This window comes from Leuresthes tenuis, unplaced genomic scaffold, assembly GCF_036924035.1.
Source record: "Leuresthes tenuis unplaced genomic scaffold, fLeuTen1.0.hap1 SCAF_40, whole genome shotgun sequence".
Taxonomy (NCBI): domain Eukaryota; kingdom Metazoa; phylum Chordata; class Actinopteri; order Atheriniformes; family Atherinopsidae; genus Leuresthes; species Leuresthes tenuis.
The window spans coordinates 286,745-358,833 of NW_027325394.1; the positions used below are offsets into that span (position 1 = coordinate 286,745).

General features: G+C 41.9%; 3 non-coding genes and 1 pseudogene across 3 annotated transcripts; 1 reads left to right on the top strand and 3 right to left on the bottom strand.

Annotated features, from left to right (window-relative positions):
• The first annotated feature begins 13,534 nt into the window (after window positions 1-13,534).
• On the top strand, window positions 13,535-13,648 carry LOC140285419 (U5 spliceosomal RNA). The gene has a single exon (XR_011910459.1). It is a non-coding gene; the product is annotated as a U5 spliceosomal RNA (small nuclear RNA).
• Window positions 13,649-16,764: 3,116 nt separating this feature from the next.
• LOC140285464 (U2 spliceosomal RNA) lies at window positions 16,765-16,948 on the bottom strand. The gene has a single exon (XR_011910500.1). It is a non-coding gene; the product is annotated as a U2 spliceosomal RNA (small nuclear RNA).
• A 308-nt stretch (window positions 16,949-17,256) lies between these two features.
• On the bottom strand, window positions 17,257-17,370 carry LOC140285416 (U5 spliceosomal RNA). The gene has a single exon (XR_011910457.1). It is a non-coding gene; the product is annotated as a U5 spliceosomal RNA (small nuclear RNA).
• Window positions 17,371-53,095: 35,725 nt separating this feature from the next.
• LOC140285484 (U2 spliceosomal RNA) lies at window positions 53,096-53,272 on the bottom strand (annotated as a pseudogene).
• Window positions 53,273-72,089: the final 18,817 nt, after the last annotated feature.

A 72,089-nucleotide genomic window follows, 5' to 3' on the forward strand; every position in this document is an offset into this window, starting at 1 on the left:
TGCCCGAACATACACCATCAAAAGAGGGAGCGGAGGTGTTCCGCTGTAAGACGGTGTGAATGTCCAACAATAGTTGGTAAAAAGCGGGTAAGAAAAGGTTAAAATACCCGACTGTACACAATCAATAGCGGGAGCGGAGTTGTTCCGCTACAAGAAGGTGTGAAAGTCCGACCATGGTTTGTAAAAAGCGGGTAAGAAAAGGTGCGAATGCCCGACAATGTATGATCAAAAGAGGGAGTGGAGGTTTTCGGCTGCAAGAAGGTCTGAATGTCCAACCATAATTTGTAAAAACCGGGGAAGAAAAGGCTCGAAAGCCCGACTATACACCATCAAAAGTGGGAGCGGAGGTGTTCAACTTCAAGACGGTCTGAATGTCCATCAATAATTGCTAGAAAACATGAAAGAAAATTTTCAAATATCAAACTGCACATGATCATAAGCAGGAGAGGAGGTGTTCAGCTGCAAGAAGGTGTGAATGTCTACCCATAATTACTGAAAAATGGGTAAGAAAAGGTGCGAATGCCTAACCATACATCATCAAAAGAGGGAGCGGAGGTGTTCCGCTGTAAGACGGTGTGAATGTCCGACCATAGATGGTAAAAAGCGGGTAAGAAAAGGTTAAATTACCCGACTGTACACCATCAAAAGAGGGAGCGGAGTTGTTCAGCTAAGAGAAGGTGTGAAAGTCCGACCTTGGTTTGTAAAAAGCGGGTAAGAAAAGGTTCGTATGCCCGAATATACACCATCAAAAGCGGAAGCGGAGGTGTTCGGCTACAAGATATTGTGAACGTCCGACCAAAGTTTGTAAAAAGCAGTTAAGAAAAGGTTTGAATATCTAACCAAACATAAGAATGAGTCTTTTCCGCTGTAGAATGCCCGACTATAGACCATCAAATGCGGGAGCGGAGGTGTTCGGCTCTGAGTAGGTGTGAATGTCCGACCATAATTGCTGAAGAATGTGTTAGAAAAGGTAAGAATGCTGGACCATACATCATCAAAAGCGGTAGAGGTGGTGTTCGGCTGCAAAAAGGTGTGACTGTTCGACTAAAGTTTGTAAAAAGTGGGTAAGACAAGGTGCGAATGCCTGACAATGTATGATCAAAAGCGGGAGCGTAGGTGTTCAGCTGCAAGAAGGTCTACATGTCCATCAATAATTGCTAGAAAACATGAAAGAAACTTTTCGAAAATCAAACCGCACATGATCATAAGTGGGATAGGAGGTGTTCAGCTGCAAGGTGTGAATGTCCACCCATAATTCCTGAAAAATGGGCAAAAAAAAGGTGTGAATGCCCAACCATACATCATCAAAAGCAGGAGTGGAAGTGTTCGGCAACAAGAAGGTGTGAACGTCCAACCAAAATATGTAAAAAGAAGTTAAGAAAAGGTTCGAATATCCAACCAAACATAATCAAAAGCGGGAGCAGAGCTGTTCGACTGCAAGTAGGTGTGAATGTCAGATCATAATTTGCAAAAAGCTGATGAGAAAGGGTGAGAATGCCCGACTATACACCATCAAATGCGGGAGCGGAGTTGTTCGGCTGTGAGTAGGTGTGAATCTCCGACCATAATTGCTGAAAAATGTGTTAGAAAAGGTAAAAATGCCGGTCCATACATCATCAAAAGCGAGAGAGGTTGTGTTCGGCTGCAAGTAGGTGTGAATGTCCAGCCATAATTACTCACAAACGGGTAAGAAAAGGTAGTATTGCCAGACCATATATGATCAAAACAGGGAGCGGAGGTGGTTCAGCTGCAAGAAGGTTTGAATGTCAAAGTAAAGTTCAAATATATTAACAAAAGCGGGAGGAGAGGTCTTCGGATGAAAGTGGTTGAAAATTTCCAACCATAATGTATAAAATGCGGTGAAAAAAAAGGTGTGATAGAACACTAAAAGGTGGAGCGGAAGTGTTCGGCTGCAAGAAGGTGTGAATGTCCGACTATATTTGGTGAAAAGCAGGTGAAGCAAGGTCTGAATGCCCAACCTTACATCATCAAAAGCGAGATCAGAGTTGTTTGGCTGCAAGAAGGCCATAGTTTGCCAAAAGCGGGTAAGGTGCGAATGTCCGACTAAATATCAACAAAATTTGGGGCGGAGGTTTTCGGATGCAAGTGGGTGTGAATATCCCACCATACAAGTATGGTGGAGAGGAAGCTGTGAATAGCCGACCATAGTTTGGAAAAAGCGGGTAAGAAAAGGTTTGAATGCCCGAACATACACCATCAAAAGAGGGAGCGGAGGTGTTCCGCTGTACGAAAGTGTGAATGTCCAACCATACTTGGTAAAAAGCGGGTAAGAAAAGGTTAAAATACCCGACTGTACACAATCAATAGCGGGAGCGGATGTGTTCGGCTACAAGAAGGTGTGACAGTCCGACCATGGTTTGTAAAAAGCGGGTAAGAAAAGGTGCGAATGTCCGACAATGTATGATCAAAAGAGAGAGCGGAGGTTTTCGGATACACGAAGGTTTGTATGTCCTACCATAGTTTGTAAATAGCGGGTAAGAAAAGGTTCGAATGCCCGACTATACACCATAAAAAGCGGGAGCGGAGGTGTTCCGCTGTAAGACGGTGTGAATGTCCGACCATAGTTGGTAAAAAGCGGGTAAGAAAAGGTTAAAATACCCGACTGTACACAATCAATAGCGGGAGCGGAGTTGTTCGGCTACAAGAAGGTGTGAAAGTCCGACCATGGTTTGTAAAAAGCAGTTAAGAAAAGGTTCGAATATCCAACCAAACATAATCAAAAGCGGGAGCAGAGCTGTTCGACTGCAAGTAGGTGTGAATGTCAGATCATAATTTGCAAAAAGCTGATGAGAAAGGGTGAGAATGCCCGACTATACACCATCAAATGCGGGAGCGGAGTTGTTCGGCTGTGAGTAGGTGTGAATCTCCGACCATAATTGCTGAAAAATGTGTTAGAAAAGGTAAAAATGCCGGTCCATACATCATCAAAAGCGAGAGAGGTTGTGTTCGGCTGCAAGTAGGTGTGAATGTCCAGCCATAATTACTCACAAACGGGTAAGAAAAGGTAGTATTGCCAGACCATATATGATCAAAACAGGGAGCGGAGGTGGTTCAGCTGCAAGAAGGTTTGAATGTCAAAGTAAAGTTCAAATATATTAACAAAAGCGGGAGGAGAGGTCTTCGGATGAAAGTGGTTGAAAATTTCCAACCATAATGTATAAAATGCGGTGAAAAAAAAGGTGTGATAGAACACTAAAAGGTGGAGCGGAAGTGTTCGGCTGCAAGAAGGTGTGAATGTCCGACTATATTTGGTGAAAAGCAGGTGAAGCAAGGTCTGAATGCCCAACCTTACATCATCAAAAGCGAGATCAGAGTTGTTTGGCTGCAAGAAGGCCATAGTTTGCCAAAAGCGGGTAAGGTGCGAATGTCCGACTAAATATCAACAAAATTTGGGGCGGAGGTTTTCGGATGCAAGTGGGTGTGAATATCCCACCATACAAGTATGGTGGAGAGGAAGCTGTGAATAGCCGACCATAGTTTGGAAAAAGCGGGTAAGAAAAGGTTTGAATGCCCGAACATACACCATCAAAAGAGGGAGCGGAGGTGTTCCGCTGTACGAAAGTGTGAATGTCCAACCATACTTGGTAAAAAGCGGGTAAGAAAAGGTTAAAATACCCGACTGTACACAATCAATAGCGGGAGCGGATGTGTTCGGCTACAAGAAGGTGCGACAGTCCGACCATGGTTTGTAAAAAGCGGGTAAGAAAAGGTGCGAATGTCCGACAATGTATGATCAAAAGAGAGAGCGGAGGTTTTCGGATACACGAAGGTTTGTATGTCCTACCATAGTTTGTAAATAGCGGGTAAGAAAAGGTTCGAATGCCCGACTATACACCATAAAAAGCGGGAGCGGAGGTGTTCCGCTGTAAGACGGTGTGAATGTCCGACCATAGTTGGTAAAAAGCGGGTAAGAAAAGGTTAAAATACCCGACTGTACACAATCAATAGCGGGAGCGGAGTTGTTCGGCTACAAGAAGGTGTGAAAGTCCGACCATGGTTTGTAAAAAGCAGTTAAGAAAAGGTTCGAATATCCAACCAAACATAATCAAAAGCGGGAGCAGAGCTGTTCGACTGCAAGTAGGTGTGAATGTCCAGCCATAATTACTCACAAACGGGGGAAGAAAAGGTAGTATTGCCAGACCATACATGATCAAAACAGGGAGCGGAGGTTCAGCTGCAAGGTGTGAATGTCTGACTATAGTTTGTAAAAAGCGGGTAAGACAAGGTGCGAATGCCCAACAATGTATGATCAAAAGAGAGAGCGGAGGTGTTCGGCTGCAAGGTCTGAATGTCCAACCATAATTTGTAAAAACCGGGTAAGAAAAGGCTCGAAAGCCCGACTATACATCATCAAAAGCGGGAGCGGAGGTGTTCAGCTGCAAGAAGGTGTGAATGTTCGACTAAAGTTTGTAAAAAGCTGGTAAGACAAGGAGCGATGTCCCTTCATTGTATAATCAAAAGCGAGAGCGGAGGTGTCCAGCTGTGAGTAGGTGTGAATGTCCGACCATAATTGCTGAAAAATGTGTTAGAAAAGGTAAGAATACTGGACCATACATCATTAAAAGCGGGAGAGGTGGTGTTCGGCTGCAAGAAGGTGTGAAAGTCCGACAATGGTTTGTAAAAAGCGGGTAAAAAAAGGTTCGAATGCCCGAATATACATCATCAAAAGCGGAAGCGGAGGTGTTCGGATGCAAGAAGGTGTGAACGTCCGACCAAAGTTTGTAAAAAGCAGTGAAAAGTGAGAAAAAGCATTTCGTGAGTTCTGCATGATTTGGGATTTTGCTTATAAAATGCATTACTTCACTCAAACTATGTTAAAACTGATTTGTCCTTCATATTTACCATGTCTAGAATTATTTAAACAACGTTGTTTTTTTTTTTAAATCTATCGAGACATTGATAAATATGAAGGTAAAAGCCGTTTTAACATAGTTTGAGTGAAGGAATTGATTTTATAGATAAAATCCCAAATCATGCAGAACTCCTCAAAAGGGGCGTATGGCTTAATCACAAGTGTGGTTCTTTCTCATTCAGGGTAGTATGAGGAAGTTTATGCTTGAAATATATGTAGAAATGGGTACATATGAAGGACAAAGCAGTGTTAACTTAGTTTGAGTGAAGGAATTCATTTTATACATAAAATCCCAAATCATGCAGAACGTATGAAAAGAAGCTTATTCTCGGATTCCTGATCCTTCAGTTTTGCTCTTTCTTCTACTGCAAAATACAATGTTGTTCTTTGTTGAAGTCGATCTAGACATTGATAAATATGAAGGAAAAAGCAGTTTTAACTTGGTTTAAGTGAATGAATTCATTTTATACATAAAATCCGAAATCGTGCAGAACTCATGAAAATAAGCTTATTCTCGGATTCCTAAAACTTTTGATTGGCTCTTTCTTTTATTGCAAAGTACAACGTGGGTTTTTTGTTTAAATCTATCGAGACATTGATAAATATGAAGGTAAAAGCCGTTTTAACATAGTTTGAGTGAAGGAATTAATTTTATAGATAAAATCCCAAATCATGCAGAACTCCTCAAAAGGGAGGTATGGCTTAATCACAAGTGTGGCTCTTTCTCATTCAGGGTAATATGAGGAAGTTTATGCTTGAAATATATGTAGAAATGGGTACATATGAAGGACAAAGCAGTGTTAACTTAGTTTGCGTGAAGAAATTCATTTTATACATAAAATCCGAAATCGTGCAGAACTCATGAAAATAAGCTTATTCTCGGATTCCTAAAACTTTTGATTTGCACTTTCTTTTACTGCAAAGTACAACGTTGTTTTTTGTTGAAATCTATCTAGACATTGATAAATACCAGCCGAAACTCTGCTGCCACTTTTGATAATTTATGGTTGGGCATTCTTACCTTTTCTTACCCGCTTTTTACAAATTATGATCTTACATTCACACCTACTTGCAGTCGAACACCTTCTCATCCACTTATGATCATGTGCGGTTGGGCTTTCGCACCTTTTCTTACCCATTTTTCAGTAATTATGGGTGGATATTCAGACCTTCTTGCAGCTGAAAACCTCCGCACCTCTTTTGATCATACATTGTCGGGCATTCACACCTTGTCTTACCCGCTTTTTACAAACTTTAGTCGGACATTCAAACCTTCTTGCAGCTGAACCACCTCCGCTCCCTGTTTTGATCATATATGGTCTGGCAATAGTACCTTTTCTTACCCGTTTGTGAGTAATTATGGCTGGACATTCACACCTTCTTGCAGCCGAACACAACCTCTCCCGCTTTTGATGATATATGGTCCGGCATTCTTACCTTTTCTAACACATTTTTCAGTATTCGAACCTTCTCTTACCCGCTTTTTACAAACCATGGTTGGACTTTCATACCTTCTTGTAGCTGAACAACTCCACTCCTGCTTTTGATGATTTATGGTTGGACATTCGCATCTTTTCCTACCCATTTTTCAGTAATTATGGGTGGATATTCACATCTTCTTGCAGCTGAACACCTCCTCTCCCGCTAATGATCATGTAAGGTTTGATATTCGAAAATTTTCTTTCATGTTTTAAAGCAATTATTAATGGACATTCACACCTACTTGCAGCCGAACACCACCTCTCCCGCTTTTGATGATGTATGGACCGGCATTCTTACCTTTTCTAACACATTTTTCAGCAATTATGGTTGGAGAATCACACCTACTCACAGTCGAACAACTCCGCTACCGCATTTGATGGTGTATAGTCGGGATTTCTCACCCTTTCTCATCAGCTTTTTGCAAATTATTCTCTGACAGTCACACCTACTTGCAGTCGAACAGCTCTGCTCCCGCTTTTGATTATGTTTGGTTAGATATTCGAACCTTTTCTTAACTGCTTTTTTACAAACTTTGGTCGGACGTTCACACCTTCTTGCAGCCGAACACCTACGCTTCCGGTTTTGATAGTGTATATTCGGGCATACGAACCTTTTCTTACCCGCTTTTTACAAACCATGGTTGGACTTTCACACCTTCTCTTAGCTGAACAACTCCGCTCCCTCTTTTGATTGTGTACAGTCGGGTATTTTAACCTTTTCTTACCCGCTTTTTACCAACTATGATCGGACATTCACACCGTCTTACAGCGGAACACCTCCGCTCCCTCTTTTGATGGTGTATGTTCGGGCATTCGAACCTTTTCTTACCCGCTTTTACAAACCAGGGTCGGACTTTCACACCTTTTAGTAGCCGAACAACTCCGCTCCCGCTATTGATTGTGTACAGTCGGGTATTTTAACCTTTTCTTACCCGCTTTTTACCAACTATGGTCGGACAGTCACACCGTCTTACAGCGGAACACCTCCTCTCCCGCTTATGATCATGTACGGTTTGATATTCGAAAATTTACTTTCTTGTTTTAAAGCAATTATTGATGGACATTCAAACCTTCTTTTTGATTGTGTATAGTCGGGCTTTCGAGCCTTTTCTTCCCGGTTTTTACAAATCATGGTGTGACTTTCACACCTTCTTGTAGCCAAACAACTCCGCTCCCGCTATTGATTGTGTACAGTCGGGTATTTTAACCTTTTCTTACCCGCTTTTTACCAACTATGGTCGGACATTCACACCGTCTTACAGCGGAACACCTCTGCTCCCGCTTTTGATGGTGTATAGTCGGGCTTTCGAACCTTTTCTTACCCGCTTTTTACAAACTATGGTGGGACATTCAAACCTTCTTGTATCCGAAAACCTCCGCTCTTTCTTTTGATCATACATTGTCGGACATTCGCACCTTTTCGTACCCGCTTTTTACAAACCATGGTCGGACTTTCACACCTTTTAGTAGCCGAACAACTCCGCTCCCGCTATTGATTGTGTACAGTCGGGTATTTTAACCTTTTCTTACCCGCTTTTTACCAACTATGGTTGGACATTCACACCTTCTTACAGCAGAACACCTCCGCTCCCTGTTTTGATTATGTATGGTTTGACATTCGCACCTTCTCTCACCCGCCTTTTACTATGGTCGGCCATTCACAGCTTCCTCTCCAACATACTTGTATCCGAAGACCTCTGCCCCAAATTTTGTTGATATTTAGTCGGACATTCGCACCTTACCTGCTTTTGGCAAACTATGGCCTTCTTGCAGCCAAACACCTCTGATCTCGCTTTTGATGATGTAAGGTTGGGCATTCAGACCTTGCTTCACCTGCTTTTCACCAAATATAGTCGGACATTCACACCTTCTTGAAGCCGAACACTTCCGCTCCACCTTTTAGTGTTCTATCACAACTTTTTTTCACCGCATTTTATACATTATGGTTGGAAATTTTCAACCACTCTCATCCGAAGACCTCTCCTCCCGCTTTTGTTAATATATTTGAACTTTAGTCGGACATTCAAACCTTCTTGCAGCTGAACCACCTCCGCTCCCTGTTTTGATCATATATGGTCTGGCAATACTACCTTTTCTTACCCGTTTGTGAGTAATTATGGCTGGACATTCACACCTACTCACAGCCGAACAACTCCGCTCCCGCATTTGATGGTGTATAGTCGGGCATTCTCACCGTTTCTCATCAGCTTTTTGCAAATTATGATCTGACATTCACACCTACTTGCAGTCGAACAGCTCTGCTCCCGCTTTTGATTATGTATGGTTGGATATTCGAACCTTTTCTTAACTGCTTTTTACAAACTTTGGTTGGACGTTCACACCTTCTTGTTGCCGAACACATGCACTCCTGCTTTTGATGATGTATGGTTGGGCATTCGCACCTTTTTTTTACCCATTTTTCAGGTATTATGGGTGGACATTCACACCTTCTTGCAGCTGAACACCTCCTCTCCTACTTATGATCATGTGTGGTTTGATTTTCGAAAATTTTCTTTCATGTTTTCTAGCAATTATTGATGGACATTTAGACCTTCTTGCAGCTGAACACCACCTCTCCCAATTTTGATTATGTATGGACCGGCATTTTTACCTTTTCTAACACATTTTTCAGCAATTATGGTTGGAGATTCACACCTACTCACAGCCGAACAACTCCACTACCGCATTTGATGGTGTATAGTCGGGCATTCTCACCCTTTCTCATCAGCTTTTTGCAAATTATGATCTGACATTCACACCTACTTGCAGTCGAACAGCTCTGCTCCCGCTTTTGATTATGTATGGTTGGATATTTGAACCTTTTCTTAACTGCTTTTTACAAACTTTGGTTGCACGTTCACACCTTCTTGTAGCCGAACACATGCACTCCTGCTTTTGATGATGTATGGTTGGGCATTCGCACCTTTTTTTTACCCATTTTTCAGGTATTATGGGTGGACATTCACACCTTCTTGCAGTTGAACACCTCCTCTCCCACTTATGATCATGTGCGGTTTGATTTTTGAAAATTTTCTTTCATGTTTTCTAGCAATTATTGATGGACATTTAGACCTTCTTGCAGCTGAACACCACCTCTCCCGATTTTGATGATGTATGGACCGGCATTTTTACCTTTTCTAACACATTTTTCAGCAATTATGGTTGGAGATTCACACCTACTCACAGCCGAACAACTCCGCTACCGCATTTGATGGTGTATAGTCGGGCATTCTCACCCTTTCTCATCAGCTTTTTGCAAATTATGATCTGACATTCACACCTACTTGCAGTCGAACAGCTCTGCTCCCGCTTTTGATTATGTATGGTTGGATATTCGAACCTTTTCTTAACTGCTTTTTACAAACTTTGGTTGCACGTTCACACCTTCTTGTAGCCGAACACATGCACTCCTGCTTTTGATGATGTATGGTTGGGCATTCGCACCTTTTTTTTACCCATTTTTCAGGTATTATGGGTGGACATTCACACCTTCTTGCAGTTGAACACCTCCTCTCCCACTTATGATCATGTGCGGTTTGATTTTCGAAAATTTTCTTTCATGTTTTCTAGCAATTATTGATGGACATTTAGACCTTCTTGCAGCTGAACACCACCTCTCCCGATTTTGATGATGTATGGACCGGCATTTTTACCTTTTCTAACACATTTTTCAGCAATTATGGTTGGAGATTCACACCTACTCACAGCCGAACAACTCCGCTACCGCATTTGATGGTGTATAGTCGGGCATTCTCACCCTTTCTCATCAGCTTTTTGCAAATTATGATCTGACATTCACACCTACTTCCAGTCGAACAGCTCTGCTCCCGCTTTTGATTATGTTTGGTTAGATATTCGAACCTTTTCTTAACTGCTTTTTACAAACTTTGGTCGGACGTTCACAATATCTTGCAGCCGAACACCTCCGCTTCCGCTTTTGATGGTGTATATTCGGGCATACGAACCTTTTCTTACCCGCTTTTTACAAACCAAGGTCGGACTTTCACACCTTCTCTTAGCTGAACAACTCCGCTCCCTCTTTTGATTGTGTACAGTCGGGTAATTTAACCTTTTCTTACCCGCTTTTTACCATCTATGGTCGGACATTCACACCGTCTTACAGCGGAACACCTCCGCTCCCTCTTTTGATGATGTATGGTTAGGCATTCGCACCTTTTCTTACCCATTTTTCAGTAATTATGGGTAGACATTCACACCTTCTTGCAGCTGAACACCTCCTCTCCCGCTTATGATCATGTGCAGTTTGATATTCGAAAATTTTCTTTCATGTTTTCTAGCAATTATTGATGGACATTCAGACCGTCTTGCAGCTGAACACCTCCGCTCCCACTTTTGATGGTGTATAGTCGGGCTTTCGAGCCTTTTCTTCCCCGGTTTTTACAAATTATGGTTGGACATTCAGACCTTCTTGCAGCCGAAAACCTCCACTCCCTCTTTTGATCATACATTGTCGGGCATTCGCACCTTTTCTTACCCGCTTTTTACAAACCATGGTCGGACTTTCACACCTTTTAGTAGCCGAACAACTCCGCTCCCGCTATTGATTGTGTACAGTCGGGTATTTTAACCTTTTCTTACCCGCTTTTTACCAACTATGGTTGGACATTCACACCTTCTCTCACCCGCCTTTTACTATGGTCGGCCATTCACAGCTTCCTCTCCACCATACTTGTATGGTGGGATATTCACACCCACTTGCATCCGAAGACCTCCGCCCCCACTTTTGTTGATATTTAGTCGGTCATTCGCACCTTACCCGCTTTTGGCAAACTATAGCCTTCTTGCAGCCAAACACCTCTGATCTCGCTTTTGATGATGTAAGGTTGGGCATTCAGACCTTGCTTCACCTGCTTTTCACCAAATATAGTCGGACATTCACACCTTCTTGCAGCCGAACACTTCCGCTTTTAGTGTTCTATGAGGCATTCACATATTTTTTTTCACCGTATTTTATAGATTATGGTTGGAAATTCTCACCCACTCTCATCCGAAGACCTCTCCTCCCGCTTTTGTTAATATATAGTCGGGCATTCGAACCTTTTCTTACCCGCTTTTTACAAATTATGGTCGAACATTCACACCTACTTGCAGCTGAATACTTCCGCTCCACCTTTTAGGTATGTATGGTTGGCATTTGCACCTCTTTTTATACTGATTGCTGAAGATTAAGTTGTTCTTTCTCAAACTACAAATTTTTTTTAATTGTTGAAACTTGATTTGAAGTGGATAAATAAGGAGGAAAAACAGTTTTAAGTCAGGCTGATAGAAGGAATTAATTTTATAGCAAAATCTGTATTTCGTCATATGTCGAGAGATGCTTATTGCTGAAGAAGTTCTTTCTCTTTCTACAAAGTACAACATTGTTTATCGTTGAAACTTGATTAGACATGAATAAATATGAAGGACAAAGCAGTCTTAACTTGGTTTGAGTTAATGAATTCGTTTTATAGGAGAATCCGAATTCGTGCATAACTCATAAAATAGAGCTTATTTTCGGATTCCTGAAGAATGAGTCTGGTTCTATCTCATAATACAAAGTTTGTTGTTTATTGTTGAAACTTCATCAGAAGTGAAGAAATAAATGAATGCCTATCAACAAATGTGGGATCTAAACTCTAGTTCTTCCTCTAAAATAATTTCCTTTCTCAATTTAGAAATGTGTGTGTGTAAGTCACAACACCCGTGACACCAAAACGGCTTTCTTTTCTCTACACTCTGCACTATGAGCACACACACCAAATCAGAAAGGCTTTTTTCTCTCTTTTCTACATTATGGACTGTGGGGACACAAAACCGCTCTCTCTCTTTTTTTTTTTTAATCGTGTGCCAGGGCGTTGTCTCACGTATTAGATTATGCTTAAGATACGAATGGGTTTATCAGTCACATCAGAATCCATACATACTGATCCTCCCGTAATAAAATGGTCGGATCTTATCAAACACACTTTGTTTCTTGTGACAATCAAGTCAGCGAAACAGCGTATACACGTCAAGACACTGAATCAAGTTTGCCACAAGAACTCATAAGTTTGGCAGTATTGCTCTGCCGTCAGCAATCATACACCCATTTTATTTTCGTGAGACATGTGCAAGCACCTGTTCATCTACTGTTCTATCACTATGAATTAGTGATCTATTATCAATAAGGATACTTCTACAACTACTATCAAAGTATGTCCGGACTTCTTATGTTGTCAGTTGCTATATATGAATAAGTGGGCAGCTACTGACAAGCATTAAGCATGTCACACAGCCCAAACATATAACATTTCAGGACACACCACACAGTTAACAACCACAGTGAAGTGTCAAAGCCCAAACATGTAACATTCAACAGGACACTTACACAACACATTCAAATCAAACAGTCAGACAACATACAAGAACATATACCCCAGCCGGCATTGCTCCCTGCCTATTTTCCTACAGCTCACTATGTGTGCGCACACCTTTATTCACAAACTCTTCAACTTATACTCTTTTACCGAAGCTGCTACAGCTCGATTGGCCAAATACCCTTAGATCCTATTTCGGTGAATTTGACATCTGCCTTGCATGTAACAGATTAGCGGTTTAGCAGTTTTAATTTAGTTTGAGTGAAGGAATTCATTTTATAGCAAAATCCGAAATCGTGAAGAACTCATGAAAGTAAGCTTATTCTCGGATTCCTGAAACTTTAGATTTGCTCTTTCTTTTACTGCAAAGTACAACGTTGTTTTTTTTGTTTAAATCTTTCTAGACATGGTAAATATTAAGGACAAAGCAGTTTTCACATAGTTTGAGTGAAGGAATTCATTTTATAGATAAAATCCCAAGAGTCTGCTGAGAAAAGAGAGTGAATGCGAAGTAGACTTTAACACGGCTATGGGAGCGAGCCGAGTGTGGGCTAACCGGGAGAATTGCTTGAAAGAAACGCGACACCGAATGAGCGATCAGAACAAAGCCTCAATACGGGATTCTCGTGGTATTTTTGTTGCTGCCTTGTCTTTTGCACAGAGTAAAAGACAAGGCAGCCATCGAATAGGGCCCGATTAATCCTACTTGGTCAGCCGAGGAGCAAGGGGGGGGGGAGCAAGCGTCTCAACCAAGCAAAGCTCACCATGGGGAAGGTGGCTATGCCAACTAGCCTGATGCCCTGCTCCCGCAGTGACGGATAATCGTACTCTGGTTTCTCTTCATAACGTACAAGTCTTTCGCCTTTTACTAAAGATTTCTGTGGAGAGCAGCACTAATGAGTTGTTTCTATTTTTGGCAGGCTTTACCTTTGCGGGTGAAGCCCTTTCTGTCTGTGCAAAAGAAATCTTCTTACTGTGCAGAGTGACTTCTCTGAGTAGAGTCGCCTTACTTGTTGCGACTGTGCCGATGTTCGAAGCTGGAGTGCAAAGTTGTTGCTTGAATGGTGCTTGCTGGAGCGTGCGGGAGTGCAAAGTTATACCATTTAAAAGGGCTGAAGAGTGCTCAGTGCAGCGGGTGGGCGACACTCTGGCCACCTTGAAAACCGAGGTTACATCCACTACCAGGGGCAGCCCAAGTTCTGCCGCAAGTGTGGTGAGCATGGGCACCTGGTTGAGGCTTGTACCAAGGTGTTATGTGGGAAGAGCAGAGAAATTGGGCAAACTTTTGGAGAGTGTCCAAATGGCAGGAAATGTAATCTCTGTGGAGAATTAAATCACCTCTTCAGAGATTGCCCTAAATCTTTTGCCAACAAATTAAAGACGGTAAAGCCACAGTCAAGCCAACAAAGAGAAGGACCAAAGGTGGCAGTTGGTGAACAAAGTGAAGAGGTTGACCCAATAAATTCAAACTTCCCGCCAAAAGCTTGGATTGGAAGTGAGGAGCAAAAAGGGGAGGGGCCTGTAGAGGCCTCACCACTCAGTGTTGAAGTCTGTGAGAATTCACAGGCAGAGGGTGGAGCTACGCTAAATGAGGAGGAAGAGCAGACAGGTGAGTCTAGTGAAGATACTCACCTCCCCGAAGGTCAACAGCCGAAGAGGACGGCATCTGAGCCTCTGATTCCCCAGTGGTATCAGAGAAGAGGGGAAGGGTTAGGTCCCTTTCAGACAGTTCTTCAGTGGAAGAACCTAGAGTCTTCCCCTCCGACTCACCAAATGAGGTCTCCTTTTTAACTTCAGCTCTGCAATCGACCCCCAGGGACTCAAAGTTAAATGCAACATTGCGTCAGAGGCCAACATCGAGAGTCCGAAAAGGAAATATAGATCACCCTACTCACTTTTCACCTAAAGAAATGGTTAATGGTTCTCACCTTCTCAACACTAAATGTGAGAAGTGTGAAATCAAAGACAAGAGCCCAGAGTATTTTATCCTTCTTAGACTCCATAAAATCAGATGTGTTTTTAATACAAGAATGTGGACTACCTTTTTTAAAAAACCATAGACAATGGGAGGAAATGTGGCCCCATTTATCGATATGGAGTGGCTCAAATCAAAATAAAAATGATGGTGTGGCCATTCTAATTAAAAATCCGCATGTTCTGGTGAAAGGTAGCACAGTGGTGAGAGACGGACGGGCACTTTTAGCACACTTGAATTTTATGGGGCAAGACTTTAACCTCTTAAATATTTATGGTTTCAATGGAAAAAATGAAAGGTATGACCTTTTAGAAGATATACAGCTTTACATGCTAGGGCAAGTACCTTTAGTTGTAGGAGGGGATTTTAACTGTATCTTGAGCAGGAAAGATAGAAAAAGAGCAGGGGTAGATTTTAAAGTGGATAAGACTTCGATTTTACTTCAGGGCATATGCAGGGATTTTAAGCTTACTGACTGTTTTAAAACCATGCATCCCAGAGAGGAGGGCTTCACCTGGTTTAGTCATGATGGCACCAGAGCCTCTCGCGTTGATTATTTCTTTACTAGAGATTGCCCACCCACTGATGTTAGATTAACCCCTGTTTTCTTTTCAGACCACCTTATGCTCTCCTGCACCCTTTCACCCCCTTCTGGTGTGACGGTAGGAAGTGGTCTGTGGAAACTCAACTGTTCCCTGTTGGAGGATGAAATCATAGTCAGTCAGTACAGGGAATGTTATAAAGAGTGGCAGACCCTTCAAGACCTCTACGAAACACATGCACAATGGTGGGAAATGGTGAAGGAAACGACCCAGACTTTTTTTAAACAGCAAGGTAAACGTAAAAAAAGGAAAGAGAATAGATGTATGATGGGACTACATAAACGCTTACAGCGCTACTTTAAACTAAATCAGTGTGGCATAGACTTTAAAGAAGAAATCAAAGATGTCAAAAAGGAAATGTCAGTTTTAGCAGAAATAAAGAGTAAAGGAATTTTTGTAAGAAGCAGGGAGCAGGAAATTGAGGAAGGTGAAAAAGAAAGAAAGTTATAAATAAAAAGGAGTGTAATCAAAATCTAAAAAGAGAAGATGGGTTTTTAACAAAATCCACACAAGAGATGATTGAAACTGTACATACCTTTTATAGTAACATGTACAAAGAGAAACCAGTGCACTTGGAAACATCGGCAGAAATCTTAAAATTCGTTGACAAAACCGTAAAAGAGAATGCACACTTGACACAGAATTTTACTGCTTTAGAGTTAAAAAAATGCCTAACAGGTTTTAAGAGAAGTCGAGCTCCGGGTTTAGACGGGCTTCCTGCAGAATTCTATCTGACCTATTGGGACCTTTTATCATCAGACATTTTAGATGTTTTTAAAGATTTTGAAAAACTCGACCGACTGCCTGACAGTTTTAGAGTGGGAATAGTGACTCTACTTTATAAAAAAAATGATAAGACTGACCTAAAGAATTGGAGGCCCATCACACTTTTAAACTTTGACTGTAAACTTTTTTACAGGTAATTCACCCAGACCAAGCTTGTGCCATCTCAGGGAGACAACTCACCGACAGCCTCGTACTGATTCGAGACATCATTGATTACGCTAGAGACAGAAACACCCGGCTTGTCATCTTAAATTTAGACTTTGAAAAAGCATTTGATCGGGTCTCGCATCAATATCTCTTTCAGGTGTTGCAGCCATCGAAAAGGGCCCGATTGTTCCTACTTGGTGAGCTTTGCTTGGTTGAGACGCTTGCCCCCCCCCCCCCTGCTCCTCGGCTGACCAAGTAGAAACAATCTATTCGATGGCTGCCTTGTCTTTTACTCTGTGCAAAAGACAAGGCAGCCACAAACACCACGGGAACACCGTATTGAGGCTTTGTTCTGACCACTCATTCGGTGTCGCGTTTCTTTCAAGCAATTCTCCCGGTTAGCCCGCACTCGGCTCGCTCCCAGAGCCGTGTTAAAGTCCACTTCGCATTCACTCTCTTTTCTCAGCAGATTAAAAGAAAGTTTCATCTTGGGCTCCCTGAAACTTCCATCCTGCACCGCTGTTTGCTTTTTCACAAGAGCAGAGGAGAGCGCACCGTTCCCAGCGGCACTGCAGTACCGGGTCGAGGCTTGGAGTTAACGGAGCAAGCTTCTTTTTCAACTCCTATTCTTAAAAATCCATTTAATATGTTGTCCTCGTATAGAGGACATATTAAACTGATAAGAACAGATACTACACTTGATCTTAGCCAAAAGGCCGAGAAGCGATAACTGTCCACTGTTTCAGGTCCGAGGGCCCTTGCTGGCACAATGCGCACTTGTAGCAGTGTTCTTTTTATGGCCATAGGTGGCCAGAGTGTCACGTTGCACCTCCGCCCACCCGCTGCACTGAGCACTCTTCAGCCCTTTTAAATGGTATAACTTTGCACTCCCGCATGCTCCAGCAAGCACCATTCAAGCAACAACTTTGCACTCCAGCTTCGAACATCGGCACAGTCGCAACAAGTAAGGCGACTCTACTCAGAGAAGTCACTCTGCAAAGTAGCAAGATTTCTTTTGCACAGACAGAAAGGGCTTCACCCGCAAAGGTAAAGCCTGCCAATAATAGAAACAACTCATTAGTGCTGCTCTCCACGGAAGTCTTTAGTAAAAGGCGAAAGACTTGTATGTTATGAAGAGAAACCAGAGTACGATTATCCGTCACTGCGGGAGCAGGGCATCAGGCTAGTTGGTTTAGCCACCTTCCCCATGGTGAGCTTTGCTTGGCCGAACACATCCACTTCTGCTTTTGATGATGTATAGTTGGGCATTCATACCTTTTCTTACCCATTTTTCAGTAATTATTGGTGGACATTCAGACCTTCTTGCAGCTGAATACCTCCGCTCCCGCTTTTGATGGTGTATAGTCGGGCTTTGGAGGCTTTTCTTCAACGGTGTTTACAAATTATGGTTGGAAATTCAGACCTTGCAGCCTAAAATCTCCGCTCCCTCTTTTGATCATACATTGTGGGGCATTCGCACCTTGTCTTACCCGCGTTTTACAAACCATGGTCGGACTTTCACACCTTCTTGTAGCCGAACAACTCCGCTCCCGCTATTGATTGTGTACAGTCGGGTTTTTTAACCTTTTCTTACCCACTTTTTACCAACTACGGTCGGACATTCACACCTTCTTATGGCGGAACACCTCCGCTGCCTCTTTTGATGGTGTATGTTCGGGCATTTCAACCTTTTCTTACCCGCTTTTTACAAACTATGGTCGGACATTCAAACCTTCTTGCAGCTGAACACCTCCTCTCCCACTTATGATCATGTGCGGTTGGATATTCGAAAATTTTTTTTCATGTTTTCTCGCAATTATTGATGGACATTCAGACCTTCTTGCAGCTGAACACCTCCGCTCCCTATTTTGATGGTGTATATTTTGGCATTCGAACCTTTTCTTACCCGCTTTTTACAAACCATGGTCGGACTTTCACACCTTTTAGTAGCCAAACAACTCCGCTCCCGCTATTGATTGTGTACAGTCGGGTATTTTAACATTTTCTTACCCGCTTTTTACCAATTATGGTCGGACATTCACACCTTCTTTCAGCGGAACACCTCCGCTCCCTGTTTTGATCATTTATGGTCTGGCAATACTACCTTTTCTTACCCGTTTTTAGGTAATTATGGCTGGACATTCACAGCTTCTTGCAGCCGAACACCTCTTCTCCCGCTTTTGATGATGAATGGTCCGGCATTCTTACCTTTTCTAACACATTTTTCAGCAATTATTGTCGGTCATTCACACCTTTCTCATCAGCTTTTTGCAAATTATGATCTGACATTCACACCTACTTGCAGCCGAACACCTCGGCTTCCGCTTTTGATGGTGTATATTTTGGCAATCGAACCTTTTTTTACCCGCTTTTTACAAACCATGGTCGGACTTTCACACCTTCTTTTAGCCGAATAACTCCGCTCCCGCTATTGATTGTGTAGAGTCGGGTATTTTAACCTTTTCTTACCCGCTTTTTACCAACTATGGTCGGACATTCACACCTTCTTACAGCGGAACACCTCCGCTCCCTCTTTTAATGATGTATGTTCTGGCATTCGAACCTTTTCTTACCGACTTTTTACAAACTATGCTCGGACATTCACACCTTCTTGCAGCGAAACACCTCCGCTCCCTCTTTTGATTGTGTATGTTCGGGCATTCAAACCTTTTCTTACCCGCCTTTTACAAACTATGGTCGGACATTCAAACCTTCTTGTGGCCGACACATCCACTTCTGCTTTTTATGATGTATAGTTGGGCATTCACACCTTTTCTTACCCATTTTTCAGTAATTATTGGTGGACAGTCAGACCTTCTTGCAGCTGAACACCTCTGCTCCCGCTTTTGATGGTGTATAGTCGGGCTTTCGAGGCTTTTCTTCAACGGTGTTTACAAATTATTGTTGGAAATTCAGACCTTGCAGCCGAACACCTCCGCTCCCTCTTTTGATCATACATTGTCGGGCATTCGCACCTTGTCTTACCCGCGTTTTACAAACCATGGTCGGACTTTCACACCTTCTTGTAGCCGAACAACTCCGCTCCCGCTATTGATTGTGTACAGTCGGGTATTTTAACCTTTTCTTACCCGCTTTTTACCAATTATGGTCGGACATTCACACCGTCTTACAGCGGAACACCTCCGCTCCCTCTTTTGATGGTGTATGTTCGGGCATTCGAACTTTTTCTTACCCACTTTTTACAAACTATGGTCGGACATTCAAACCTTCTTGTAGCAGAACACATCCACTTCTTCTTTTGATGATGTATGGTTGGGCATTCGCACCTTTTCTTACCCATTTTTCAGGAATTATGGGTGGACATTCACACCTACTTGCAGTCGAACAGCTCTGCTCCCACTTTTGATTGTTTGGTTGGATATTCGAACCTTTTCTTAACTGCTTTTTACAAACTTTGGTCGGACATTCACACCTTCTTGCAGCCGAACACCTCCGCTTCCGCTTTTGATGGTATATATTCGGGCATTCGAACCTTTTCTTACCCGCTTTTTACCAACTATGGTCGGACATTCGCACCATCTTACAGCGGAACACCTCCGCTCCCTCTTTTGATGGTGTATGTTCGGGCATTCGCACCTTTTCTTACCTGCTTTTTACAAACTTTGGTCGGACGTTCACACCTTCTTGCAGCCGAACACCTCCGCTTCCGCTTTTGATGGTATATATTCGGGCATTCGAACCTTTTTTTACCCGCTTTTTACCAACTATGGTCCGACATTCGCACCATCTTACAGCGGAACACCTCTACTCCCGCTTTTGATGATGAATGGTCTGGCATTCTTACCTTTTCTAACACATTTTTCAGCAATTATTGTCGGTCATTCACACCGTCATTGGAGACGTCCTTTGAGTGAAGGTATATATTTCCCCATTCCAAGTCTGAGAATGGGAAACAGTAGTGAAAAAATATGTGCGCCTACTTTATTGGCTGTGTCGCTCACTCCAGAGCAATTCGATTTTTTTAATGTTTGTGGTGCTCGCCCTCACATTTCCTTGGCCAAACCTACACACTGGCATTGACAAGGTGTGGGAGAGTTTGTTGCTACATGTCAGAAAGAAACAGATTGGACCGTTTCACCTGCTGATCCAAATTTGATGTTTTCTGAACGATTGTCAGCATACAAAAAAACATTTTTGAGTACAATGCATTGTCAAAGAACTGTGGAATTAATTCCTACCACAGAATCACATTTTTCAGCAACTTTTGTTGGTCATTCACACCTTTCTCATCAGCTTTTTGCATATTATGATCTGACATTCACACCTACTTTCAGCCGAACACCTCGGCTTCCGCTTTTGATGGTGTATATTTTGGCATTCGAACCTTTTCTTACCCGCTTTTTACAAACCATGGTCGGACTTTCACACCTTCTTTTAGCCGAACAACTCCGCTCCCGCTATTGATTGTGTAGAGTCGGGTATTTTAACCTTTTCTTACCCGCTTTTTACCAACTATGGTCGGACATTCACACCTTCAACATGCCTTTCAATGTCCACAATTTTGGCGTCACGAACAGGATCCCTCGACTGGTGTCTCTGGACCGGACCGCAGTGCATGGCCAGCCTGGACTGAAGTAGCTGTTCCAGCCTCATACCTCCAAGGCCTTTTCTGAGAGAGAGGACTGGCAGGTCCTTTTCCTGAATACCAGCGCTGGGATCATTTTTTAAATATGATAGTCTGAGACGATAGGACTGCTTTTTAGTTTTTATTTGAATAAAAGAGGGTTTCCCGGTTGTGTCATTAGTGAGACAGAGATTTCATGGGTAAGTGAAACTTTTGAAGCAGTCCGAAGAAGTGTGAAGTACTCCGAAGAAGTGTGAGTACAGATTAAAGGTCCTCATTGGAGACGTCCTTTGAGTGAAGGAATATATTTCCCCATTCCAAGTCTGAGAATGGGAAACAGTAGGTCTCAGACTTTTGACCCTACCGGGGGACCTAAGCATGTTGAAATGAAAAAGAAATATGGTCCAGAGGTTTTCCACCTGAAGGTTCTTTTAGTATGTTAGAAATAAGAAAATTAGAAGAAAAGTTTTGCAAATATGAGAAAGAGATGAAGCAAAAAAAAGAAAATTAAGTTTAAATAAGAAGTAAGAAAGGTATAGAATGTTGGAAAAAATAAAGTGTATTAAGAGAAAGAAAGGAAAATGTTAAACAAATGTCATGACGGAATGATGATAATAATTTAGTATGTGGACGAAAACATAATTCAGCTCTGATTAAGACTGAATCTTCTTTTAAACCACCACCATATTCCACTGATAACACTTTTTCTCCTTCTGCACCTCTTTACCCCACCCTGAGCGCTCTCGCTGTGCCGGATCCAGACCTGGACTCCTGCCCTCCACGACGCCTGCAACAACAACAGCCAGCCCTGCCACAAGCCTCTGGCTCTCGGGAAGAAGGGACTTCTTCCATCCTCCCTCGGGAAGAAATTCCATCATTCTCACAACATCAGTTACATAGGTCTGATGATGAGGAAAAGGAAGACGTTTGGTTCTCCAGCGTACCTGCCCAAGAACTTTTAACGCAAGTGACAAAAATCCTTTACCCACAATCTGGACTTCAGAGATCTAAACGTGAGAAAAAACAAAACCAGATTCAAACCATGCCTATGGTTAAAGTTGCAGTTCCCACTGGACCATTACTGGTTTATCGACCCTGGACTGAGACTGACATCATGGAAGCATAACAATGCTTACCAGATCCAGAGATTTCTGGACCCCATTTTGCTGACGAGTTGCGAGATTTCTGCGCACAATTCTGCCCGACCGGGGTTGAATTGCGTCGCATATTGGCAAAAAAGTTCAAACTGACCGACCTCTGCAAAATAGAGGCCAGTATGCTACAACTGGATTTGCGACCTACCAACAGTGAACGAGGACATAATGATAACGCTCAATATGAAGCAGCCATCCAAAGACTGTGTCAAGCCATCACCACTCAATTTCCAAACAAAATCAATATGTCCCACAATTACACCTGCAAACAGAAACCCGGTGAAGGGACTGATGATTTTGTACACCGCATCCTTGAGGAAGTCAGCAAGCACAGCGGTCATCAGAGACCAAGGGATTTGGGTAATGAATCAGGACCATGGGAGAGTATTGCATGCAATGCAATAATTAAAGGCCTCATGCCAGATGTCGCCACTGAAGTAAAGAACATTTACGTGGGATGGTGTGAGGGTCCTCTTTTGGCTGACGTTCGCCGATATGCTCGCCATGCTCATAACCAAGTTGAGACGCGTAAGACAACCAAAAGGGACAAGTGTGAAAAGGAGCTGCATTTGGCAGCCAGTTGGTGTAAACAGAGGACGAGGCCGAAGTTGAAGACGTGGACGTGTGGGAGAGGAGGTCGAAATGGGCCACGCCAGAGCTATGATCCGAATATTTGTTTTTACTGTGGCTGTGTCCACAGCTGAAAAGTGATGAAATTGGGCAAAAGGCTGACTGAGGGTGGGAGGCAGGTTCTGGACGTCACGCGGCAGCGGAGCCTCCACTAATGGGTGATAGCACAAACACACTCACACATTTTTCCTGCTCTGTGTAGTGAAGAAACGCTTGCCGACTGTGATTCACGTAGTAAAGTTTTGCATGCTAGTTCCGTCCTAGAGCAAAGATATTTCTCTCAGAATATAGGAACTTATGTTCATCAGTAGTGACGTCAGGGGAGGTTGATTGTCCTCCAAAGTTAAGTGGAAACCACGTTTACTCTATGTCTGCATCAGGCCAGGTTGTGAAGGAGAAAATGACATCGCCCATTGCGTGTGTCACTCCCGATGGGCTCTCCTTCAAACACTCGTTTTTGTTATCAGAGTTGTGTCCCATTAACCTGATGGGCTGTGATCTCATGTGTAAATTAGGCATTATTTTAACTTCTACACCAGAGGGTGTTAACGTTATGTTACAGCCTGACAAAGTTTTTACAGCAGTGCAGTTTGATTCATCTGCACTTACATATGCTTATGAGTGGAAACTTCCCAGCTCTCCTTTTTCACAACAACTAGTGGAAGAAGCAAAAGCGTTAGTTTCACCCCTTTCTGATTTCATGCAACCTGCTGATTTGCACTGAACATCACACATTTCTTTGGGGCCTGACAATGACTATGAGAAGAAGTGAAAAAATATGTGCGCCTACTTTATTGGCTGTGTCGCTCACTCCAGAGCAATTCGATTTTTTTAATGTTTGTGGTACTCGCCCTCACATTTCCTTGGCCAAACCTACACACTGGCATTGACAAGGTGTGGGAGAGTTTGTTGCTACATGTCAGAAAGAAACGGATTGGACCGTTTCACCTGCTGATCCAAATTTGATGTTTTCTGAACGATTGTCAGCATACAAAAAAACATTTTTGAGTACAATGCATTGTCAAAGAACTGTGGAATTAATTCCTACCACAGAATCACATTTTTCAGCAACTTTTGTTGGTCATTCACACCTTTCTCATCAGCTTTTTGCATATTATGATCTGACATTCACACCTACTTTCAGCCGAACACCTCGGCTTCCGCTTTTGATGGTGTATATTTTGGCATTCGAACCTTTTCTTACCCGCTTTTTACAAACCATGGTCGGACTTTCACACCTTCTTTTAGCCGAACAACTCCGCTCCCGCTATTGATTGTGTAGAGTCGGGTATTTTAACCTTTTCTTACCCGCTTTTTACCAACTATGGTCGGACATTCACACCTTCAACATGCCCTTCAATGTCCACAATTTTGGCGTCACGAACAGGATCCCTCGACTGGTGTCTCTGGACCGGACCGCAGTGCATGGCCAGCCTGGACTGAAGTAGCTGTTCCAGCCTCATACCTCCAAGGCCTTTTCTGAGAGAGAGGACTGGCAGGTCCTTTTCCTGAATACCAGCGCTGGGATCATTTTTGAAATATGATAGTCTGAGACGATAGGACTGCTTTTTAGTTTTTATTTGAATAAAAGAGGGTTTCCCGGTTGTGTCATTAGTGAGACAGAGATTTCATGGGTAAGTGAAACTTTTGAAGCAGTCCGAAGAAGTGTGAAGTACTCCGAAGAAGTGTGAGTACAGATTAAAGGTCCTCATTGGAGACGTCCTTTGAGTGAAGGAATATATTTCCCCATTCCAAGTCTGAGAATGGGAAACAGTAGGTCTCAGACTTTTGACCCTACCGGGGGACCTAAGCATGTTGAAATGAAAAAGAAATATGGTCCAGAGGTTTTCCACCTGAAGGTTCTTTTAGTATGTTAGAAATAAGAAAATTAGAAGAAAAGTTTTGCAAATATGAGAAAGAGATGAAGCAAAAAAAAGAAAATTAAGTTTAAATAAGAAGTAAGAAAGGTATAGAATGTTGGAAAAAATAAAGTGTATTAAGAGAAAGAAAGGAAAATGTTAAACAAATGTCATGACGGAATGATGATAATAATTTAGTATGTGGACGAAAACATAATTCAGCTCTGATTAAGACTGAATCTTCTTTTAAACCACCACCATATTCCACTGATAACACTTTTTCTCCTTCTGCACCTCTTTACCCCACCCTGAGCGCTCTCGCTGTGCCGGATCCAGACCTGGACTCCTGCCCTCCACGACGCCTGCAACAACAACAGCCAGCCCTGCCACAAGCCTCTGGCTCTCGGGAAGAAGGGACTTCTTCCATCCTCCCTCGGGAAGAAATTCCATCATTCTCACAACATCAGTTACATAGGTCTGATGATGAGGAAAAGGAAGACGTTTGGTTCTCCAGCGTACCTGCCCAAGAACTTTTAACGCAAGTGACAAAAATCCTTTACCCACAATCTGGACTTCAGAGATCTAAACGTGAGAAAAAACAAAACCAGATTCAAACCATGCCTATGGTTAAAGTTGCAGTTCCCACTGGACCATTACTGGTTTATCGACCCTGGACTGAGACTGACATCATGGAAGCATAACAATGCTTACCAGATCCAGAGATTTCTGGACCCCATTTTGCTGACGAGTTGCGAGATTTCTGCGCACAATTCTGCCCGACCGGGGTTGAATTGCGTCGCATATTGGCAAAAAAGTTCAAACTGACCGACCTCTGCAAAATAGAGGCCAGTATGCTACAACTGGATTTGCGACCTACCAACAGTGAACGAGGACATAATGATAACGCTCAATATGAAGCAGCCATCCAAAGACTGTGTCAAGCCATCACCACTCAATTTCCAAACAAAATCAATATGTCCCACAATTACACCTGCAAACAGAAACCCGGTGAAGGGACTGATGATTTTGTACACCGCATCCTTGAGGAAGTCAGCAAGCACAGCGGTCATCAGAGACCAAGGGATTTGGGTAATGAATCAGGACCATGGGAGAGTATTGCATGCAATGCAATAATTAAAGGCCTCATGCCAGATGTCGCCACTGAAGTAAAGAACATTTACGTGGGATGGTGTGAGGGTCCTCTTTTGGCTGACGTTCGCCGATATGCTCGCCATGCTCATAACCAAGTTGAGACGCGTAAGACAACCAAAAGGGACAAGTGTGAAAAGGAGCTGCATTTGGCAGCCAGTTGGTGTAAACAGAGGACGAGGCCGAAGTTGAAGACGTGGACGTGTGGGAGAGGAGGTCGAAATGGGCCACGCCAGAGCTATGATCCGAATATTTGTTTTTACTGTGGCTGTGTCCACAGCTGAAAAGTGATGAAATTGGGCAAAAGGCTGACTGAGGGTGGGAGGCAGGTTCTGGACGTCACGCGGCAGCGGAGCCTCCACTAATGGGTGATAGCACAAACACACTCACACATTTTTCCTGCTCTGTGTAGTGAAGAAACGCTTGCCGACTGTGATTCACGTAGTAAAGTTTTGCATGCTAGTTCCGTCCTAGAGCAAAGATATTTCTCTCAGAATATAGGAACTTATGTTCATCAGTAGTGACGTCAGGGGAGGTTGATTGTCCTCCAAAGTTAAGTGGAAACCACGTTTACTCTATGTCTGCATCAGGCCAGGTTGTGAAGGAGAAAATGACATCGCCCATTGCGTGTGTCACTCCCGATGGGCTCTCCTTCAAACACTCATTTTTGTTATCAGAGTTGTGTCCCATTAACCTGATGGGCTGTGATCTAATGTGTAAATTAGGCATTATTTTAACTTCTACACCAGAGGGTGTTAACGTTATGTTACAGCCTGACAAAGTTTTTACAGCAGTGCAGTTTGATTCATCTGCACTTACATATGCTTATGAGTGGAAACTTCCCAGCTCTCCTTTTTCACAACAACTAGTGGAAGAAGCAAAAGCGTTAGTTTCACCCCTTTCTGATTTCATGCAACCTGCTGATTTGCACTGAACATCACACATTTCTTTGGGGCCTGACAATGACTATGAGAAGAAGTGAAAAAATATGTGCGCCTACTTTATTGGCTGTGTCGCTCACTCCAGAGCAATTCGATTTTTTTAATGTTTGTGGTACTCGCCCTCACATTTCCTTGGCCAAACCTACACACTGGCATTGACAAGGTGTGGGAGAGTTTGTTGCTACATGTCAGAAAGAAACGGATTGGACCGTTTCACCTGCTGATCCAAATTTGATGTTTTCTGAACGATTGTCAGCATACAAAAAAACATTTTTGAGTACAATGCATTGTCAAAGAACTGTGGAATTAATTCCTACCACAGAATCACATTTTGAAGCATGTTTTTAATCTGAAAAAGATTTGTCTTCGATACCCATGTTGGCTGAAGTGCCCAATGATCTTTGGGCGAAGAGCAAATATGATGTGGGGTTGTTTATTGTTGAAACTAGATTAGAAATAGATAAATATGAAGGACAAAGCAGTTTGAACTTGGTTTGAGAGAAGGAATTAATTTTATTGCAAAATCCGAATTCATGCATAACTCGTCAAATAGATAGTGAAGTGTCGTTCGTGAGCGATTCGTTCGATATGAACAAATTTTTTATATGACTCGGGAGTAACGAGTTGTCTCAGTGAGTGATTCGTTCATTTTCATGCAGTACCCTTCCTCACCACATGGCAGGCGGCAGCTTCATAAGCTCAGTCAGCAGGACAGGAAACAGTATTGATTCGTTCATGACTCAACTCCTCGACTGACGGGTCCTCGCACAGGAAACAGTATTGATTAGTTTACGACTCAACTCCTTGGGTCTTCGTTCATTTGTCACGTTTTAAATTCTACGTTTCATTTGAAAGGCTGAAGAGCAGTAGGCACAACAGTTCGTTCACAAACCGCATCGTTAATCTCATAGACTATTCTACCATCAACAACTTGGAAACCACAATCGACTCTCTAGATGCAGAAAAAGCATTTAATGGAGGGAACTGGAAATTTTTATTCGCAGCATAAAACAAATTTGGGTTTGGGTCACACTTCATCAACTGGATAAGGATATTATATAGCTCCCCAAATGCAAGTGTCAGGACAAATGATCAAACTTCTCCAAGCTTCAGTCTGCAGAGAGGTACAAGACAGGGTTGCTCACTTTCTCCCTCACTTTTTGCTATTTTCATCAAACCTTTAGCAGCTGCTATCAGACAAGATAGAAATATTAAAGGCATCCAACCCCAAAATATTGAGCATAAAATAAGTCTTTATGCTGATGATGTATTATTTTTCCTTCAGAACTCAGAGACGTCTCTCACTCACACGATCACACTCATAAATAAATTCTCGGCACTTTCTGACTACTCTATCAAATGGTCTAAGACCACAGTTCTGCCCATTAACTGTAGGGTCCAGAATATACCTGCGATCACTTTACAGTCAGGAAATATTAGATATTTAGGCATAAACATTTCCTCCAGGCTCTCAGAGCTAACAAAGCTAAATTATGTGCAATTATTAAAGAGAGTAGAGGACGATCTCTCTCGTTGGAAGTCCTTACCTATATCACTTATGGGGAGAGTTACAACCATTAAAATGATGATACTACCAAAAGTTAACTATTTGTTCTCAATGATCCCCATAAAACCATTTGCTACTTGGTTTAAGTCACTAGATTCATGCATCTCCAAATTTCTGTGGAAAAACAAACCACCACGTATTAGTTTAAAAACCCTACAGAAGACCAAGGACAGTGGTGGATTAGATTTACCTAATTTTCAGCACTATTCCTTAGCCAATAGGTTACAATATATATCAAAATGGTTTAAACCTTGTTGTTGTCACAGTTCCCAGAGACGTTGTAATCGTTGAGGATTCTATATTCACCCCCTCATTAGAGGCACGTGTTGCAGATTGATGACACTGAATCTTCTTCTCTGTTCATTGCTGGCATCATTCCCAGCATCGTAAGTGTTCGTGGCATTGTTAGCCTCTTCTTCTGGATCTTGATATTGAGCATCCTTTTGTATTTCTGGTTTGTAAGTCCTCTCTCTTCGTTCACCGGAGTCTTCGTCTCTTTGTCCTTGAGTTTGGTGATTTTTTCTTCTTTTGATGCCTTGACACAGTGTGACAGGTGATACCACGTGGGAGATCCTTTAACTTGGACTGCTGTCCCTGTGCTGCGAAATGGCTGTGCTGCTCAAATGGTCTCTCCTTCATCATATACACAGTTATTTATACATCACCTTCCACCATGAAGCGTTGTCCCTTTTTGTTTCTCTCTTTGTTCTTAAAATGCTGTTATGCATGTCTAAACCAATCCATTAAACCAGATCATTTTGGCAGTAAAGCGATCTACAATGTGCTTGGTCGCAAAGCTGCTCATCTGTGGTAAACAGCTCTTCAAAAAGGCATTCTTCAATTGATTTCACTAATTTTATGTAATAATTTTGTGATTTCCTACAAAACTACACTTCTTCTCCCATCTGTCTGAGTATTTAATATTGTCTGGGTCCCGTTAAAACATGTATTTTTCCCATCTAATTCCTTGTTTGCTTTAAAACAAGTATTCCCCATTTTCTATCCCTTCAGTAGCCAACCAGTTTGTATGGAGTACACTGGAGCAACTTGACTGATCAGTAAAACACTGCTTTTGTTGTCACCGCAAGGCTTCCCCCGTCGGTTGTTTCACTGAGACACTACTGAGTAACTACAACTCAACACAGTTTATACACATAACATTCATATACATACTAACAAACAAACAAACAATAATTTATCGCAATTTTCTCATCTCTGTTTGAACGTACACCCAGGTAAATATTCCTGTAGTCTTCTCATACCGACTATGGACCCATTCATTGTTTAACTTCACTGTTTTGCAAATCCTAATTGAATATTACACATTGACATTGAACTTTACTGGATAAGCAGGTCTTCATTGCATTCAGCAGCCTATATGTGAGCATCTATGTGTAAGCTGTTCTTCTTTGCATTTATCAGCAGCAAGCAATTCTTCACTGCACATGCATATGTAAATAGTAAAACAATTCCAATGTGTTAGCGAAACCTTCTATATCACAGTGGTTTCTAAGATCTATTTTAAGTTCTTTGCCATCAGTGAGATGACATAGTTTACAAAGTGTGTCAAATTATCACTGAAGATCTTTTCAGGAATTTCAAATCTAGAAATGAGTTATTTTACGCGTGATTTTGCTACTGAGAGTGCATCTGCTTGTGCACATGGAAATATTTCAGACCATTTGGTAAAAACCTCTGTTGTCACTGAGCAGAATCGTTTCCCTTAACATTAATTTAGTTCAATGAAATCTACACAATAATGAAATAATGAAATACAAACAAATATGTTGAAAAAGATACACTGGCTTAGGGAATTATCTTCGTTTTGGTCTTAGATTGCCCTGTGGAATGTATTTTGCACATATTTGACCTGCTAGACAAAACTTTATTCATTTATTTATTCTAAAAAAAAAAATTCAATAATTAGTAAAACCATATGCTGTAAAAACCTTGTTCATTATTGCTTCCATCCCTCCTGTTGAGACATGACATGGTCCGTGGCTCAATACTGCAGCATATTTAAACAAATTCTTTGGCAGTATGGTTTTCCTTCCGGTCATTCATACGAGTCTATTGTAGATGGCAATTGAATAACATCTAATAATGCTAAAATATTTGTAGTTTATACATTTAGCTGTGGATGTCAACATACCTGTTTTTCCAATGCTGTGTTAACACATGTACAGTTGAGAAGGCATACTGACTGTCAGTGTAAACGTTAACAACCTTTTTGTTATTTAATTTACAAGCTTCAGTTAAAGCTACCAATTCGACTGCTTGAACAGAGTAATTTTTTGGTAGTGGTTGTTTTAAGAAAACTTCAGTTTCTGTTACTACTGCAAATCCTGTAGCATTTGTGCCATCAGGGTTTTTTGCTTGACCTGTTGAATAAATATAGTTATTTCTGCATTTTCATAACGTATATCAGTTAAGTCTGGCCTGGGTAAAACACTGATGGTTATTTCTGACATGCAATCATGAGGCTTTCCATCTGTGGGGTAGGTAGCAGTGTGGATGGATTAAGTGTAGCACATCTCTCGACAACAAGGTTTGGCTGTGAAAGAAGAACTGTTATGTAGGAGAGATGTCTGCTAAAGATATTTTGTTAAGTAACCATATCACAGCCACTGCATGAGGTACCTTAAGTGTTAATGGGTGAAATAACACCATTATTGTTGATGCCTGCACTGCCAATGGCTTCTGGCCATTGATTCAAAAGTACGATCTCGTCCCTTTTTCCCCCTTTCAGTGGACACTGGCCCCTAATTACCGCAATTCAGCAGGGGGTCTTTCATTAGGAGTACTGGACTCCCCCGTGCACGGTTTCAGCTCCGACCCTGGAAAGCGGAAAAAACGTTGAGATCTGGTTTGAGGACCCAATTGTTGTGAAAAGTCTCTCAATGAGACTCAGAGTTGCTGGAGTCAGTTAATGCAAATGTTTAATCTTGCAGCAAGTTCAAGAATGTGTGTGTGTATGGGTGTATGTGTGCGAACGTGTGTGAGTTTATGTGTGTGAGAGTTTAAAGAACCTGTTATCCACAGGCAGGTCTTAACTAGTATGGCACAGGTCCAGCCTGTCTCATCTTTTTTGGAAGGTCCAGCGCTCGGCCGTAACCCTTCTGTCTGTTTGGACTCTCACATACATTCGGTTAATCATAGAAAAACGAGAACAAAACTTTTTAGCCCCTTAAATTCATAAAACAGACATGGTGCAGTTATTTCCATTCTAGAAAATAAGAGTAATCACCACCATTCCTATAAATTCTGGATATTCTAACAATCTGAATCTTTTTTAAATGTTCGATGAAGCCCTTTGCTGTTCTGTTTAGAGACTCAGCTGATCATAAACCAAGTTTTGCTCTTGAACCAAGCTTCTAAACTCTTCACCTTTTTCATTTCTCAGTTAGTATTCACTTTAAAACTGATTAAAAGAAAAATTAAATGAATGCCTATCAACAAATGTGGGATCTAAACTCTAGTGCTTTCTCTAAAATAATTTCCTTTCTCAATTCAGAAATGTGTGTGTGTAAGTCACAACACCCGTGACACCAAAACGGCTTTCTTTTCTCTCTTTTCTCTACACTCTGCACTGTGAGCACACACACCAAATCAGAAAGGCTTTTTTCTCTCTTTTCTACATTATGGACTGTGGGGACACAAAACCGCTCTCTCTCTTTTTTTTTTTGATTGTGTGCCAGGGCGTTGTCTCATGTATTAGATTATGCTTAAGATACGAATGGGTTTATCAGTCACATCAGAATCCATACATACTGATCCTCCCGTAATAAAATGGTCGGATCTTATCAAACACACTTTGTTTCTTGTGACAAGTCAGCGAAACAGCGTATACACGTCAAGACACTGAATCAAGTTTGCCACAAGAACTCATAAGTTTGGCAGTATTGCTCTGCCGTCAGCAATCATACACCCATTTTATTTTCATGAGACATGTGCAGGCACCTGTTCATCTACTGTTCTATCACTATGAATTAGTTTATCTATTATCAATAAGGATACTTCTACAACTACTATCAAAGTATGTCCGGACTTCTTATGTTGTCAGTTGCTATATATGAATAAGTGGGTTGCTACTGAAAAGCATTAAGCATGTCACACAGCCCAAACATATAACATTTCAGGACACACCACACAGTTAACAACCACAGTGAAGCGTGTCAAAGCCCAAACATGTAACATTCAACAGGACACTTACACAACACATTCAAATCAAACAGTCAGACAACATACAAGAACATATACCCCAGCCTGGTAGGAAGGTCCAGCGCTCGGCCGTAACCCTTCTGTCTGTTTGGACTCTCACATACATTCGGTTAATCATAGAAAAACGAGAACAAAACTTTTTAGCCCCTTAAATTCATAAAACAGACATGATAGTCTGAGACGATAGGACTGCTTTTTAGTTTTTATTTGAATAAAAGAGGGTTTCCCGGTTGTGTCATTAGTGAGACAGAGATTTCATGGGTAAGTGAAACTTTTGAAGCAGTCCGAAGAAGTGTGAAGTACTCCGAAGAAGTGTGAGTACAGATTAAGGTCCTCATTGGAGACGTCCTTTGAGTGAAGGAATATATTTCCCCATTCCAAGTCTGAGAATGGGAAACAGTAGGTCTCAGACTTTTGACCCTACCGGGGGACCTAAGCATGATGAAATGAAAAAGACATATGGTCCAGAGGTTTTCCACCAGAAGGTTGTTTTAGTATGTTAGAAATAAGAAAATTATAAGAAAAGTTTTGCAAATATGAGAAAGAGATGAAGCAAAAAAAAAGAAAATTAAGTTTAAATAAGAAGTAAGAAAGGTATAGAATTTTGGAAAAAATAAAGTGTATTAAGAGAAAGAAAGGAAAATGTTAAACAAATGCCATGACGGAATGATGATAATAATTTAGTATTAGCTGTGCCGGATCCAGACCTGGACTCCTGCCCTCCACAACGCCTGCAACAACAACAGCCAGCCCTGCCACAAGCCTCTGGCTCTCGGGAAGAAGGGACTTCTTCCATCCTCCCTCGGGAAGAAATTCCATCATTCTCACAACATCAGCTACATAGGTCTGATGATGAGGAAAAGGAAGACGTTTGGTTCTCCAGCGTACCTGCCCAAGAACTTTTAACGCAAGTGACAAAAATCCTTTACCCACAATCTGGACTTCAGAGATCTAAACGTGAGAAAAAACAAAACCAGATTCAAACCATGCCTATGGTTAAAGTTGCAGTTCCCACTGGACCATTACTGGTTTATCGACCCTGGACTGAGACTGACATCATGGAAGCATAACAATGCTTACCAGATCCAGAGATTTCTGGACCCCATTTTGCTGACGAGTTGCGAGATTTCTGCGCACAATTCTGCCCGACTGGGGTTGAATTGCGTCGCATATTGGCAAAAAAGTTCAAACCGTCCGACCTCTGCAAAATAGAGGCCAGTATGCTACAACTGGATTTGCGACCTACCAACAGTGAACGAGGACATAATGATAACGCTCAATATGAAGCAGCCAACCAAAGACTGTGTCAAGCCATCACCACTCAATTTCCAACCAAAATCAATATGTCCCACATTTACACCTGCAAATAGAAACCCGGTGAAGGGACTGATGATTTTGTACACCGCATCCTTGAGGAAGTCAGCAAGCACAGCGGTCATCAGAGACCAAGGGATTTGGGTAATGAATCAGGACCATGGGAGAGTATTGCATGCAATGCAATAATTAAAGGCCTCATGCCAGATGTCGCCACTGAAGTAAAGAACATTTACGTGGGATGGTGTGAGGGTCCTCGTTTGGCTGACGTTCGCCGATATGCTCGCCATGCTCATAACCAAGTTGAGACGCGTAAGACAACCAAAAGGGACAAGTGTGAAAAGGAGCTGCATTTGGCAGCCATGACCATGTATTACGCAGTTGGTGTAAACAGAGGACGAGCCTCCACTAATGGGTGATAGCACAAACACACTCACACATTTTTCCTGCTCTGTGTAGTGAAGAAACGCTTGCCGACTGTGATTCACGTAGTAAAGTTTTGCATGCTATTTCCGTCCTAGAGCAAAGATATTTCTCTCAGATTATGGGAACTTATGTTCATCAGTAGTGACGTCAGGGGAGTTTTATTGTCCTCCAAAGTTAAGTGGAAACCACGTTTACTCTATGTCTGCCTCAGGCCAGGTTGTGAAGGAGAAAATGACAATGCCCATTGCGTGTTGTCACTCCCGATGAGCTCTCCTTCAAACACTCATTTTTGTTATCAGAGTTGTGTCCCATTAACCTGAAGGGCTGTGATCTCATGTGTAAATTAGGCATTATTTTAACTTCTACACCAGAGGGTGTTAAGGTTATGTTACAGCCTGACAAAGTTTTCACAGCAGTGCAGTTTGATTCATCGGCACTTACATATGCTTATGAGTGGAAACTTCCCAGCTCTCCTTTTTCACAACAACTAGTGGAAGAAGCAAAAGTGTTAGTTTCACCCCTTTCTGATTTCATGCAACCTACTGATTTGCACTGCACATCACACATTTCTTTGGGGCTTGACAATGACTATGAGAAGAAGTGAAAAAATATGTGCGCCTACTTTATTGGCTGTGTCGCTCACTCCAGAGCACTTCGATTTTTTTAATGTTTGTGGTACTCACCCTCACATTTCCTTGGCCAAACGTACACACTGGCAGTGACAAGGTGTGGGAGAGTTTGTTGCTACATGTCAGAAAGAAATGGAGTGGACCGTTTCACCTGCTGATCCAAATTTGATGTTTTCTGAACGATTGTCAGCATACAAAAAAACATTTTTGAGTACAATGCATTGTCAAAGAACTGTGGACTTAATTCCTACCACAGAATCACATTTTGAAGCATGTTTTTTATCTGAAACAGATTTGTCTTCGATACCCATGTTGGCTGAAGTGCCCAATGATCTTTGGGCTAAGAGCAAATATGATGTGGGGTTGATAAAAGGCTGTGAACCAGTAATTGTCACCCCTAAATCAGACTTTTGTCCATGTAAAAAACAATACCCTTTTAAGCCTGAAGCAATTAAAGGGATTAAACCTGTTTTTCAATCTTTTCAGAAAACAGGCGTTATTGTTCCTTTTGAAAATTCACCTGTGCTTACTCCATTGTTTCCTGTTAAAAAGATTAAAGATGCTGGCCAGCCAGATGAATGGCGTTTTGTACAGGACCTCCAAGCGGTGAATGCTGCAGTTCAGCCACATGCTCCTACTGTGCCCAACCCACACACTATTTTGTCTCAAATTACATCAGATGCACAGTTTTTCTCAGTGGTTGACTTGTCGCCAGTGCACCCTGATAGCCCATTTTGGTTTGCTTTTTAGTTTGAAGGGAGATCTTGGACTTTTACCCGGTTATGCCAGGGGTACTGTGAAAGTCCCACTATTTACAATGCTGCCCTCAAAGCTAGTCTGGATTAACTTCAATCAACCACAGGCTCTGCTCTTTTGCAGTATGTGGATGACATCCTTTTATGTGGTCCATCTAAACAACAGTGTGAAAAAGACAGTGAATCTGTTGAAACATCTTCCTTCTTATGGCCATAAAGCCAGCCTTTCTAAGTTACAGTTTGTACAGGACGAAGTCACCTTTTTGGGTCATGTGATTTCTAAGGATGGGCGCTCACTTTCTCCTAAACGTGTTGCTGCAGTTCAGATCATTCCTAAACCGGTTACTAAAAAACAGCTTATGTCATTCTTAGGTATAACATCTTACTGCAGGAACTTTATTCCTAACTACTCTTTTCTCGAAGCTCTCTTAGGTGCTCTTATCCATGGTAAAGGCAGCTGCAGTTCTGACATGCAGCTCCAGTCAGCTGATCGTGTTCCATGGACTCCTGAGGCTGAATCAGCCTTTAGTCAGCTTAAGCTGGCTCTTCAAACAGCACCAACACTTGGCATTCCAGATCCTCATAAACCTTTCATACAGGCAGTTGATGAGAAGCATGGTTGTATGACATCTGTTCTTATGCAGGAACATGGGGCAGGCAAAGGCCAGTGGCTCATTTCTCAGCAAAACTGGACTCTGTGGCTGCAGGCCTGCCTGGTTGTCTTCGTGCTGTTGCAGCTGCAAAGAAAGCTGTCCTGGCCTCCCAAGATATTGTGGGCTACGCTAATTTGACTGTTTTGGTTCCTCATACTGTTGCCATTATTCTTCTCGAGCAGAAAACTTCACATCTTTCAACTGCTTGTTGGCTCAGATACACCTCTGTGCTCCGTGATATGCCAAATGTCACTGTTAAACGTTGTACTGTTCTGAATCCTGCTACTTTGCTTCCGACTCCTGAGGATGGGGAGCCTCATGACTGTGAAGCTGTTTTGGAACAAGTTTGTACACCCCGACCTGATCTTTTAGAGACTCCTCTTCCAAACTCTGACATGATTCTTTTTGTAGATGGATCAGCTTTGCGTGATCCAGCCACAGGTACTAACTGTGTTTGGTTTGCAGTATGTTCTTCACATGACACTTTGTTGTCTGGTTCTCTTCCTAAACATTTCTCCGCTCAAACTACTGAGCTTATTGCACTTACTGAAGCTTGTAAGTTGGCAGCTGGTAAGTCTGTCACTATTTACACAGATTCCAGATATGCTTTTGGTGTTGTTCATGACTTTGGTGCGCTGTGGAAACACAGGCATTTCCTTAAATCAGATGGTAAAACTATTCTGAACTCCAAGCAGGTTTCTGATCTTCTTGATGCGATCCTTTTGCCTACAGCAATCTCGGTCTGTAAGTGTGCGGCTCACACTAACTCAGACGATCCTGTTGCTTGTGGCAATGCCAGAGCTGATGCTGCAGCTAAGCAAGCAGCTAATTTTTTTCCTGTTTTCGCTTCCCTCTCTTTGCAGGCAGAAGACTCCCTCACAGATCTCCATGCTTTGCAAACTTTTGCCTCTGCAGATGAAATTTGGTCCTCTGGACGCATTTGGTCCTCTGTGGGTGCAACTCATATGGATGGTGTTTGGATGGGACCTGAGGGTAAACCCTGTCTACCTAAACATTTTTTTCCTCATTTTTCAAAATTGACACATGGGTTGAACCATGTGTCAAAAGGAGGGATGCTGAATGCACTCACTGCTCAGTGGTTCACAAAAGGGTTCAGTTCATATGCGCAAAAATACTGTCAGTCATGTATGGTTTGTGCCACACATAATGTAGGAAAGGCATTACACACATCGCAAGTTGCACACCCTCCACCAGAGAAACCTTTTGAACATTTGATGATGGATTTTGTTGAACTCACACCAGCTGAAGGAAAGAAATATGCACTAGTAATAGTGGACGTGTTTAGTAAATGGGTTGAAGTTTTCCCTGCAAAACATGCAAACAGTAATGCAGTGACTAAAGCACTGCTAAACAGAAATCATTCCTAGATGGGGCATTCCAGAGAAGATCAGCAGTGATAATGGCACACATTTTGTAAACACTGCATTGACTGAGGTTGGTAAATTCCTGGGAATAAGCTTGCGCACACATTGTGCTTATCATCCACAGAGTGGAGGTGCTGTGGAAAGAGAAAATGGTACATTAAAGTCCAAGTTAGCCAAATGTTGTGAAGAAACAGGTCTGCCATGGACAAAAGCATTACCTATTGTGCTTACCTACATGAGAATGAGAATCAGAGCTCAAGTGAATCTCAGCCCATTTGAAATTTTATTTGGCAGACCTCCTAACCTGGGATTGGGACCTGTAACCAGACCCCTCCCTTCCACAACTGTTTGTGATGATGCTATGTTTTCTTACTGTCGAAACATTTCCACTGTTCTATCTCAAGTTTCACAGGCAGTAAAAGCAGCCCTTCCAGCCACAGAAAACACACCACTCCAACCAGATGACAGGTGGTGAAGGAACTTCACATTGGAAGCACAAACGTTGGCAAGGCCCGTTCCAGGTGCTACTGGTCACTCACACAGCTGTTAAAGTTGCAGAGAGAGCAACCTGGATTCATGCCAGTCACTGTAAGAAGGTACCAGAACCAGTAGATGACTTCCACCCTGACATACATCAGCCTAACCAACACGCCCGGAAGGACAAAGATAAGAGTCAGCAGTAAAAGCTGTACTCCACCGGTGTGTTAAGTGCTAGTAACCTCTGACACCGAAGATTGAAACATCCTTACTGAGACCAGCGATGAAGATGATCATACACATGCTGTGAACCATGGAAGAAACTGTTTGTTGTTTGTATTTTCTTATTTGTAACCAGCATGTGCACATTGTATCTTGATTTCACAGGAAGCAATAATACAGGGCTGCTGTATTTCCCCACGACCCGAGAGACCACCAGACGCCCGAAGCCACACAGCCCCCCCCAGCACACACCCAACCGCCCAGAGCGACGGGACAGCAACCCACCACCACCACTATGTGATCAAGCTAATCAGAAGGGACCAGAGAGAATTAAATTCAGCCAATTGATGTTTTGAGGAAGCAGACATTGTTTCCATGCTAATATAATCTAAAAGAAAATTTCTAAACTGGTTAATACACAGATTGTTCTTCGCTTTCCAGTTCATGAGAATAGTTTTCTTTGCTATACATAACACTGTGAGGATCATGTGTGCTAAGCTAAATTCCACGTTGATGTTGTCTAAGTCACCCAGTATGCACAGTGTGGGGCATGCAGGAATGGTACACTTTAGTCATGTTGATAGGTCCGCACAGACTTCAAGCCAGAACTTCTGGACAGGCGCACAAAACCACAAAGCGTGTGCATAATCATCAGGTGTGTTATCTGTGCAATGTGAGCAGATGTTTGAGTGTGTTAAACCCATCCTGAACATCCTTTGTCCTGTATAGTGTGTTCTATGAAGAATTTTGTATTGTATGAGCTGTAAATTAGGATTTCGAGTCATTCTGAAGGTGTTCAAACATATATGTGGCCAGAAGCTATGACTAGAACTGATGGATAAATCTGCCTCCCATTTTGAGGACGGTAGAGACATTGTGTCATCTATCTTAGACAATAATTTATATATTTTTGATAGTAGTTTTGGGGTGCAGATGCTTAGAAATTCTACTACCCTAATCGGGAGTTGTAAGTCTGGTTGGTGGAGGATATATTTCTTTTTTATTATAGACTTAAGTTGTTGATATTCTAGGAATTTATTGCTGCCTATCTCATGTTGTGATATGAGCTCATAAAATAAAATAAAATGTCCATTTTGGATTATATGTTCCAGATGTTTGATTCCTTTGATCTTCCAGAGAGTAAAGTTTAGCATTTTTTTGTTTTGCAGGATGTCAGGATTGTTCCAGATGGGTGTAAGCTTACACGGGACAAGTGAAGACTATGTTATTTTAAGAAATTCCCACCAGGCTGTCAGAGAGGTGCTGATGTTAAATGCTTTTGAAACATTTGTGATTTTTTACGTTTTGACTAATAAGTGGCAGGTCAGAGATTTCCAGATTATCACACAATGCTTGTTCTATATTTATCCATGGTTCATCTATTGGGCTAGGTTTAAACCATTTTGATATATACTGTAACATATTGGCTAAGGAATAGTGCTGAAAATTAGGTAAATCTAATCCACCCTGTCCTTGGTCTTCTGTAGGGTTTTTAAACTAATACGTGGTGGTTTGTTTTTCCACAGAAATTTGGAGATGCATGAACCTAGTGACTTAAACCAAGTAGCAGATGGTTTTATGGGGATCATTGAGAACAAATAGTTAACTTTTGGTAGTATCATCATTTTAATGGTTGTAACTCTCCCCATAAGTGATATAGGTAAGGACTTCAAACGAGAGAGATCGTCCTCTACTGTCTTTAATAATTGCACATAATTTAGCTTTGTTAGCCCTGAGAGCCTGGAGGAAATGTTTATTCCTAAATATCTAATATTTCCTGACTGTAAAGTGATCGCAGGTATATTCTGGTCCCTATAGTTAATGGGCAGAACTGTGGTCTTAGACCAATTGATAGAGTAGTCAGAAAGTGCTGAGAATTTATTTATGAGTGTGATCGTGTGAGTGAGAGACGTTTGTGAGTTCTGAAGGAAAAGTAATACATCATCAGCATAAAGACTTATTTTATGCTCAATATTTTGGGGTTGGATGCCTTTAATATTTCTATCTTGTCTGATAGCAGCTGCTAAAGGTTCGATGAAAATAGCAAAAAGTGAGGGCGAAAGTGGGCAACCCTGTCTTGTACCTCTCTGCAGACTGAAGCTTGGAGAAGTTTGATCATTTGTCCTGACACTTGCACTTGGGGAGTCAGTTATTTTCTTTTGAGGAGATAAGAGGCTTTAATAATAATATCTTGCAAGAGAGAACAACACAGTACAGAATACAGAGTTGCTCTGACCACTGAAGCAAAAACACACAGTTATATTGCCCACTCATCACGTCATCTGTTTTTGGGTATAGTTGATTGTTCTTCTAACTTTCCTCCCCAACCATTAGTTGAGGTTACCCAGACACACTCGTAAATACCAGCCTAACCCTGTCCCCCCTAAAGTGTAGCTATCTCATAATAACAAGCCCACCATTGTAAAGAGGAATTTAAGAAAACAGGGCAGGGTGGTACCTTGCAGCTCAGTGTTTTGCAGGTTATACACAGTAACACTCAATGCAATGCATATAAGAATTATTTTCCATTACATTCCTCCCTTTTGATTATAATAATACCATTATATTAATCAACCCAAAAGAAACAAGGAAAATAATAACTTTATCTGTAAAACATCAGCCTGCATTTGCACACAACGTGAGTTTAAAATGCAGGCATCATAGTGATAAAGGGTCCAATGATAAACAATCAAAACATGAACAATTAAATATGATTATCTTCATCCCTCTCTAAGTCAGCGTCACTAGAGGAAAAATTTTGAAAGCAAAAAAGTTCTTTGAGTCATTTGAATCATTTGGTGAGATACATACAATGAGGCCTTTCACACAGGGAAAAATACAGCAGCCCTGTATTATTGCTTCCTGTGAAATCAAGATACAATCATCAAAAGCAGGAGTGGATGTGTTCGGCTACAAGAAGGTTTGAATGTCCGAGCATAGTTTGTAAAAAGCGGGTAAGAAAAGGTTCGAATGCCTGAACATACATCATCAAAAGCAGGACTGGATGTGTTCGGCTACAAGAAGGTTTGAATGTCCGACCATAGTTGGTAAAAAGTGGGTATGAAAAGGTTCGAATGCCCAAAATCGGCTGAAAAAAACTGTGTTCGGCTGCAAAAAGGTGTGAATGTTTGACTAAAGTTTGTAAGACAAGGTTCGAATGCCTGACAATGTATGATCAAAAGCGGGAGCGGAGGTATTCAGCTGCAAGAAGGTCTAAATGTCCATCATTAATTGCTAGAAAACATGAAAGAAAATTTTCGAAAATCAATCTGCATATGATCATAAGTGGGAGAGGAGGTGTTCAGCTGCAAGAAGGTGTGAATGTCCTACCATAATTGCTGAAAAATGTGTTAGAAACGGTAGGAATGCCGGACCATACATCATCAAAAGCTAGAGAGGTGGTGTTCGGCTGCAAGTAGGTGTGAATGTCTGACTAAAGTTCAAATATATTAACAAAAGCGGGAGGAGAGCTCTTCGGATGAGTGGTTGAGAATTTCCAACCGTAATCTATAAAATGCGGTGAAAAAAAAGGTGTGATAGAAACCTAAAAGGTGGAGCGGAAGTGTTCGGCTGCAAGAAGGTGTGAATGTCCGTCTATAGTTGGTGAAAAGCAGGAAAAGCAAGGTCTGAATGCCCAATCTTACATCATCAAAAGCGAGATCAGAGGTGTTTGGCTGCAAGAAAACGGGTTAGGTGTGAATGACCGACTAAATATCAACAAAAGTGGGGGCGGAGGTCTTCGGATGCAAGTGGGTGTGAATATCCCACCATACAAGTATGGTGGAGAGGAAGCTGTGAATGTCCGACCATGGTTTGTAAAACGCGGGTAAGACAAGGTGCGAATGTCCGACAATGTATGATCAAAAGAGGGAGCGGAGGTGTTCGGCTGCAAGGTCTGAATTTCCAACCATAATTTGTAAACACCGTTGAAGAAAAGCCTCGAAAGCCCGACTATACACCATCAAAAGCGGGAGCAGAGGTGTTCAGCTGCAAGAAGGTCTGAATGTCCACCAATAATTACTGAAAAATGGGTAAGAAAAGGTGTGAATGCCCAACTATACATCATCAAAAGCAGAAGTGGATGTGTTCGGCCACAAGAAGGTTTGAATGTCCGACCATAGTTTGTAAAAGGCGGGTAAGAAAAGGTTTGAATGCCCGAACATACACAATCAAAAGAGGGAGCGGAGGTGTTTCGCTGCAAGAAGGTGTGAATGTCCGAGCATAGTTTGTAAAAAGTGGGTAAGAAAAGGTTCGAATGCCCGAACATACACCATCAAAAGAGGGAGCGGAGGTGTTCCGCTGCAAGAAGGTGTGAATGTCCGAGCATAGTTTGTAAAAAGCGGGTAAGAAAAGGTTCGAATGCCCGAACATACACCATCAAAAGAGGGAGCGGAGGTGTTCCGCTGTAAGAAGGTGTGAATGTCCAACCATAGTTGGTAAAAAGCGGGTAAGAAAAGGTTAAAATACCCGACTCTACACAATCAATAGCGGGAGCGGAGTTGTTCGGCTAAAAGAAGGTGTGAAAGTCCGACCATGGTTTGTAAAAAGCGGGTAAGAAAAGGTTCGAATGCAAAAATATACACCATCAAAAGCGGAAGCCGAGGTGTTCGGCTGCAAGTAGGTCTGAATGTCCACCCATAATTAATGAAAAGCGGGCAACAAGTAGGTTCGAATGCCCAACCATACATCAACAAAAGCAGGAGTGGATGTGTTTGGCTACAAGAAGGTTTGAATGTCCGAGCATAGTTTGCAAAAAGCGGGTAAGAAAAGGTGCGAATGCCCGACAATGTATGATCAAAAGAGGGAGTGGAGGTTTTCGGCTACAAGAAGGTTTGAATGTCCAACCATAGTTTGTAAAAAGCGGGTAAGAAAAAGTGCGAATTCCCGAACATACACCATCAAAAGAGGGAGCGGAGGTGTTCCGCTGTAAGATGGTGCGAATGTCCGACCATAGTTGGTAAAAAGCGGGTAAGAAAAGGTTCGAATGCCCGAATATATACCATCATAAGCGGAAGCGGAGGTGTTCGGCTGCAAGAAGGTGTGAACGTCCGACCAAAGTTTGTAAAAAGCAGTTAAGAAAAGGTTCGAATATCCAACCAAACATAATCAAAAGTGGGAGCAGAGCTGTTCGACTGCAAGTAGGTGTGAATTTCCACCCATAATTCCTGAAAAATGGGTAAGAAAAGGTGCGAATGCCCAACCATACATCATCAAAAGAAGAAGTGGATGTGTTCTGCTACAAGAAGGTTTGAATGTCCGACCATAGCTTGTAAAAAGTGGGTAAGAAAAAGTTCGAATGCTCGAACATACACCATCAAAATTGGAAGCGGAGGTGTTCCGCTGTAAGACGGTGTGAATGTCCGACCATAATTGGTAAAAAGCGGGTAAGAAAAGGTTAAAATACCCGACTGTACACAATCAATAGCGGGAGCGGAGTTGTTCGGCTACAAGAAGGTGTGAAAGTCCGACCATGGTTTGTAAAACGCGGGTAAGACAAGGTGCGAATGCCCGACAATGTATGATCAAAAGAGGGAGCGGAGGTGTTCGGCTGCAAGGTCTGAATTTCCAACCATAATTTGTAAACACCGTTGAAGAAAAGCCTCGAAAGCCCGACTATACACCATCAAAAGCGGGAGCAGAGGTGTTCAGCTGCAAGAAGGTCTGAATGTCCACCAATAATTACTGAGAAATGGATAAGAAAAGGTGTGAATGCCCAACTATACATCATCACAAGCAGAGGTGGATGTGTTCGGCCACAAGAAGGTTTGAATGTCCGACCATAGTTTGTAAAAGGCGGGTAAGAAAAGGTTTGAATGCCCGAACATACACAATCAAAAGAGGGAGCGGAGGTGTTTCGCTGCAAGAAGGTGTGAATGTCCGAGCATAGTTTGTAAAAAGTGGGTAAGAAAAGGTTCGAATGCCAGAACATACACCATCAAAAGAGGGAGCGGAGGTTTTCCGCTGTAAGAAGGTGTGAATGTCCGACCATAGTTGGTAAAAAGCGGGTAAGAAAAGGTTAAAATACCCGACTCTACACAATCAATAGCGGGAGCGGAGTTGTTCGGCTAAAAGAAGGTGTGAAAGTCCGACCATGGTTTGTAAAAAGCGGGTAAGAAAAGGTTCGAATGCAAAAATACACACCATCAAAAGCGGAAGCCGAGGTGTTCGGCTGCAAGTAGGTGTGAATGTCCACCCATAATTAATGAAAAGCGGGCAAGAAGTAGGTTCGAATGCCCAACCATACATCAACAAAAGCAGGAGTGGATGTGTTTGGCTACAAGAAGGTTTGAATGTCCGAGCATAGTTTGTAAAAAGCGGGTAAGAAAAGGTGCGAATGCCCGACAATGTATGATCAAAAGAGGGAGTGGAGATTTTCAGCTACAAGAAGGTTTGAATGTCCAACCATAGTTTGTAAAAAGCGGGTAAGAAAAGGTGCGAATGCCCGAAAATACACCATCAAAAGAGGGAGTGGAGGTGTTCCGCTGTAAGATGGTGCGAATGTCCGACCATAGTTGGTAAAAAGCGGGTAAGAAAAGGTTCGAATGCCCGAATATATACCATCAAAAGCGGAAGCGGAGGTGTTCGGCTGCAAGAAGGTGTGAACGTCCGACCAAAGTTTGTAAAAAGCAGGTAAGAAAAGGTTCGAATATCCAACCAAACGTAATCAAAAGTGGGAGCAGAGCTGTTCGACTGCAAGTAGGTGTGAATGTCCACCCATAATTCCTGAAAAATGGGTAAGAAAAGGTGCGAATGCCCAACCATACATCATCAAAAGAAGAAGTGGATGTGTTCTGCTACAAGAAGGTTTGAATGTCCGACCATAGTTTGTAAAAAGTGGGTAAGAAAAAGTTCGAATGCCCGAACATACACCATCAAAAGAGGGAGCGGAGGTGTTCCGCTGTAAGACGGTGTGAAAGTCCGACCATAATTGGTAAAAAGCGGGTAAGAAAAGGTTAAAATACCCGACTCTACACAATCAATAGCGGGAGCGGAGTTGTTCGGCTACAAGAAGGTGTGAAAGTCCGACCATGGTTTGTAAAACACAGGTAAGACAAGGTGCGAATGCCCGACAATGTATGATCAAAAGAGGGAGCGGAGGTGTTCGGCTGCAAGGTCTGAATTTCCAACCAATAATTACTGAAAAATGGGTAAGAAAAGGTGTGAATGCCCAACTATACATCATAAAAAGCAGAAGTGGATGTGTTCGGCTGCAAGAAGGTGTGAATGTCCGAGCATAATTGGTAAAAAGCAGGTAAGAAAAGGTTAAAATACCCGACTCTACACAATCAATAGCGGGAGCGGAGTTGTTCGGCTACAAGAAAGTGTGAAAGTCCGACCATGGTTTGTAAAACGCGGGTAAGACAAGGTGCGAATGCCCGACAATGTATGATCAAAAGAGGGAGCGGAGGTGTTCGGCTGCAAGGTCTGAATTTCCAACCAATAATTACTGAAAAATGGGTAATAAAAGGTGTGAATGCCCAACTATACATCATAAAAAGCAGAAGTGGATGTGTTCGGCCACAAGAAGGATTGAATGTCCGACCATAGTTTGTAAAAAGCGGGTAAGAAAAGGTTTGAATGCCCGAACATACACAATCAAAAGAGGGAGCGGAGGGGTTTCGCTGCAAGAAGGTGTGAATGTCCGAGCATAGTTTGTAAAAAGTGGGTAAGAAAAGGTTCGAATGCCAAAATATACACCATCAAAAACGGAAGCCGAGGTGTTCGGCTGCAAGTAGGTGTGAATGTCAGATCATAATTTGCAAAAAGCTGATGAGAAAGGTGTGAATGACCGACAATAATTACTGAAAAATGTGTTAGAAAAGGTAAGAATGCCGGACTATTCATCATCAAAAGCAGAGAAGAGGTGTTCGGATGCAAGAAGCTGTGAATGTCCAGCCATAATTACTCAAAAACGGGTAAGAAAAGGTAGTATTGCCAGACCATAAATGATCAAAACAGGGAGCGGAGGTGTTCCGCTGTAAGAAGGTGTGAATGTCCGACCATAATTGGTAAAAAGCGGGTAAGAAAAGGTTAAAATACCCGACTGTACACAATCAATAGCGGGAGCGGAGTGGTTTGGCTACTAAAAGGTGTGAAAGTCCGACCATACATCCTCAAAAGCAGAACTGGATGTGTTCGGCTACAAGAAGGTTTGAATGTCTGACCATAGTTTGTAAAAAGCGGGTAAGAAAAGGTTCGAATGCCCAAACATACACCATCAAAAGAGGGAGCGGAGGTGTTCCGCCATAAGAAGGTGTGAATGTCCGACCGTAGTTGGTAAAAAGCGGGTAAGAAAAAGTTCGAATGGCCAACCATACATCATCAAAAGCAGGACTGGATGTGTTCGGCTACAAGGTTTGAATGTCCGAGCATAGTTTGTTAAAAGCGGGTAAGAAAAGGTTCGAATGCCCGAACATACACCATCAAAAGAGGGAGCGGAGGTGTTCCGCCATAAGAAGGTGTGAATGTCCGACCGTAGTTGGTAAAAAGCGGGTAAGAAAAGGTTAAAATGGCCGTCTGTACACAATCAATAGCGGGAAGGGATGTGTTCGGCTACAAGAAGGTGTGAAAGTCCGACCATGTTTTGTAAAAAGCGGTTAAGAAAAGGTGTGAATGCCCGACAATGTATGATCAAAAGAGGGAGCGGAGGTTTTCGGCTGCAAGAAGGTCTGAATGTCCAACCATAATTTGTAAAAACCGGGGAAGAAAAGGCTCGGAAGCCCGACTATACACCATCAAAAGCGGGAGCAGAGGTGTTCAGCTGCAAGAAGGTCTCAATGTCCATCAATAATTGCTAGAAAACATGAAAGAAAATTTTCGAATATCAAACCGCACATGATCATATGCGGGAGAGGAGGTGTTCAGCTGCAAGAAGGTGTGAATGTCCACCCATAATTCCTGAAAAATGGGTAAAAAAAGGTGCGAATGCCCAACCATACATCATCAAAAGCAGGTGTGAATGTCAGATCATAATTTGCAAAAACCTGATGAGAAATGGTGAGAATGCCCGACTATACACCATCAAATGCGGGAGCGGAGGTGTTCGGCTGTGAGTAGGTGTGAATGTCCGACCATACTTGCTGAAAAATATGACAAAGCAGTTTTCACTTGGTTTGAGTGAAGGATTTCCTAAAGGTTTAGTGTTGTTCTTTGGTATACTGCAAAGTAATACTTTCTATTTTGTTGAAACCGATTAAGTTAAAACTGCTTTGTCCTTCATATTTATCCATGTCATAATAGCTTTAAACAAAAAAGAATGTTGTACTTTGCAGGATAGGAAAGAACAACACTAAACCTTTAGGAATCCGAGAATAATCTTCTTTTCACGAGTTCTACACAATTTCGGATTTTGATATAAAATGAATTCCTTCACTCAAACCAAGTTAAAACTGCTTTGTCCTTCATATTTATTCATGTCTAAATAGCTTTAAACAAAAAAGAACGTTGTACTTTGCAGGATAGGAAAGAACAACTCTAAACCTTTTCAGGAATCCGAGAATAAGCGTCGATTGACGAGTTCTACACAATTTCGGATTTTGATATAAAATGAATTCGTTCACTCAAACCAAGTTAAAACTGCTTTTGTCCTTCATATTTATCCATGTCTGAATAGGTTTCAACAAAAAAGAAAGTATTACTTTGCAGTATACCAAAGAACAACACTAAACCTTTAGGAATCCGAGAATAAGCTTCTTTTCACCAGTTCTACACAATTTTGGATTTTGATATAAAATGAATTCCTTTACTCAAACCAAGTTAAAACTGCTTTGTCCTTCATATTTATCCATGTCTGAATGGGTTTCAACAAAATAGAAAGTATTACTTTGCAGTATACCAAAGAACAACACTAAACCTTTAGGAATCCGAGAATAAGCTTCTTTTCACCAGTTCTACACAATTTTGGATTTTGATATAAAATGAATTCCTTCACTCAAACCAAGTTAAAACTGCTTTGTCCTTCATATTTATCCATGTCTGAATCGGTTTCAACAAAATAGAAAGTATTACTTTGCAGTATACCAAAGAACAACACTAAACCTTTAGGAATCCGAGAATAAACTTATTTCCACGAGTTCTACACAATTTCGGATTTTGATATAAAATGAATTCCTTCACTCAAACCAAGTGAAAACTGCTTTGTCATATTTTTCAGCAAGTATGGTCGGACATTCACACCTACTCACAGCCGAACACCTCCGCTCCCGCATTTGATGGTGTATAGTCGGGCATTCTCACCATTTCTCATCAGGTTTTTGCAAATTATGATCTGACATTCACACCTGCTTTTGATGTTGTATGGTTGGGCATTCGCACCTTTTTTTACCCATTTTTCAGGAATTATGGGTGGACATTCACACCTTCTTGCAGCTGAACACCTCCTCTCCCGCATATGATCATGTGCGGTTTGATATTCGAAAATTTTCTTTCATGTTTTCTAGCAATTATTGATGGACATTGAGACCTTCTTGCAGCTGAACACCTCTGCTCCCGCTTTTGATGGTGTATAGTCGGGCTTTCGAGCCTTTTCTTCCCCGGTTTTTACAAATTATGGTTGGACATTCAGACCTTCTTGCAGCCGAAAACCTCCGCTCCCTCTTTTGATCATACATTGTCGGGCATTCGCACCTTTTCTTAACCACTTTTTACAAAACATGGTTGGACTTTCACACTTTCTTGTAGCCGAACACATCCCTTCCCGCTATTGATTGTGTACAGTCGGGTATTTTAACCTTTTCTTACCCGCTTTTTACCAACTACGGTCGGACATTCACACCTTCTTATGGCGGAACACCTCCGCTCCCTCTTTTGATGGTGTAGGTTCGGGCATTCGAACCTTTTCTTACCCGCTTTTTACAAACTATGCTCGGACATTCAAACCTTCTTGTAGCCGAACACATCCAGTCCTGCTTTTGATGATGTATGGTTGGGCATTCGCACCTTTTTTTTTACCCATTTTTGAGGAATTATGGGTGGACATTCACACCTTCTTGCAGCTGAACACCTCCTCTCCCACTTATGATCATGTGCGGTTGGATATTCGAACATTTTTTTTCATGTTTTCTAGCAATTATTGATGGACATTCAGACCTTCTTGCAGCTGAACACCTCCGCTCCCGCTTTTGATGGTGTATAGTGGGGCTTCCGAGCCTTTTCTTCCCCGGTTTTTACAAATTATGGTTGGACATTTAGACCTTCTTGCAGCCGAAAACCTCCGTTCCCTCTTTTGATCATACATTGTCCGGCATTCGCACCTTTTCTTACCCGCTTTTTACAAACCATGGTCGGACTTTCACACCTTTTAGTAGCCAAACAACTCCGCTCCCGCTATTGATTGTGTACAGTCGGGTATTTTAACCTTTTCTTACCCGCTTTTTACCAATTATGGTGGGACATTCACACCTTCTTACAGCGGAACACCTCCACTCCCTGTTTTGATCATTTATGGTCTGGCAATACTACCTTTTCTTACCCGTTTTTGAGTTATTATGGCTGGACATTCACAGCTTCTTGCAGCCGAACACCTCTTCTCCCGCTTTTGATGATGACTGGTCCGGCATTCTTACCTTTTCTAACACATTTTTCAGCAATTATTGTTGGTCATTCACACCTTTCTCATCAGCTTTTTACAAATTATGATCTGACATTCACACCTACTTGCAGCCGTACACCTCGGCTTCCGCTTTTGATGGTGTATATTTTGGCATTCGAACCTTTTCTTACCCGCTTTTTACAAACCATGGTCGGACTTTCATACCTTCTTTTAGCCGAACAACTCCGCTCCCGCTATTGATTGTGTAGAGTTGGGTATTTTAGCCTTTTCTTACCCGCTTTTTACAAACTATGGTCGGACATTCACACCTTCTTACAGCGGAACACCTCCGCTCCCTCTTTTGATGGTGTATGTTCTGGCATTCGAACCTTTTCTTACCCACTTTTTACAAACTATGCTCGGACATTCACACCTTCTTGCAGTGAAACACCTCCGCTCCCTCTTTTGATTGTGTATGTTCGGGCATTCGAACCTTTTCTTACCCGCCTTTTACAAACTATGGTCGGACATTCAAACCTTCTTGTGGCCGAACACATCCACTTCTGCTTGTGATGATGTATAGTTGGGCATTCACACCTTTTCTTACCCATTTTTCAGTAATTATTGGTGGACATTCAGACCTTCTTGCAGCTGAACACCTCCGCTCCCGCTTTTGATGGTGTATAGTCGGGCTTTCGAGCCTTTTCTTCCACGGTGTTTACAAATTATGGTTGGAAATTCAGACCTTGCAGCCGAAACACTCCGCTCCCTCTTTTGATCATACATTGTCGGGCATTCGCACCTTGTCTTACCCGCTTTTTACAAACCATGGTCGGACTTTCACACCTTCTTGTAGCCGAACAACTCCGCTCCCGCTATTGATTGTGTACAGTCCGGTTTTTTAACCTTTTCTTACCCGCTTTTTACCAACTATGGTCGGACATTCGCAGCATCTTACAGCGGAACACCTCCGCTCCCTCTTTTGATGGTGTATGTTCGGGCATTCGAACTTTTTCTTACCCGCTTTTTACAAACTATGGTCGGACATTCAAACCTTCTTGTAGCAGAACACATCCACTTCTTCTTTTGATGATGTATGGTTGGGCATTCGCACCTTTTCTTACCCATTTTTCAGGAATTATGGGTGGATATTCACACCTACTTGCAGTCGAACAGCTCTGCTCCCACTTTTGATTATGTTTGGTTGGATATTCGAACCTTTTCTTAACTGCTTTTTACAAACTTTGGTCGGACGTTCACACCTTCTTGCAGCCGAACATCTCCGCTTCCGCTTTTGATGGTATATATTCGGGCATTCGAACCTTTTCTTACCCACTTTTTACCAACTATGGTCGGACATTCACACCGTCTTTCAAGTGTAACACCTCCGCTCCCTCTTTTGATGGTGTATGTTCGGGCATTCGCACCTTTTCTTACCCGCTTTTTACAAACTATGGTCGTACATTCAAACCTTGTAGCCGAAAACCTCCACTCCCTCTTTTGATCATACTTTGTCGGGCATTCGCACCTTTTCTTACCCGCTTTTTACAAACTATGCTCGGACATTCAAACCTTCTTGTAGCCAAACACATCCACTCCTGCTTTTGTTGATGTATGGTTGGGCATTCGAACCTACTTGTTGCCCGCTTTTCATTAATTATGGGTGGACATTCACACCTTGTCACAGCCAAACACCTCCGCTCCCTGATTTGATCATGTATGGTTGGACATTCGCACCTTTTCTCACCCGCTTTTTGCAAACTATGGTCGGCCATTCACAGCTTCCTCTCCACCATACTTGTATGGTGGGATATTCACACCCACTTGCATCCGAAGATCTCCGCCCCCACTTTTGTTGATATTTAGTCGGTCATTCACACCTTACCCGTTTTCTTGCCGCCAAACACCTCTGATCTCGCTTTTGATGATGTAAGATTGGGCATTCAGACCTTGCTTTTCCTGCTTTTCACCAACTATAGATGGACATTCACACCTTCTTGCAGCCGAACACTTCCGCTCCACCTTTTAGGTTTCTATCACACCTTTTTTTTCACCGCATTTTATAGATTATGGTTGGAAATTCTCAACCACTCATCCGAAGACCTCTCCTCCCGCTTTTGTTAATATATTTGAACTTTAGTCAGACATTCACACCTACTTGTAGCCGAACACCACCTCTCTAGCTTTTGATGAGGTATGGTCCGGGATTCTTACCGTTTCTAACACATTTTTCAGCAATTATGGTAGGATATTCACACCTTCTTGCAGCTGAACACCTCCTCTCCCACTTATGATCATGTGCGGATTGATTTTCGAAAATTTTCTTTCATGTTTTCTAGCAATTAATTATGGACATTTAGACCTTCTTGCAGCTGAACACCTCCGCTCCCGCTTTTGATCATACATTGTCAGGCATTCGCACCTTGTCTTACCCGCTTTTTACAAACTTTAGTCGAACATTCACACCTTTTTGCAGCCGAACACAGTTTTTTGCAGCCGAATTTGGGTATTCGCACCTTTTCATACCCACTTTTTACCAACTATGGTCGGACATTCACACCGTCTTACAGCGGAACACCTCCGCTCCCTCTTTTGATGGTGTATGTTCGGGCATTCGAACCTTTTCTTACCCGCTTTTTACAAACTATGCTCGGACATTCAAACATTCTTGTAGCCAAACACATCCACTCCTGCTTTTGATGATGTATGGTATGGCATTCGAACCTACTTGTTGCCCGCTTTTCATTAATTATGGGTGGACATTCACACCTTGTCGCAGCCAAACACCCTGTTTCGATCATGTATGGTTGGACATTCGCACCTTTTCTCACCCGCTTTTTGCAAACTATGGTCGGCCATTCACAGCTTCCTCTCCACCATACTTGTATGGTGGGATATTCACACCCACTTGCATCCGAAGACCTCCGCCCCCACTTTTGTTGATATTTAGTCGGTCATTCGCACCTTACCCGCTTTTGGCAAACTATGGCCTTCTTGCAGCCAAAAACCTCTGATCTCGCTTTTGATGATGTAAGGTTGGGCATTCAGACCTTGCTTCACCTGCTTTTCACCAAATATAGTCGGACATTCACACCTTCTTGCAGCCGAACACTTCCGCTCCACCTTTTAGTTTTCTATGGGGCATTCACACCTTTATTTTCACCGCATTTTATAAAAACACCACAGGAACACCGTATTGAGGCTTTGTTCTGACCGCTCATTCGGTGTCGCGTTTCTTTCAAGCATTTCTCCTGGTTAGCCCGCACTCGGCTCGCTCCCAGAGCCGTGTTAAAGTCTACTTCGCATTCACTCTCTTTTCTCAGCAGACTAAAAGAAACTTCCATCCTGCACCGCTGTTAGCTTTTTCACAAGAGCAGAGGAGAGCGCACCGTTCCCAGCGGCACTGCAGTACCGGGTCGATGCTTGGAGTGAACGGAGCAAGCTCCTTTTTCAACTCCTATTGATAAAAATCCATTTAATATGTAGTCCTTGCATAGACATATCACATATTAAACTGATAAGTACAGATGGATTATGTGCAATTAGTAAAGAGAGTAGAGGACGATCTCTCTCGTTGGAAGTCCTTACCTATATCACTTATGGGGAGAGTTACAACCATTAAAATGATGATACTACCAAAAGTTAACTATTTGTTCTCAATGATCCCCATAAAACCATCTGCTACTTGGTTTAAGTCACTAGATTCATGCATCTCCAAATTTCTGTGGAAAAACAAACCACCACGTATTAGTTTAAAAACCCTACAGTAGACCAAGGACAGTGGTGGATTAGATTTACCTCATTTTCAGCACTATTCCTTAGCCAATAGGTTACAATATATATCAAAATGGTTTAAACCTTGTTGTTGTCACAGTTCCCAGAGACGTTGTAATCGTTGAGGATTCTATATTCACCCCCTCATTAGAGGCACGTGTTGCAGATTGATGACACTGAATCTTCTTCTCTGTTCATTGCTGGCATCATTCCCAGCATCGTAAGTGTTCGTGGCATTGTTAGCCTCTTCTTCTGGATCTTGATATCGAGCATCCTTTTGTATTTCTGGTTTGTAAGTCCTCTCTCTTCGTTCACCGGAGTCTTCGTCTCTTTGTCCTTGAGTTTGGTGATTTTTTCTTCTTTTGATGCCTTGACACAGTGTGACAGGTGATACCACATGGGAGATCCTTTAACTTGGACTGCTGTCCCTGTGCTGCGAAATGGCTGTGCTGCTCAAATGGTCTCTCCTTCATCATATACACAGTTATTCATACATCACCTTCCACCATGAAGCGTTGTCCCTTTTTGTTTCTCTCTTTGTTCTTAAAATGCTGTTATAAATGTCTAAACCAATCCATTAAACTAGATCATTTTGGCAGTAAAGCGATCTACAATGTGCTTGGTCGCAAAGCTGCTCATCTGTGGTAAACAGCTCTTCAGAAAGGCATTCTTCAATTGATTTCACTCATTTTATGTAATAATTTTGTGATTTCCTACAAAACTACACTTCTTCTCCCATCTGTCTGAGTATTTAATATTGTCTGGGTCCCGTTAAAACATGTATTTTTCCCATCTAATTCCTTGTTTGCTTTAAAACAAGTATTCCCCATTTTCTATCCCTTCAGTAGCCAACCAGTTTGTATGGAGTACACTGGAGCAACTTGACTGATCAGTAAAACACTGCTTTTGTTGTCACCGCAAGGCTTCCCCCGTCGGTTGTTTCACTGAGACACTACTGAGTAACTACAACTCAACACAGTTTATACACATAACATTCATATACATACTAACAAACAAACAAACAATAATTTATCGCAATTTTCTCATCTCTGTTTGAACGTACACCCAGGTAAATATTCCTGTAGTCTTCTCATACCGACTATGGACCCATTCATTGTTTAACTTCACTGTTTTGCAAATCCTAATTGAATATTACACATTGACATTGAACTTTACTGGATAAGCAGGTCTTCATTGCATTCAGCAGCCTATATGTGAGCATTTATGTGTAAGCTGTTCTTCTTTGCATTTATCAGCAGCAAGCAATTCTTCACTGCACATGCATATGTAAATAGTAAAACAATTCCAATGTGTTAGCGAAACCTTCTATATCACAGTGGTTTCTAAGGTCTATTTTAAGTTCTTTGCCATCAGTGAGATGACATTGTTTACAAAGTGTGTCAAATTATCACTGAAGATCTTTTCAGGAATTTCAAATCTAGAAATGAGTTATTTTACGCGTGATTTTGCTACTGAGAGTGCATCTGCTTGTGCACATGGAAATATTTCAGACCATTTGGTAAAAACCTCTGTTGTCACTGAGCAGAATCGTTTCCCTTAACATTAATTTAGTTCAATGAAATCTACAAAATAATGAAATAATGAAATCCAAACAAATATGTTGAAAAAGATACACTGGCTTAGGGAATTATCTTCGTTTTGGTCTTAGATTGCCCTGTGGAATGTATTTTGCACATATTTGACCTGCTAGACAAAACTTTATTCATTTATTTATTCTAAAAAAATGTTTTTAATAATTAGTAAAACCATATGCTGTAAAAACCTTGTTCATTATTGCTTCCATCCCTCCTGTTGAGACATGACATGGTCCGTGGCTCAATACTGCAGCATATTTAAACAAATTCTTTGGCAGTATGGTTTTCCTTCCGGTCATTCATACGAGTCTATTGTAGATGGCAATTGAATAACATCTAATAATGCTAAAATATTTGTAGTTTATACATTTAGCTGTGGATGTCAACATACCTGTTTTTCCAATGCTGTGTTAACACATGTACAGTTGAGAAGGCATACTGACTGTCAGTGTAAACGTTAACAACCTTTTTGTTATTTAATTTACAAGCTTCAGTTAAAGCTACCAATTCGACTGCTTGAACAGAGTAATTTTTTGGTAGTGGTTGTTTTAAGAAAACTTCAGTTTCTGTTACTACTGCAAATCCTGTAGCATTTGTGCCATCAGGATTTTTTGCTTGACCTGTTGAATAAATATAGTTATTTCTGCATTTTCATAACGTATATCAGTTAAGTCTGGCCTGGGTAAAACACTGATGGTTATTTCTGACATGCAATCATGAGGCTTTCCATCTGTGGGGTAGGTAGCAGTGTGGATGGATTAAGTGTAGCACATCTCTCGACAACAAGGTGTGGCTGTGAAAGAAGAACTGTTATGTAGGAGAGATGTCTGGTAAAGATATTTTGTTAAGTAACCATATCACAGCCACTGCATGAGGTACCTTAAGTGTTAATGGGTGAAATAACACCATTATTGTTGATGCCTGCACTGCCAATGGCTTCTGGCCATTGATTCAAAAGTACGATCTTGTCCCTGTTTCCCCCTTTCAGTGGATACTTGCCCCTAATTACCGCAATTCAGCAGGGGGTCTTTCATTAGGAGTACTGGACTCCCCCGTGCACGGTTTCAGCTCCGACCCTGGAAAGCGGAAAAAACGTTGAGATCTGGTTTGAGGACCCAATTGTTGAGAAAAGTCTCTCAATGAGACTCAGAGTTGCTGGAGTCAGTTAATGCAAATGTTTAATCTTGCAGCAAGTTCAAGAATGTGTGTGTGAATGGGTGTATGTGTGCGAACGTGTGTGAGTTTGTGTATGTGAGAGTTTAATGAACCTGTTATCCACAGGCAGGTCTTAACTAGTATGGCACAGGTCCAGCCTGTCTCATCTTTTTTGGAAGGTCCAGCGCTCGGCCGTAACCCTTCTGTCTGTTTGGACTCTCACATACATTCGGTTAATCATAGAAAAACGAGAACAAAACTTTTTAGCCCCTTAAATTCATAAAACAGACATGGTGCAGTTATTTCCATTCTAGAAAATAAGAGTAATCACCACCATTCCTATAAATTCTGGATATTCTAACAATCTGAATCTTTTTTAAATGTTCGATGAAGCCCTTTGCTGTTCTGTTTAGAGACTCAGCTGATCATAAACCAAGTTTTGCTCTTGAACCAAGCTTCTAAACTCTTCACCTTTTTCATTTCTCAGTTAGTATTCACTTTAAAACTGATTAAAAGAAAAATTAAATGAATGCCTATCAACAAATGTGGGATCTAAACTCTAGTGCTTTCTCTAAAATAATTTCCTTTCTCAATTCAGAAATGTGTGTGTGTAAGTCACAACACCTGTGACACCAAAACGGCTTTCTTTTCTCTCTTTTCTCTACACTCTGCACTGTGAGCACACACACCAAATCAGAAAGGCTTTTTTCTCTCTTTTCTACATTATGGACTGTGGGGACACAAAACCGCTCTCTCTCTTTTTTTTTTGATTGTGTGCCAGGGCGTTGTCTCACGTATTAGATTATGCTTAAGATACGAATGGGTTTATCAGTCACATCAGAATCCGTACATACTGATCCTCCCGTAATAAAATGGTCGGATCTTATCAAACACACTTTGTTTCTTGTGACAAGTCAGCGAAACAGCGTATACACGTCAAGACACTGAATCAAGTTTGCCACAAGAACTCATAAGTTTGGCAGTATTGCTCTGCCGTCAGCAATCATACACCCATTTTATTTTCATGAGACATGTGCAGGCACCTGTTCATCTACTGTTCTATCACTATGAATTAGTTTATCTATTATCAATAAGGATACTTCTACAACTACTATCAAAGTATGTCTTCTTATGTTGTCAGTTGCTATATATGAATAAGTGGGTTGCTACTGAAAAGCATTAAGCATGTCACACAGCCCAAACATATAACATTTCAGGACACACCACACAGTTAACAACCACAGTGAAGCGTGTCAAAGCCCAAACATGTAACATTCAACAGGACACTTACACAACACATTCAAATCAAACAGTCAGACAACATACAAGAACATATACCCCAGCCGGGTAGGAAGGTCCAGCGCTCGGCCGTAACCCTTCTGTCTGTTTGGACTCTCACATACATTCGGTTAATCATAGAAAAACGAGAACAAAACTTTTTAGCCCCTTAAATTCATAAAACAGACATGATAGTCTGAGACGATAGGACTGCTTTTTAGTTTTTATTTGAATAAAAGAGGGTTTCCCGGTTGTGTCATTAGTGAGACAGAGATTTCATGGGTAAGTGAAACTTTTGAAGCAGTCCGAAGAAGTGTGAAGTACTCCGAAGAAGTGTGAGTACAGATTAAGGTCCTCATTGGAGACGTCCTTTGAGTGAAGGAATATATTTCCCCATTCCAAGTCTGAGAATGGGAAACAGTAGGTCTCAGACTTTTGACCCTACCGGGGGACCTAAGCATGATGAAATGAAAAAGACATATGGTCCAGAGGTTTTCCACCAGAAGGTTCTTTTAGTATGTTAGAAATAAGAAAATTAGAAGAAAAGTTTTGCAAATATGAGAAAGAGATGAAGCAAAAAAAAAGAAAATTAAGTTTAAATAAGAAGTAAGAAAGGTATAGAATTTTGGAAAAAATAAAGTGTATTAAGAGAAAGAAAGGAAAATGTTAAACAAATGCCATGACGGAATGATGATAATAATTTAGTATTAGCTGTGCCGGATCCAGACCTGGACTCCTGCCCTCCACAACGCCTGCAACAACAACAGCCAGCCCTGCCACAAGCCTCTGGCTCTCGGGAAGAAGGGACTTCTTCCATCCTCCCTCGGGAAGAAATTCCATCATTCTCACAACATCAGCTACATAGGTCTGATGATGAGGAAAAGGAAGACGTTTGGTTCTCCAGCGTACCTGCCCAAGAACTTTTAACGCAAGTGACAAAAATCCTTTACCCACAATCTGGACTTCAGAGATCTAAACGTGAGAAAAAACAAAACCAGATTCAAACCATGCCTATGGTTAAAGTTGCAGTTCCCACTGGACCATTACTGGTTTATCGACCCTGGACTGAGACTGACATCATGGAAGCATAACAATGCTTACCAGATCCAGAGATTTCTGGACCCCATTTTGCTGACGAGTTGCGAGATTTCTGCGCACAATTCTGCCCGACTGGGGTTGAATTGCGTCGCATATTGGCAAAAAAGTTCAAACCGTCCGACCTCTGCAAAATAGAGGCCAGTATGCTACAACTGGATTTGCGACCTACCAACAGTGAACGAGGACATAATGATAACGCTCAATATGAAGCAGCCAACCAAAGACTGTGTCAAGCCATCACCACTCAATTTCCAACCAAAATCAATATGTCCCACATTTACACCTGCAAACAGAAACCTGGTGAAGGGACTGATGATTTTGTACACCGCATCCTTGAGGAAGTCAGCAAGCACAGCGGTCATCAGAGACCAAGGGATTTGGGTAATGAATCAGGACCATGGGAGAGTATTGCATGCAATGCAATAATTAAAGGCCTCATGCCAGATGTCGCCACTGAAGTAAAGAACATTTACGTGGGATGGTGTGAGGGTCCTCGTTTGGCTGACGTTCGCCGATATGCTCGCCATGCTCATAACCAAATTGAGACGCGTAAGACAACCAAAAGGGACAAGTGTGAAAAGGAGCTGCATTTGGCAGCCATGACCATGTATTACGCAGTTGGTGTAAACAGAGGACGAGGCCGAAGTCGAAGACGTGGACGTGTGGGATCAGAGCTATGATCCGAATATTTGTTTTTACTGTGGCCAGACTGGACACTGGAAGAAGGACTGTCCACAGCTGAAAAGTGATGAAATTGGGCAAAAGGCTGACTGAGGGTGGGAGGCAGGTTCTGGACGTCACGCAGCAGCGGAGCCTCCACTAATGGGTGATAGCACAAACACACTCACACATTTTTCCTGCTCTGTGTAGTGAAGAAACGCTTGCCGACTGTGATTCACGTAGTAAAGTTTTGCATGCTATTTCCGTCCTAGAGCAAAGATATTTCTCTCAGAATATGGGAACTTATGTTCATCAGTAGTGACGTCAGGGGAGTTTTATTGTCCTCCAAAGTTAAGTGGAAACCACGTTTACTCTATGTCTGCCTCAGGCCAGGTTGTGAAGGAGAAAATGACAATGCCCATTGCGTGTTGTCACTCCCGATGAGCTCTCCTTCAAACACTCATTTTTGTTATCAGAGTTGTGTCCCATTAACCTGATGGGCTGTGATCTCATGTGTAAATTAGGCATTATTTTAACTTCTACACCAGAGGGTGTTAAGGTTATGTTACAGCCTGACAAAGTTTTCACAGCAGTGCAGTTTGATTCATCGGCACTTACATATGCTTATGAGTGGAAACTTCCCAGCTCTCCTTTTTCACAACAACTAGTGGAAGAAGCAAAAGTGTTAGTTTCACCCCTTTCTGATTTCATGCAACCTACTGATTTGCACTGCACATCACACATTTCTTTGGGGCCTGACAATGACTATGAGAAGAAGTGAAAAAATATGTGCGCCTACTTTATTGGCTGTGTCGCTCACTCCAGAGCACTTCGATTTTTTTAATGTTTGTGGTACTCGCCCTCACATTTCCTTGGCCAAACGTACACACTGGCAGTGACAAGGTGTGGGAGAGTTTGTTGCTACATGTCAGAAATAAATGGAGTGGACTGTTTCACCTGCTGATCCAAATTTGATGTTTTCTGAACGATTGTCAGCATACAAAAAAACATTTTTGAGTACAATGCATTGTCAAAGAACTGTGGACTTAATTCCTACCACAGAATCACATTTTGAAGCATGTTTTTTATCTGAAACAGATTTGTCTTCGATACCCATGTTGGCTGAAGTGCCCAATGATCTTTGGGCTAAGAGCAAATATGATGTGGGGTTGATAAAAGGCTGTGAACCAGTAATTGTCACCCCTAAATCAGACTTTTGTCCATGTAAAAAACAGTACCCTTTTAAGCCTGAAGCAATTAAAGGGATTAAACCTGTTTTTCAATCTTTTCAGAAAACAGGCGTTATTGTTCCTTTTGAAAATTCACCTGTGCTTACTCCATTGTTTCCTGTTAAAAAGATTAAAGATGCTGGCCAGCCAGATGAATGGCGTTTTGTACAGGACCTCCAAGCGGTGAATGCTGCAGTTCAGCCACATGCTCCTACTGTGCCCAACCCACACACTATTTTGTCTCAAATTACATCAGATGCACAGTTTTTCTCAGTGGTTGACTTGTCGCCAGTGCACCCTGATAGCCCATTTTGGTTTGCTTTTTAGTTTGAAGGGAGATCTTGGACTTTTACCCGGTTATGCCAGGGGTACTGTGAAAGTCCCACTATTTACAATGCTGTCCTCAAAGCTAGTCTGGATTAACTTCAATCAACCACAGGCTCTGCTCTTTTGCAGTATGTGGATGACATCCTTTTATGTGGTCCATCTAAACAACAGTGTGAAAAAGACAGTGAATCTGTTGAAACATCTTCCTTCTTATGGCCATAAAGCCAGCCTTTCTAAATTACAGTTTGTACAGGACGAAGTCACCTTTTTGGGTCATGTGATTTCTAAGGATGGGCGCTCACTTTCTCCTAAACGTGTTGCTGCAGTTCAGATCATTCCTAAACCGGTTACTAAAAAACAGCTTATGTCATTCTTAGGTATAACATCTTACTGCAGGAACTTTATTCCTAACTACTCTTTTCTCGAAGCTCTCTTAGGTGCTCTTATCCATGGTAAAGGCAGCTGCAGTTCTGACATGCAGCTCCAGTCAGCTGATCGTGTTCCATGGACTCCTGAGGCTGAATCAGCCTTTAGTGAGCTTAAGCTGGCTCTTCAAACAGCACCAACACTTGGCATTCCAGATCCTCATAAACCTTTCATACAGGCAGTTGATGAGAAGCATGGTTGTATGACATCTGTTCTTATGCAGGAACATGGGGCAGGCAAAGGCCAGTGGCTCATTTCTCAGCAAAACTGGACTCTGTGGCTGCAGGCCTGCCTGGTTGTCTTCGTGCTGTTGCAGCTGCAGAGAAAGCTGTCCTGGCCTCCCAAGATATTGTGGGCTACGCTAATTTGACTGTTTTGGTTCCTCATACTGTTGCCATTATTCTTCTCGAGCAGAAAACTTCACATCTTTCAACTGCTTGTTGGCTCAGATACACCTCTGTGCTCCGTGATATGCCAAATGTCACTGTTAAACGTTGTACTGTTCTGAATCCTGCTACTTTGCTTCCTGAGGATGGGGAGCCTCATGACTGTGAAGCTGTTTTGGAACAAGTTTGTACACCCCGACCTGATCTTTTAGAGACTCCTCTTCCAAACTCTGACATGATTCTTTTTGTAGATGGATCAGCTTTGCGTGATCCAGCCACAGGTACTAACTGTGTTTGGTTTGCAGTATGTTCTTCACATGACACTTTGTTGTCTGGTTCTCTTCCTAAACATTTCTCCGCTCAAACTACTGAACTTATTGCACTTACTGAAGCTTGTAAGTTGGCAGCTGGTAAGTCTGTCACTATTTACACAGATTCCAGATATGCTTTTGGTGTTGTTCATGACTTTGGTGCGCTGTGGAAACACAGGCATTTCCTTAAATCAGATGGTAAAACTATTCTGAACTCCAAGCAGGTTTCTGATCTTCTTGATGCGATCCATTTGCCTACAGCAATCTCGGTCTGTAAGTGTGCGGCTCACACTAACTCAGACGATCCTGTTGCTTGTGGTAATGCCAGAGCTGATGCTGCAGCTAAGCAAGCAGCTAATTTTTTTCCTGTTTTTGCTTCCCTCTCTTTGCAGGCAGAAGACTCCCTCACAGATGTCCATGCTTTGCAAACTTTTGCCTCTGCAGATGAAATTTGGTCCTCTGGACGCATTTGGTCCTCTGTGGGTGCAACTCATACGGATGGTGTTTGGATGGGACCTGAGGGTAAACCCTGTCTACCTAAACATTTTTTTCCTCATTTTTCAAAATTGACACATGGGTTGAACCATGTGTCAAAAGGAGGGATGCTGAATGCACTCACTGCTCAGTGGTTCACAAAAGGGTTCAGTTCATATGCGCAAAAATACTGTCAGTCATGTATGGTTTGTGCCACACATAATGTAGGAAAGGCATTACACACATCGCAAGTTGCACACCCTCCACCAGAGAAACCCTTTGAACATTTGATGATGGATTTTGTTGAACTCACACCAGCTGAAGGAAAGAAATATGCACTAGTAATAGTGGACGTGTTTAGTAAATGGGTTGAAGTTTTCCCTGCAAAACATGCAAACAGTAATGCAGTGACTAAAGCACTGCTAAACAGAAATCATTCCTAGATGGGGCATTCCAGAGAAGATCAGCAGTGATAATGGCACACATTTTGTAAACACTGCATTGACTGAGGTTGGTAAATTCCTGGGAATAAGCTTGCGCACACATTGTGCTTATCATCCACAGAGTGGAGGTGCTGTGGAAAAAGAAAATGGTACATTAAAGTCCAAGTTAGCCAAATGTTGTGAAGAAACAGGTCTGCCATGGACAAAAGCATTACCTATTGTGCTTACCTACATGAGAATGAGAATCAGAGCTCAAGTGAATCTCAGCCCATTTGAAATTTTATTTGGCAGACCTCCTAACCTGGGATTGGGACCTGTAACCAGACCCCTCCCTTCCACAACTGTTTGTGATGATGCTATGTTGTCTTACTGTCGAAACCTTTCCACTGTTCTATCTCAAGTTTCACAGGCAGTAAAAGCAGCCCTTCCAGCCACAGAAAACACACCACTCCAACCAGATGACAGGTGGTGAAGGAACTTCGCAGGAAACATTGGAAGTCCAAACGTTGGCAAGGCCCGTTCCAGGTGCTACTGGTCACTCACACAGCTGTTAAAGTTGCAGAGAGAGCAACCTGGATTCATGCCAGTCACTGTAAGAAGGTACCAGAACCAGTAGATGACTTCCACCCTGACATACATCAGCCTAACCAACACGCCCGGAAGGACAAAGATAAGAGTCAGCAGTAAAAGCTGTACTCCACCGGTGTGTTAAGTGCTAGTAACCTCTGACACCGAAGATTGAAACATCCTTACTGAGACCAGCGATGAAGATGATCATACACATGCTGTGAACCATGGAAGAAACTGTTTGTTGTTTGTATTTTCTTATTTGTAACCAGCATGTGCACATTGTATCTTGATTTCACAGGAAGCAATAATACAGGGCTGCTGTATTTCCCCACGACCCGAGAGACCACCAGACGCCCGAAGCCACACAGCCCCCCCCAGCACACACCCAACCGCCCAGAGCGACGGGACAGCAACCCACCACCACCACTATGTGATCAAGCTAATCAGAAGGGACCAGAGAGAATTAAATTCAGCCAATTGATGTTTTGAGGAAGCAGACATTGTTTCCATGCTAATATAATCTAAAAGAAAATTTCTAAACTGGTTAATACACAGATTGTTCTTCGCTTTCCAGTTCATGAGAATAGTTTTCTTTGCTATACATAACACTGTGAGGATCATGTGTGCTAAGCTAAATTCCACGTTGATGTTGTCTAAGTCACCCAGTATGCACAGTGTGGGGCATGCAGGAATGCTACACTTTAGTCATGTTGATAGGTCCGCACAGACTTCAAGCCAGAACTTCTGGACAGGCGCACAAAACCACAAAGCGTGTGCATAATCATCAGGTGTGTTATCTGTGCAATGTGAGCAGATGTTTGAGTGTGTTAAACCCATCCTGAACATCCTTTGTCCTGTATAGTGTGTTCTATGAAGAATTTTGTATTGTATGAGCTGTAAATTAGGATTTCGAGTCATTCTGAAGGTGTTCAAACATATATGTGGCCAGAAGCTATGACTAGAACTGATGGATAAATCTGCCTCCCATTTTGAGGACGGTAGAGACATTGTGTCATCTATCTTAGACAATAATTTATATATTTTTGATAGTAGTTTTGGGGTGCAGATGCTTAGAAATTCTACTACCCTAATCGGGAGTTGTAAGTCTGGTTGGTGGAGGATATATTTCTTTTTTATTATAGACTTAAGTTGTTGATATTCTAGGAATTTATTGCTGCCTATCTCATGTTGTGATATGAGCTCATCAAATAAAATAAAATGTCCATTTTGGATTATATGTTCCAGATGTTTGATTCCTTTGATCTTCCAGAGAGTAAAGTTTAGCATTTTTTTGTTTTGCAGGATGTCAGGATTGTTCCAGATGGGTGTAAGCTTACACGGGACAAGTGAAGACTATGTTATTTTAAGAAATTCCCACCAGGCTGTCAGAGAGGTGCTGATGTTAATGCTTTTGAAACATTTGTGATTTTTTACGTTTTGACTAATAAGTGGCAGGTCAGAGATTTCCAGATTATCACACAATGCTTGTTCTATATTTATCCATGGTTCATCTATTGGGCTAGGTTTAAACCATTTTTATATATACTGTAACCTATTGGCTAAGGAATAGTGCTGACAATTAGGTAAATCTAATCCACCCTGTCCTTGGTCTTCTGTAGGGTTTTTAAACTAATACGTGGTGGTTTGTTTTTCCACAGAAATTTGGAGATGCATGAACCTAGTGACTTAAACCAAGTAGCAGATGGTTTTATGGGGATCATTGAGAACAAATAGTTAACTTTTGGTAGTATCATCATTTTAATGGTTGTAACTCTCCCCATAAGTGATATAGGTAAGGACTTCAAACGAGAGAGATCGTCCTCTACTGTCTTTAATAATTGCACATAATTTAGCTTTGTTAGCCCTGAGAGCCTGGAGGAAATGTTTATTCCTAAATATCTAATATTTCCTGACTGTAAAGTGATCGCAGGTATATTCTGGTCCCTATAGTTAATGGGCAGAACTGTGGTCTTAGACCAATTGATAGAGTAGTCAGAAAGTGCTGAGAATTTATTTATGAGTGTGATCGTGTGAGTGAGAGACGTTTGTGAGTTCTGAAGGAAAAGTAATACATCATCAGCATAAAGACTTATTTTATGCTCAATATTTTGGGGTTGGATGCCTTTAATATTTCTATCTTGTCTGATAGCAGCTGCTAAAGGTTCGATGAAAATAGCAAAAAGTGAGGGAGAAAGTGGGCAACCCTGTCTTGTACCTCTCTGCAGACTGAAGCTTGGAGAAGTTTGATCATTTGTCCTGACACTTGCACTTGGGGAGTCAGTTATTTTCTTTTGAGGAGATAAGAGGCTTTAATAATAATATCTTGCAAGAGAGAACAACACAGTACAGAATACAGAGTTGCTCTGACCACTGAAGCAAAAACACACAGTTATATTGCCCACTCATCACGTCATCTGTTTTTGGGTATAGTTGATTGTTCTTCTAACTTTCCTCCCCAACCATTAGTTGAGGTTACCCAGACACACTCGTAAATACCAGCCTAACCCTGTCCCCCCTAAAGTGCAGCTATCTCATAATAACAAGCCCACCATTGTAAAGAGGAATTTAAGAAAACAGGGCAGGGTGGTACCTTGCAGCTCAGTGTTTTGCAGGTTATACACAATAACACTCAATGCAATGCATATAAGAATTATTTTCCATTACATTCCTCCCTTTTGATTATAATAATACCATTATATTAATCAACCCAAAAGAAACAAGGAAAATAATAACTTTATCTGTAAAACATCAGCCTGCATTTGCACACAACGTGAGTTTAAAATGCAGGCATCATAGTGATAAAGGGTCCAATGATAAACAATCAAAACATGAACAATTAAATATGATTATCTTCATCCCTCTCTAAGTCAGCGTCACTAGAGGAAAAATTTTGAAAGCAAAAAAGTTCTTTGAGTCATTTGAATCATTTGGTGAGATACATACAATGAGGCCTTTCACACAGGGAAAAATACAGCAGCCCTGTATTATTGCTTCCTGTGAAATCAAGATACAATGTGCACATGCTGGTTACAAATAAGAAAATACAAACAACAAACAGTTTCTTCCATGGTTCACAGCATGTGTATGATCATCTTCATCGCTGGTCTCAGTAAGGATGTTTCAATCTTCGGTGTCAGAGGTTACTAGCACTTAACACACCGGTGGAGTACAGCTTTTACTGCTGACTCTTATCTTTGTCCTTCCGGGCGTGTTGGTTAGGCTGATGTATGTCAGGGTGGAAGTCATCTACTGGTTCTGGTACCTTCTTACAGTGACTGGCATGAATCCAGGTTGCTCTCTCTGCAACTTTAACAGCTGTATGAGTGACCAGTAGCACCTGGAACGGGCCTTGCCAACGTTTGGACTTCCAATGTTTCCTGCGAAGTTCCTTCACCACCTGTCATCTGGTTGGAGTGGTGTGTTTTCTGTGGCTGGAAGGGCTGCTTTTACTGTCTGTGAAACTTGAGATAGAACAGTGGAAAGGTTTCGACAGTAAGACAACATAGCATCATCACAAACAGTTGTGGAAGGGAGGGGTCTGGTTACAGGTCCCAATCCCAGGTTAGGAGGTCTGCCAAATAAAATTTCAAATGGGCTGAGATTCACTTGAGCTCTGATTCTCATTCTCATGTAGGTAAGCACAATAGGTAATGTTTTTGTCCATGGCAAACCTGTTTCTTCACAACATTTGGCTAACTTGGACTTTAATGTACCATTTTCTCTTTCCACAGCACCTCCACTCTGTGGATGATAAGCACAATGTGTGCGCAAGGTTATTCCCAGGAATTTACCAACCTCAGTCAATGCAGTGTTTACAAAATGTGTGCCATTATCACTGCTGATCTTCTCTGGAATGCCCCATCTAGGAATGATTTCTGTTTAGCAGTGCTTTAGTCACTGCATTACTGTTTGCATGTTTTGCAGGGAAAACTTCAACCCATTTACTAAACACGTCCACTATTACTAGTGCATATTTCTTTCCTTCAGCTGGTGTGAGTTCAACAAAATCCATCATCAAATGTTCAAAAGGTTTCTCTGATGGAGGGTGTGCAACTTGCGATGTGTGTAATGCCTTTCCTACATTATGTGTGGCACAAACCATACATGACTGACAGTATTTTTGCGCATATGAACTGAACCCTTTTGTGAACCACTGAGCAGTGAGTGCATTCAGCATCCCCCCTTTTGACACATGGTCCAACCCATGTGTCAATTTTGAAAAATGAGGAAAAAAATGTTTAGGTAGACAGGGTTTACCATCAGGTCCCATCCAAACACCATCCATATAAGTTGCACCCACAGAGGACCAAATGCGTCCAGAGGACCAAATTTCATCTGCAGAGGCAAAAGTTTGCAAAGCATGGAGATCTGTGAGGGAGTCTTCTGCCTGCAAAGAGAGGGAAGCGAAAACAGGAAAAGATTTAGCTGCTTGCTTAGCTGCAGCATCAGCTCTGGCATTGCCACAAGCAACAGGATTGTCTGAGTTAGTGTGAGCCGCACACTTACAGACCGAGATTGCTGTAGGCAAAAGGATCGCATCAAGAAGATCAGAAACCTGCTTGGAGTTCAGAATAGTTTTACCATCTGATTTAAGGAAATGCCTGTGTTTCCACAGCGCACCAAAGTCATGAACAACACCAAAAGCATATCTGGAATCTGTGTAAATAGTGACAGACTTACCAGCTGCCAACTTACAAGCTTCAGTAAGTGCAATAAGCTCAGTAGTTTGAGCAGAGAAATGTTTAGGAAGAGAACCAGACAACAAAGTGTCATGTGAAGAACATACTGCAAACCAAACACAGTTAGTACCTGTGGCTGGATCACGCAAAGCTGATCCATCTACAAAAAGAATCATGTCAGAGTTTGGAAGAGGAGTCTCTAAAAGATCAGGTCGGGGTGTACAAACTTGTTCCAAAACAGCTTCACAGTCATGAGGCTCCCCATCCTCAGGAGTCGGAAGCAAAGTAGCAGGATTCAGAACAGTACAACGTTTAACAGTGACATTTGGCATATCACAGAGGTGTATCTGAGCCAACGAGCAGTTGAAAGATGTGAAGTTTTCTGCTCGAGAAGAATAAAGGCAACAGCATGAGGAACCAAAACAGTCAAATTAGCGTAGCCCACAATATCTTGGGAGGCCAGGACAGCTTTCTCTGCAGCTGCAACAGCACGAAGACAACCAGGCAGGCCTGCAGCCACAGAGTCCAGTTTTGCTGAGAAATGAGCCACTGGCCTTTGCCTGCCCCATGTTCCTGCATAAGAACAGATGTCATACAACCATGCTTCTCATCAACTGCCTGTATGAAAGGTTTATGAGGATCTGGAATGCCAAGTGTTGGTGCTGTTTGAAGAGCCAGCTTAAGCTGACTAAAGGCTGGAGCTGCATGTCAGAACTGCAGCTGCCTTTACCATGGATAAGAGCACCTAAGAGAGCTTCGAGAAAAGAGTAGTTAGGAATAAAGTTCCTGCAGTAAGATGTTATACCTAAGAATGACATAAGCTGTTTTTTAGTAACTGGTTTAGGAATGATCTGAACTGCAGCAACACGTTTAGGAGAAAGTGAGCGCCCATCCTTAGAAATCACATGACCCAAAAAGGTGACTTCGTCCTGTACAAACTGTAACTTAGAAAGGCTGGCTTTATGGCCATAAGAAGGAAGATGTTTCAACAGATTCACTGTCTTTTTCACACTGTTGTTTAGATGGACCACATAAAAGGATGTCATCCACATACTGCAAAAGAGCAGAGCCTGTGGTTGATTGAAGTTAATCCAGACTAGCTTTGAGGGCAGCATTGTAAATAGTGGGACTTTCACAGTACCCCTGGCATAACCGGGTAAAAGTCCAAGATCTCCCTTCAAACTAAAAAGCAAACCAAAATGGGCTATCAGGGTGCACTGGCGACAAGTCAACCACTGAGAAAAACTGTGCATCTGATGTAATTTGAGACAAAATAGTGTGTGGGTTGGGCACAGTAGGAGCATGTGGCTGAACTGCAGCATTCACCGCTTGGAGGTCCTGTACAAAACGCCATTCATCTGGCTGGCCAGCATCTTTAATCTTTTTAACAGGAAACAATGGAGTAAGCACAGGTGAATTTTCAAAAGGAACAATAACGCCTGTTTTCTGAAAAGATTGAAAAACAGGTTTAATCCCTTTAATTGCTTCAGGCTTAAAAGGGTATTGTTTTTTACATGGACAAAAGTCTGATTTAGGGGTGACAATTACTGGTTCACAGCCTTTTATCAACCCCACATCATATTTGCTCTTAGCCCAAAGATCATTGGGCACTTCAGCCAACATGGGTATCGAAGACAAATCTGTTTCAGATAAAAAACATGCTTCAAAATGTGATTCTGTGGTAGGAATTAAGTCCACAGTTCTTTGACAATGCATTGTACTCAAAAATGTTTTTTTGTATGCTGACAATCGTTCAGAAAACATCAAATTTGGATCAGCAGGTGAAACAGTCCACTCCATTTCTTTCTGACATGTAGCAACAAACTCTCCCACACCTTGTCACTGCCAGTGTGTACGTTTGGCCAAGGAAATGTGAGGGCGAGTACCACAAACATTAAAAAAATCTAAATGCTCTGGAGTGAGCGACACAGCCAATAAAGTAGGCGCACATATTTTTTCACTTCTTCTCATAGTCATTGTCAGGCCCCAAAGAAATGTGTGATGTGCAGTGCAAATCAGTAGGTTGCATGAAATCAGAATGGGGTGAAACTAACGCTTTTGCTTCTTCCACTAGTTGTTGTGAAAAAGGAGAGCTGGGAAGTTTCCACTCATAAGCATATGTAAGTGCCGATGAATCAAACTGCACTGCTGTGAAAACTTTGTCAGGCTGTAACATAACCTTAACACCCTCTGGTGTAGAAGTTAAAATAATGCCTAATTTACACATGAGATCACAGCCCATCAGGTTAATGGGACACAACTCTGATAACAAAAATGAGTGTTTGAAGGAGAGCTCATCGGGAGTGACAACACGCAATGGGCATTGTCATTTTCTCCTTCACAACCTGGCCTGATGCAGACATACAGTAAACGTGGTTTCCACTTAACTTTGGAGGACAATCAAACTCCCCTGACGTCACTACTGATGAACATAAGTTCCTATATTCTGAGAGAAATATCTTTGCTCTAGGACGGAAATAGCATGCAAAACTTTACTACGTGAATCACAGTCGGCAAGCGTTGCTTCACTACACAGAGCAGGAAAAATGTGTGAGTGTGTTTGTGCTATCACCCATTAGTGGAGGCTCCGCTGCCGCGTGACGTCCAGAACCTGCCTCCCACCCTCAGTCAGCCTTTTGCCCAATTTCATCACTTTTTAGCTGTGGACAGTCCTTCTTCCAGTGTCCAGTCTGGCCACAGTAAAAACAAATATTCGGATCATAGCTCTGGCGTGGCTCCTCTCCCACACGTCCACGTCTTCGACTTCGGCCTCGTCCTCTGTTTACACCAACTGCGTAATACATGGTCATGGTTGCCACATGCAGCTCCTTTTCACACTTGTCCCTTTTGGTTGTCTTACGCGTCTCAACTTGGTTCTGAGCATGGCGAGCATATCGGCGAACGTCAGCCAAACGAGGACCCTCACACCATCCCACGTAAATGTTCTTTACTTCAGTGGCGACATCTATATAATATTGTCTGGGTCCCGTTAAAACATGTATTTTTCCCATCTAATTCCTTGTTTGCTTTAAAACAAGTATTCCCCATTTTCTATCCCTTCAGTAGCCAACCAGTTTGTATGGAGTACACTGGAGCAACTTGACTGATCAGTAAAACACTGCTTTTGTTGTCACCGCAAGGCTTCCCCCGTCGGTTGTTTCACTGAGACACTACTGAGTAACTACAACTCAACACAGTTTATACACATAACATTCATATACATACTAACAAACAAACAAACAATAATTTATCGCAATTTTCTCATCTCTGTTTGAACGTACACCCAGGTAAATATTCCTGTAGTCTTCTCATACCGACTATGGACCCATTCATTGTTTAACTTCACTGTTTTGCAAATCCTAATTGGATATTACACATTGACATTGAACTTTACTGGATAAGCAGGTCTTCATTGCATTCAGCAGCCTATATGTGAGTATTTATGTGTAAGCTGTTCTTCTTTGCATTTATCAGCAGCAAGCAATTCTTCACTGCACATGCATATGTAAATAGTAAAACAATTCCAATGTGTTAGCGAAACCTTCTATATCACAGTGGTTTCTAAGGTCTATTTTAAGTTCTTTGCCATCAGTGAGATGACATTGTTTACAAAGTGTGTCAAATTATCACTGAAGATCTTTTCAGGAATTTCAAATCTAGAAATGAGTTATTTTACGCGTGATTTTGCTACTGAGAGTGCATCTGCTTGTGCACATGGAAATATTTCAGACCATTTGGTAAAAACCTCTGTTGTCACTGAGCAGAATCGTTTCCCTTAACATTAATTTAGTTCAATGAAATCTACAAAATAATGAAATAATGAAATCCAAACAAATATGTTGAAAAAGATACACTGGCTTAGGGAATTATCTTCGTTTTGGTCTTAGATTGCCCTGTGGAATGTGTTTTGCACATATTTGACCTGCTAGACAAAACTTTATTCATTTATTTATTCTAAAAAAATGTT